Source organism: Rattus norvegicus, chromosome 3 (assembly GCF_021556685.1).
Source record: "Rattus norvegicus strain SHRSP/BbbUtx chromosome 3, alternate assembly SHRSP_T2T, whole genome shotgun sequence".
Lineage (NCBI taxonomy): Eukaryota > Metazoa > Chordata > Mammalia > Rodentia > Muridae > Rattus > Rattus norvegicus.
In genome coordinates this window covers 84,112,663-84,184,751 of record NC_141536.1, presented here as the reverse complement: position 1 = coordinate 84,184,751, position 72,089 = coordinate 84,112,663, and the positions used below count along the sequence as shown (strand labels likewise).

At 38.3% G+C, this 72,089-nt stretch overlaps 1 protein-coding gene and 3 pseudogenes across 1 annotated transcript; 2 read left to right on the top strand and 2 right to left on the bottom strand.

Moving 5' to 3' along the window:
* The first annotated feature begins 22,588 nt into the window (after nt 1-22,588).
* Nucleotides 22,589-23,091, top strand: Myl12b-ps1 (myosin light chain 12B, pseudogene 1; annotated as a pseudogene).
* Nucleotides 23,092-41,769: 18,678 nt separating this feature from the next.
* Nucleotides 41,770-46,503, bottom strand: LOC147995595 (uncharacterized; annotated as a pseudogene).
* LOC147995594 (uncharacterized) lies at nt 45,847-51,908 on the top strand. Its single transcript, XM_087655048.1, has 5 exons — nt 45,847-46,060; nt 46,497-47,818; nt 48,115-48,492; nt 49,831-50,827; nt 51,314-51,908. The coding sequence occupies exons 2-5, from the start codon at nt 46,502-46,504 to the stop codon at nt 51,667-51,669; spliced, it is 3,048 nt and encodes a 1,015-aa protein (XP_087511174.1). The 5' UTR covers nt 45,847-46,060; nt 46,497-46,501; the 3' UTR covers nt 51,670-51,908.
* A 7,804-nt stretch (nt 51,909-59,712) lies between these two features.
* Nucleotides 59,713-61,834, bottom strand: LOC148006520 (heat shock protein HSP 90-beta pseudogene; annotated as a pseudogene).
* Nucleotides 61,835-72,089: the final 10,255 nt, after the last annotated feature.

Sequence of the window (72,089 nt, the reverse complement as noted above, 5' to 3'; positions counted from 1 at the left end):
TGTATATGGCTTTTACTATGTTTAGGTATGGGCCTTGAATTCCTATTCTTTCCAGGACTTTTATCATGAAGGGGTGTTGAATTTTGTCTATTGCTTTCTCAGCATCTAATGAAATGATCATGTGGTTCTGGATACAGTAACCTGGGCTGGCATTTGTGTTCTCTTAGGGTCTGTATGACATCTGTCCAGGATCTTCTGGCTTTCATAGTTTCTGGCGAAAAGTCTGGTGTGATTCTGATAGTTCTGCCTTTATATGTTACTTGACCTTTTTCCCTTACTGCTTTTAATATTCTTTCTTTATTTTGTGTTATGACTATTCTTAAGAGATGTGTGCGTATAGGATTTTGTGTTATCTAGATGGGCAAATAAAATCTTATCAATTAGATAGAGGATATTGTGTGATGTGTTCTTTCATGATGTGATTTGAGTTCAAGGAGTGTGTCGTGGCAAGATGCACTGGAACCGCCACAGAATTGGGATGTGTATGCCTGGCTTGGTGGAAACCAGCCAAGAGAGCTGTGAGTGAGGTTGGGGGTGGCCTGACATGGTGTCGGAGCAGCATAGAGCCACTGAGATAAATTAGCTCTAGTTTCAATGACCCACTGAAGCCAGAACTAGCGAGAGGGCATGACCACCAGGCTATGAGCGAGAACTGGTTCAGACTGATATTTATTACCATAACAGCTCAATATCTTAATAACTGTTAAGGAAACCTTCAAATTGTTTGTATTGCTTCCCAATCACTCTCATTAGGATTGTAGCTTTTTCTTGTCTTCGCTTTTTCATTATGTCCCTCTTGTTGATGTGATTTGTTTGAGAAACCCTACATGATATCTTTTTGGCCATATATGTATATGTATATATATATATATATGATTAAAATACATGCTTATTATATGTTTAAAATGTTATATAGATATCAGTAGGCAAGTAACTCAGAGCTACTACCATTGATATTCAAAGAGGCCAATGGGCATGTAATTTTGTATGATATATCTTGTAGATGATTTCCAGAAAAATCAAGTGGAACAGATAAAGCCTATCAGATAGGGCCCTCTTGAATAAATTAGCTCCTACCTGACATGGCAATTCAACTTAGATTCACTACTGAACTCACCCGAGATACGAGCACAGAGACATTAGTGTGTAGCCATCTTACCTTAAGACGCAGAAAGGGAACTCCCTCCCTAAATAAATTTTTTTACTAGATTTTGGGGGAAATTGTTGTTTTAAAATAAAAAGTAAAATAATGCACTGCTAATAGGATTTTACATTGAAAATACATTCATGAAAAGATTTACTCCAATTTTATATGGTACATAATTACCTCTATGTAAAATTGATTAATCAAGTTATTGAATGAGATATGAGGAGACAAAGCAATGAATTTAGGATTTATTAAAGTTTTCAAAATTACTTCCCCATATAAATAACATCAATTTAGAAATACATTTGTCCTATTTCATCACCATGTCTGTAGAAGAAATTTAATTCAGCAATAAGGTTGCTCTGGGAAGGGAATCATATTCAAAGACCTTCTAGATCTATGTGACCTGGCTGAAATACAGACAAACCTTTAGTGCACACCTTTAATGCCAAACAATGACATAGAATTGAGGCACAGACAAAGTGATGAATCAGAGAAAGATTTGATAAAATGAGTCAGAAAAAAATATACTCAAGTCTCATGAAAACACACAGGAAAGAAAGGTTACTTAAGAACTGGTCAGGAAGAGAGTTCAGTTCAGTTGTAGTAATGCAGTGGGGTTTAGTTGAGATCAGATAAGAGCTCAGTGCAGATTAGTTGAATGCAGGTTAAATGAGTTAAGTTCAGGTCCTATAGTTGCTTTCAGTTCAAGCAGTCAGTAGAGTTTAGTTCTTAGAATCAAAAGTCAGGGGGTTGGGGATTTAGCTCAGTGGTAGAGTGCTTGCCTAGCAAGTGCAAGGCCCTGGGTTCGGTCCCCAGCTCCGGGAAAAAAAAGTTGGATTTTGCAAGCAGGATACTTTCGTGAGAAGCTGAGAAACCATTTTGAACGAGTCACCTTGGATAGGAACTTTGAGTCAGAACAGCTTAGTTGAGCAAACCAGGCAGAAGTCAGAAAGCACTAAAAAGTGTGACTTTATTTATCATTAAGTCTGCAAGACGACAAATGCATCTAGCTAATAAAAGTTACACTTCGACAGCTAAATATCCTTATTTCATTGATGTAAATTAAAGCCGGCAATTTACTTTTAATAGGTTTGCAACAGAAGTCTATGTTTTCCAATGAAGTCCTTTAAATTCTTATTAATTTGATTTTTGCTGAGTTTTATGTTACTAAATATTTTGCAAATATTGTCCAAAATATAGGTAAAAGCTGAAGATGTGGAATTCTCAGCTATTTCTCCATCACTATACCTGCCTTCATGAAGCCATAATCCCTGCCTTTATGATGATGGAATAAACCTGTGAAGATTTAAAAAGACCCAATGAAATGCTGTTTTAAAAATAAGAGTTTCAATGGTCTTGGTGCTTCTTCATAACAATAGTGCTATGCTGACTAAGACACATTGTTTTTTCTTTTTAATTTTGTTAAAAGTTCATTTTCTATTTACAGAAGCAGCAATGGCCATTTATTTATCATTTTACATATTTGTGTGTGTGTGTGTGTGTGTGTGTGTGTGTGTTTGTGTGTGTGTGTGTGTGTGAAAGGAAGGGAAAAGTTATATGACATCTTCATTCATAGTTTTTTAAATATATAATTTGTTTCTACCTTAATAATTTGATAGATGTACTAGACAAAATCATACTATAAAAAATGTGAACACTCTGGAGAGTCTTAGTCATGGAAAGCAAAACAGATGTACACGAATGTAAAGAATAATAAAAACTAGACTCAGAAAGAATCTTTCAACAACATTGTAGGCTGCCTAATTCAAGATTGTTTTCACTATGCTTAAGCATAGAGCTTTGAGAATCTCGTGGCATAGAAAGCTGATCAAGGATTGGGAAATGCTTGTGTTGAGATATAACTAAGTAGGGACAATGGTACCCTACACACTCAAGGTGCTGGGTTTAGTCCCCTGCACACGGTAAAATGAGGTGAGTGAATCATATATGCTTATAGTTCCTGCAATCCCAAGAAGTGTCAAAGAAAGCTCTAGATCACCATTGCATAAATGAAAAAAAAAACAGAAATGAAAGAAAAATTTATATTGGTTTTAAGCAATTTAAGTATAGAGAGTAATGAGAAGCATACATTTAATAAATTTCTATGTATCTTGTGAGTATGAAGAAATCAGATAGCTTCACTACCCTGATTTCCTTGAATGTTGGCATATAGAATCCTGAAAACATTTGAGTTTTATATAATTATCTATCTGTAGTTCATTCTTTTATGATGAGAATGTTTTTACTTAACCTTGTTTCCTTACATGTACATGTAATTATCATAGTATCAGTGATGTTATTTTATCAAATTGGCTGGCCTAGAACACTTGCCAAGACAACAATTTCAGAGATGCTAGGTCTCAGGAGGAGCCATTTCCACAGCAAGTAAAAATGAAAAGAATAAGTTCAGCAAAGTTGAAGATTGAATATATATAGACAAGCTTACATTAAAATTTCGTCTCTTAGCCATTTTGAATTGAAGCACAAATCCAAGGGCTGAAAGCAAGGTCATATGTAGGAATGGCCAAGCAGTACTGGAGCAACATGGGGTTAGAATGGGAAGAACAAAGTGCAATGCATTTTGCCCAACAGGCTCTGGATTCTCAGCTCATCTCTTCCACTGCTAACTCATTTATTCACTTCAAAATATATGAAGACTGAATTTTGGCATTGTGTTTTCCCTCAATACACTTACTTTCTTAGTGTTTGTTTTTAATTCAAATGACTACATTTGGTACAGTGCCATGACACGTGAGAATTTTTTTCTATTTTAAACATAGATGAGATGTTTTTTATGAAGGCAGATGCCTGGACTATATCTGCAGAATTTATTGTAAAAACTGGGAATCTACATATAACTTCATAAACACTTCAAATTTGTCACTGACAATATTCCATGAAATATTCTGAGAGAAACTTGACATTATACATAAAAGCATAATGTGTGAAATAAGACTATTTTAAACTTGAATTTCACTGAGCACTAAACATGTAACTTCAAGATTATCATAGGCTTTCCGCAATGAAAATGGATTTAAAAATGCTTCATAGTATACAATAAAATGAAGAGATTTATGTAAGATATATTGTAGAGAATGTATTGTAGAGAGCTATGAACATAGGCTAACTTTTTAACAACAACAACAAAAGAACAAATATCATGTACTTTATGAAAACAACTTCTCACAATTCTTTTACAGATTATGTGACCAATCTGTCCACAAACAATATTGTTCTTAGTAAACTAAAATTTCATGTACCTTATAATTATGGTCTAGTTATGTCTAATATTTGACAATTTAATAATACAGAATTGAATACTTTTAATTGGCTTTCTTTTTGTTATTAAGCATTCCATTAATTACATCTCAAATGATCAATTCCAAGTTTCCCCTCCACAAGCTCCCAATCATACAACCTCCTTCCCCTTTGCCTCTATGAAGGTGGTTCGTTCCCCCATTCATCTACCCTCTCCCACCCTACTTCTCCAGCATCCCACTACACTAGGGCATCAAACCTCCACAGTACCAAGGGACTCCCCTCTCACTGATGTCAGACAAGGTCATTCTCTGCTACCTATGTAACTGGAGCCATGGATCTGTCCATGTACATGCCTTCGTTAGTGATCCAGTCCCTGGGAGCACTGGGTGGTCTGGCCAGATGATATTTTTCTTCCTAAGAAGTTGCAATTCCCCCTAGCTACGCCAGTCTTTCTGCCTGCTCAATGACCAGAGTCCCTGAGCTCAGACTGATGGTTGGTTCCAAGCATCTACATCTGTATTGGTCAGTTGCTGGCTGAACCTCCCAAGGAGCAGTCATACCAGGTTCCTGTCAGCAAGTGCCTCATGGCAATAGCAGCAGTGTCTGGCTTGGAGTTTGCAGACAGGATAGATCCCTAGGTGTGCAGACATCGGATGGCCTTTTCTTCAGTCTGTGCTCCATCTTTTTGTCCCTGTTCTTCCTATGGACAGGAACATTTCTGGGTTAAAAACTTTTGGATGGATGTGTGGCCGCATCCAACCACCAGGGGCCATGTCTATTCGCTGGGGGTTGTCTCTACAGATTCTATCTCCCCTTCTCTGCTAAAATCATCTTGTTGAGTCTTGGGAGCCTCTGTTTTCTCTGGTGTCCAGAATCCTACAGTGGCCATTCCTACCGATCCCACCTGCTACATATTATCTGACTTCCAGACCCTCTGCAACTCTCTCCTGTCCTCTCCTTATACTGGTCCTCTTATTTCTTCCTCCTTCTCTCTCCTTCCCAGTTCACCCCCTCCTTCCACCTCCTGTGATTATTCTGTTTTCTTGTCAATACAGGACTGAAGCAGACACTCCCTGGTCTTCCTTCCTCCTAAGCACCATATAGTCTGAGGGTTGTATCATAGGCATGCGAGATTTAGGCTAATATCCACTTTTCAGTTAGTACATACCGTGTGTGTTCTTTTGTATCTGGGTTACTTCACTCAGGATGTTGTCAAAGGGATATAAATTGGGAAGGAGGAAATCAAGATATCACTATTTGCCAATGATTTGATATACATAAGAGCCCACAAAGTTCTACCAGAGAACTCTTGTAGCTGATAAACAACTTCAGCAAAGTGGCTGGATATAAAATTTACTCTAACATATCAGTAGCATTATTCTATTCAAAGGATAAATGGGCTGAGAAAGAAATCAGGGAAATAACACCCTTCAGTATAGTCACAAATAATATAAAATTTCCTGGTGTGACTCTAACAAAGTAAATGAAAGAAATATATGACAGGAACTTCAAGTCCCTGAAGAAAGAAATTGAAGAGAACCTCAGAAGATGGAAAGATTTCCCATGCTCAAGGATTAGCAGGATTAAAAATTATAAATCTTAACAAAAGCAATCTACAGAATCAACACAATTTCCATCAAAATTTCAACTCAATTATTCATAGAGTTAAAAAGAGCAATTTGCAAATTCATTTTGGAATCACCATCACCACCACTGCCGCTGCCTCCACCGCTGTTGTCGTTGTCCTCATCATCGTCTTCGTCGTCGTCATCATCATAACAACAACCCAGGATTGTGATTCTTAGGGAATCACCAGCCCTGATCTTAAGCTGTACTATAGAGAAATAATGATAAAAACTGCTTGGTGTTCATAAAGAGACAGGTAGGTAAAATAGTGGAATAGAATTGAAGACCCAGAAATAAACCCACACACCTCTTGCCAATCGATCTTTATCAAAGTAGCTAAAACCATCCAGTTGAAAAGGACAGCATTTTCAATAAACTGTGCTGGTTTAATTGGTGGTTTACATGTAAAAGAATGGAAATTAATGCATTCTATCTCCTTCTACAAAGCTCAAGACCAATTAGATCAAGGAGGACCTTTGCATAAGATGAGATACACTGAATTCAATAGAAAAAAAAGAGTACAGAGAATCTCAAACACATGGGCACAGGGGAAATTTTCCTGAACAGAACACTAATGGCTTATGCTCTAAAATAAAGAATAGACAAATGCGACCTCATAAAATTGAACACTTTCTGTAAGGTAAAGAACACTGTAAGTAGGAAAAACAGCAACGAACAGATTAGGAAAACATCTTTACCAATTGTACATCCGATAGAGGGCTAATATCTAACATATACAAAGTACTCAAGAAGGCAGACTCCAAAGACCCAAATAACCCTTTTAAAAATGGGGTACAGAGCTATACAGAGAATTCTCACTTGAGGAACATTGAATGGTAGAGAAGCACCTAAAGAAATGTATAACATCTTTAGTCATCAGGGAAATATCAAAACAACCCTGGGATTCCACCCGACACCAATCTGGATGACTAAGATCAAAAACTCAGGTGACAGCAGATGCTCAAGAGGAGGTGGACAAAAAGGAACTCCTCCATTGCTACTAGGATTGAAAGCTGGTACAATGACTCTGGAAATCAGTCTGGGGGTTCCTCAGAAAATTGGCCATAGTACTACCTGAGGACACAGCTATACCACTCCTGGGCATGTACCCAAAATATACACCAACATAAAACAAAGACACATGCTCCCTTCTGTACATAGCAGCCTTATTTATAATGGTCACAAGCTGGAAAGAACCCAGATGCCCTTCAACAGAGGAATGGATACAGAAAATGCTGTACATCTACACAACTGAGTACTTCTCAGCTATTAAAAACAATGCTTAATTGGCTTTGAAAATGCTTTTTACTTACCTATCAGCCTTATAAATCAAACAATGATAATGAAATGCATTCTAGAACTCTCATAAATTTCATATGAGATCTACCTTCTTCTTCTTATATATATATATATATATATATGTATATGTATATTTCCTAACATAAAACAATAATATTGTAACATAACATCCTCAAGAAGATATGGAAAACTTCCATTTTATAGAAACTTAGTTTTCCTGTTGAATTTTCTAGTACTTACTTTAATTTAATACCAATAAAACCAAGAAATTAAAAAATTTCTTCTGGGATACAGAGTAAGATAGTTGATTAACTGTAATATCATTTCTATAAAAATATTATGAACAATTAAATATTTGTAAAAGCTGATACCTGCATGGGTATGGAAATCAATACGTTTATTTATGTGACAATAGATTTTGCTTGATCATAAGTCTTGAAAACTAAATTTAAACCTGTATTTTGATTGCTAAAGTATAACAGAATGGAGAACTGTAATGTATCACTTTTTATTAAATATTTACTCATGTTTGTAAACACATGCCTCTAGGAAAAAATTATTTAATGATACTAAAGAAATAACTTGGTGGGTAAAAGCATTTGGCACTCTTCCAAGAGGACCTGAGTTTCATTCCCAGAACCAAAATGAAAGGTTACATTCTCTGTAACTCCAGTGCAAGGGCATTTGACTTCTGGCTTTTAAAAATACTCAGTGTAGATATAAATGCAGGGAAATGTAAAAATAAAAATAATTTAAAAAAGGAAAAAATTGGAGTAATTTGACATGTCCACTATAGTGAATACCATTATTTAGAAAATCTTATGTGGAAGTCAAATACTTTTCTAACAAGCATCTCAATGAGTAAACAAAAATTATTCCATAATTCCTATCCATATTTCCATAAATACATTACAATTCATTCCTTATATTATAAAGACCATCTTACAAATGAATTATCAAGATCATGATTGCTAAAAATTCCAATTAAGTGTCTACCAAAATGTGCATGTCTGTTTAAAATAACGAGAAGCATATTCTATAATTTATATGTACTTAAAATTAGCATACTGTTAAAAGGTTATTTGTATTTATATTGCTGAGATTTTTCTAATAATGAATTATAAATTTAGTAGTTTGTGTGTTTCTCTACAATTGTTACCTATATTACATATTTTAGGAATAAATAAAAACCAATAGACATGCATTTTAACTTGGCAAAAATTTAAAATGAGAAATCAATTCATATTTTTCATGAGAATTAGAGGCATTTTAAGTATAGCTGTATAGCTGTTTAGCTTCTGACAAACTAGAGTTGGAAATTGTGTCATTATCATCATGTGACCTGCCTGTGTATGACTATGTTAACCTTTGGGCAAATGATGTTAATTTTTGTGCTTCAGGAGAGAATTTTCTCATCACCAATCTGAATGCTTTGAACTAATTAGTCTTTGTTTATTGCAAATTTTTGCTGTAGGAACACTGGTTTCACATAAGATGCATCATTTTGGGGAAAAAAATCTGGTAACTGATTAGATCAGTCTAATGAGAAACTAGTAACATCAGTAATGTGATGTTTTCACAGTTGTGACATTGCTGGCACAAGCTGTTTCTGGCTTTTAACAGCGCTGCTTGATTTCAAGTTCCTATAAAGACAACAATATTACATCTGATTGCAAAAGATACACCGAGTCTAAACACTGAAAGCTGGTGAACAAATATAGCAGGGGCACATGAAAAAGTGCAAATGGAAATATCAAGCAAAACTAACAAACAAAATTGCTTACGACTAGCAATCAAGAGTAACAGTTTCCAGTGTTCATACAAACATTATGAACATTAGATAGCATTTTGGCAACAACTTAATGTCATGAATTTTAAAGTGGGGCAACATCTCTAAAAGGGGTATTGCCTGACAACTCAGGGTATCATTAGACATTAGACAATATCAAACTTCCAAAAAGTTTGTGGTCATAGGTTGTGTAACTATATATTTTCTCTTCTTTTAAAATAAAACATAGGTTGGTCTCTCTCTCTCTCTCTCTCTCTCTCTCTCTCTCTCTCTCTCTCACACACACACACACACACACACACATACACACACACACACATATATATATATATATATACATATATATATATATACATATATATATATATATGTCTTTTTATGGAAGAGAGGTTGGAAACTGAAGAGTGGTGTGTTTAGAGGCTATGAGCAATGTCAAATGTTGGTTTTTTAATGGTTTTAGGAACCCACTGATGAAGATAAGTCCCCAAGGGGAAGTTGATGTTACTGAGAACGTTTTTGAAGCTCATCTTGCTTGTCAATCTCCTGAACTGTGAGGTATTAAGTTTTTATTACATGAAATGTACTGCTCTTCAGAAACCAACTTATCTTTTCACTGAACTATTCCTTGACTTACTTTTGTTTTAAAATGATGTGAGCAGTTTCACTTACATTTCCTGACAACATAATTTTGTTGTTGTTATTTGATGGTGTGAAATAATGTACATTTTCAAGATAATTCCATTCTTTTGCTTTTGCAACATTTTGAACTATTTATGATAGAATACCAGTTAGCAATAATTTTACTGAAGAAACATAAGGAAATGGTGGATACTAACAAAAAATGTAATTTTTTTAAGGATAAAAATGTTTTTGAATCTCGAAATAATTTGGGGAAAATAATGGAGAAATTGGTTGGTTTAGTACTTGCTATCCAGCCTAACAGCCCGAGTTTGACCCTTGGATGTCATATCCTGGATTGTGGTACCACCAAACTGACTACCAAAGTCAGTTGCTGAACTCTCCATGCTTTACATAGTAAGTTTTTATAATAAATAGTACATGTTTAAAATGAGAGAAAATTTAATATTTACACCAAATATATTAACATATCAGCTTTTGAAATGCAACATATCTAATAATTCTAAAGTATATCATGCAGAAATGAACATACAATTAATCACAGTGAACTTAGAGAGCTACATTTAAATCCATTTAAAGTTTATCTTTTCAATATAGAAATTGTTTTCTAAAGAAATAGAAAATTAAAAAGAATAAAATGTCTTTTTCTAAGCTTGTAGATGAACTTTGGAGCTCTTAATAATAATGACTATAACTATAAAATAAAATATATACCATTTTAAGGAAACAATCAATATTTTATAAACACAGATTTTCATATACATTACATCCAAAAAAGGCTAAGAAGTAAAGAAACTTGATACTACAAATAATTCGATTAAGAAACAAAAGTGTTCTATACAGAGAATTCTCAGTAAAAGAAACTAAAATATCTGAGATAAAATTAAAGAAATGCTCAGCATCCTGAGTTGTCAGAAAATAGGAACAAAATTTACTTTGAGATTTCATTTTTTTTCCTGTTAGAAATGCTAAAATTAGTAACTGGAAGGACAGCTCATAGGATGTGGAATAATAGCAATACTTACCCATTCCTAGTGGGAATGAACTTGTACTGTTGCATTGGAGATCATCAATATGGTGGTTCCTCCGAAAGCTGGGAATTCATCTACCTCAAGATCTACCTGCACCCACCTTGGAAATACACTATAGGCTTCTCCATCCTACTCTCATAAGGACAGTAGCTCAACCATATTCTTTGCAACGTAATTCATAATAGCTGGAACATGGAAACAACCTATGTGTCCCCCAACAGTAGAATGGATAAATACCATGCTCATATGTACACAATCATCGTGTCAATAAGCGGGCACCACACAAATACAAAGGAACACATTTTCAATACGTTTCGAACTCATCCCACTGTCTCATGAAACAAATACAAGTGTTTAACTTTTATTTATTTATTTATTTATTTATTTATTTATTTATTTATTTATTTATTTATTTACTTTGTAAACATCTCCTACCAAACTTGTAACATATTAATCATTGCACTGGAAAAGTAAGCTAGTAAGTAAGAGTACACACTGCTTTTATCGTGGAGCAGAGTTCACATTCTCAGAACTCAGGGCAGTACTGAGTTGTCCTTTTGCCTTCAGTGAGAACTGTGCATTCAGTTCTAAGAGGATCAAAAGTCTTGAGCTTCTGTGATCACCTGCACTCGTGTGCATATCCTTCCCAACCTGTATCTGCATGTATTCTTATGCTAATTATGTTCCCCAAAAACCTGTTCACAGAGTCCACACTAACACTGAGAGACCCTACCCCCAGTTGGTTCTGATTGGTAAATAAAGGTGCCAACAGACAGTGGCTTGTCAGGGCAAACAGAGACAGGACTTTTAGGAATTCCAGGCAAGGACTGAGGAAAGAGGAAGGAGGAAGGAGATCCACCATTGGGGGCAGGAGTGGAAAGAAACAACATCCGAGAAGGTGCAGAGACAGAGCGTAGTTGCCATGTAGGAGCCTGGAAAGATCGGCCTTAAGTTGTTCCCACCGTGGATCTAGGGCAGCAAAGATGGATTATGGATTTTCTAAAGTAGTAACTTGGGAGTATGGGAGGAAGGTAGATTATCCGTGTGGCGGTTAAAAGTGGCCCAGCCGTTGAGCTGTTTAAGGCATATAAAAATATAAAGGCTGTGTATTTATGTCTTTCATTCGGGAACCCAGAACTTGGTGTGATTACTGAGGAACATTCAGCAGCTGACACCCTACCATAGGGATCGCTTTGAGTATTTAATTGGGTACTGTTAGGCCAATCCCTTGACCTGCCAAATATATATTCATACTTAAAAGTAAAATAATATTTTAGAAGATACTCAAATCATGACTTCAACTTGGATAAAGATTAAATGCATAAAATTATTAAGAAAAGATAAGTGACAAATGTATTATGGATAGAACATAGATACATAGATAGCTGACAAATTGTTGTGTTAGCACGCGGCTAGTAGCCAGACATATCACACTAGGCCAGCACCGCTCCACAGGAAGAAGTTTATTGGGGGGAATTAGGGAAAAGAGGAAGATGAAGTGGGATGAGGAAGAAGGGGCAGGAGGTTGTCTCTGCCTTTTATTCGGGGTGCGGCATAATCACACATACTATGTCACCTAGCATAGGTGAGTCACTCAGGTAAAGCAGGCAAGCAAGGTGCATGGAATGTGTGGCGGTCGCCATGGAAACAGATGCAGGAGTGTCCTTGTCATCTAGAGGTGATGTCATCGTTGCATTCTGAAGTGACCTAAAGTCATTCTCTGATGACAATATAGATGATAGATGGATGATAGATTATTAATAGATATATAAATAGATGGATAGTTAGGTAGGTAGATAGATAGATTGATAAATAGATAGATTAAATTGATCATCTGTCTTCTTTAAAGTTTTTTAGCTTTACACTTGAAGTTAAAGGATCGATATATTGTAGTAAACTGCCCCAGGTAGAATTCTTTCTTCTTCATCTGTCAGTTCAAATGCTGAATTGTATAAAGAACCATCAAATATTCCCATTGCTAGATAGACTAATGCAATGTTTTCCATCAAACACAGAATACTGCTGTTTTTACAATGTGTATAGATATAGTCATCAGACTGAAATAAAATATGAGACTAAAATAAGAGGTAGTGTTCAGTTTCCAAAACAAAATACATGGATTTCATATTACTTTTTTTCAGGAAGTCAGTTTTCATTTTAAATAAAAGGAACTAAGGCTTTGCTGTGAAGACCTTGAGAATCTCCAAGAGCTACATATACTAAGGTGTTTTCATTTGCACTTATGAGGTGAATGGTGTTAAAGGTACATGTACAAACCTTTACTTATACTTGGCTTAGGTCACAGCTTCTCCCCAACCTTCATATTTCTAGAGACTGATCTATGCATTCTCAGAGTGCGCTGCCAAAGCTTTGCTCAATGCCCTAATAATTCTGGGGTGGAATAGAGGTATGAGCTGAGAGTTTCAAGGTATGAGATATATAACAAAATGTTAAATGACCAACTTGGCATTTCATAAAATATGGTGCATATATTATCAACGAAAATAAAAAGACATCCAGTGGATCTCAATCTCGTCTGTTTTTCTAAAATGTTTATCTATGAATGTGAAAAATAATTACAAATCCTTATATCATTACAGCATGAAAATTTGCCTTCAAAGTTAATTAATATTAAGATAATTATTCATGTATGAGCAGGTTATAAATTAAAATTGTTTAAGGAAATAAATACAATTAATGAAAACTTTTACATTTTTATTATTTAGGTTTATTCTAATCACTAATATTTATTAGAAAAGAAAGGAATTTTTCTGACATTGTAAAAGGACTAAATGTAAACACATAAAGCATTTAAGGGGCATAATTAAAAACACATTCCAATGTCTTACTCAGTATTAAGTATTCAAGGTAGTTTTAAAAGCTGTCAAAATTTAAAATCACTATACCATTTATGTTCTTTTTCAATAATTTTCTCATGTGCAAAATTCTTGAATGGTACTTGTGTGCAGTTTGTTTCTTAGATGAAAAGTCCACTGATGATCCTTCAACCAAAGTGATTGAATAATATACAGTTAGAAAAATAGTATATTTAGAACAAGTTTCTTATTCATATTCTATTACATCTTTTAGGGAATTTTAAAAGTTTGTAAAATTATGATATACCCCAAGATTGAGGAAGGACCTTTAGAATGGCCAAGCCCATATCTCACAGGAAGGCACAGTGATAAGAGTCAAGGTCTGGTCTGACTGTAGCTTCACATCTTCCTGACGCTGTTACAAGGAGTATCAAATAAGGGTTAGAGTGGAGTTAGAGCTAATTGTGTTATATGACAAAGAACTTCATGCTTCATTCCTGTGCCAGACATGAAGAAGCCTGTGAATGTCACAATTACACTAAAAATAGTCTTGTCTGGACAAAACCCAGCTGACATATACATCCTTACAGTGCTAGTACTATAATTGGAACTTCATATAAGAATCTACAAATGCCCTTATAATTCAGTACCAGGAACAAAATTAGGAACTCATGATTCATGCAACCCATAAGCTATTCCTCTGAAATTTGTTCAACTACAACATTAAGTAGCCCAGAGATTTGATTCTAAATATTGTCATCTATAGCACGGAAATGATTAAACTCTAATGAAAAAAATTCAAAAAATAACCTACAAAGCAAAAAAAATTATTAATTTTTATGGAAATGCACAGCTAAGCCATGAATGTACCTCATCTCAATATTGAAAATGCATTTTATTAAATATAAAATGCAAGAGTTAGCAGTAATGTGGTCGATAAGAAATCTTCATATATGTTTGATATTTTACAGTAAGGTAGATATTACAGGAAGTAGTTTCTTCTAAACAAATAAATTTGAATGGCACACTTGATGGTTTTGATCCAAAAAGATACAATCTGTGTACTCAGGTTATGGCTGATTTTTCTTTCTCTTATTTTCTTTTTTATTGATTATTTTATTTATTTACATTTGAAATATTATCCCCCTTCCTGGTTTCCACTGCATAAAATCCCTATCTCCCCCCCCCCCCGTATCTTTGACAGTGCTCCCCCACCCTTTTGAGCCTCCACAGGACCAAGGGGTTCTCCTCCCATTGATGCCAAATAAGGTAATCCTCTGCTATATATCCGGCTGGAACCATGGGGTCCCTCCATGTATACTCTTTGGTGGTTTAGTCCCTGGGAGTTCTTGGTGTCTGGTTGTTTGATATTGTTGTTCCTCCTATGGATTGCAAACCCCTTCAGGTCCTTCAGTCCTTTCCCTAACTCCTCCATTGGGGTTCCAGTGCTCAGTCTGACTGTTGCCTTTGAACATCCTTACCTGTATAGGTCAGGCTCTGGCAGGGCCTCTCAGGGGACAGTTATATCAGGCCCCTGTCAGCAAAAGTGTTAATCACAATAGGAAGATAAGGAAACTACATTTCTGTTGACAGATGAGACAGATTGTTTTATCTCTAAATATCGAATGTATGTACATACAGCCACACAAATATACACATGATACGTAGAGGGATAGTGTTCACCAAGCAAAGATAAACAGTTGTAATTTGTCACAGAAGTCATGAAGTGTACCACATTATGCTGAGAGAAAAGCCTTAGACTCCGAAAGACACTGTATAATTTTATCACTTTTAGAATTTCACAAATGTCAAATTCAGGAGTAAAGAAAGGCTCTTACCATGCTAGAAGGAGAAGAAAACAAGCAGACACTTTTATATTAAAGATAAATATGAACTGGATTTGTAAAGTATGGACTGTGACAAGAGTTACAAATATTATACTGTACACTTGAAATTTGCCGAGGGTAATTTTAATTTTAAATATTCCTCCTACACAGAAATATGTGTAACTGTGATACAATAAGTATAATTAGTTTTATTTTTTCTTTTATTAAAATCAGAATTTTTTCTCAAATAATATATCTTGATTACATTTTCCACTACTTATTCCTCCTACTTCTACCCAATCTCTCCTCATATCTGGACATGCCCCCTTTTCCTATTTAGAAAACAAACACTTTTCTATGGGTTACTAATGAAATAAACTGTAATAAGATAAAACAAAACTAATGCATTGGAATAGGAAAAAACAAAAAGAAGGAAAAGAACCCAAGAAAAGGAGAAAGAAATAAACAGAAACCCACTCAGTGGCACACAAATAATCACATAAAAAATTAAATTGGAAGCGTACTATATCTACAAAAGATCTGTAAGAAAATTATATATCTATGTCTTTGTCCATGTCTATATCTATATCATCTACATAACCTATAGCTACATATTTAGCTATATCTTTTATTCAAATACATATTTAAATAAAATTTAAATTAAATATAAATATATTTATAAATATTTAAATTATACATACATATATCTCAATATATGTGTAATTTAACTTAAATTTAAATATGTCAATACATAATTTAAATAAAAAGGAAGATACACTTTTAAAAAGCAAAGCTCTTTCGCAATATTATGGGATGAGGCCCCTCTCCAAATGACACTGATTTTTTTTTTTGTGGTTTTATTTTGTTGCCCTTCTACACCTGGGCATGTGTACAACCACAGAGACACTTGCTCAAACATGTTCACTGCAGCTTTATTCATAATATCCAGAAGATAAAAGCAACCTGTATATCTTTTAAGAAATAAATTGATTTAAAAAATGTACATCTACCTGGTAGAATATTACTTAGCAGTAACACATGGGATACCAGAACTCATGAAGCACACAGGTAAATGAATAGAAGAAGAAAAAATATCATCTTGAGATAATCTTTACTCAGAAACACAAATGAAATATGAATTCATTTATATGCGGATATTATTTGTTAAGTGAATGATAGTCAAGCGATAATCAGTAGGAAGACAAGAGGTTAGGTATAGAGTAAGAGACTAGGGGTAAAGCCGATGGTTTTCCCTAAGAAGCAGAAGGTGAATAGATAATTATGGATAGTGGGAGAAGAAATTCAAGAGTAAAATGGTCAAGTGAATAGGAAATAGAAGTGGAGGACAAGGGATGAGTGAGGGAATATGAGGAAAGAAAAATAAAATTAAGTGATATTTGAAGGGTAGTATGGTTACCTAATACAGTAGAAGTTACCTAAAATGTATTCATATAAGAAGGTAATCTAAATAAAATCACCAAATAATGAGGAATATATATATCCCCAATGGCCATCTTTTGTCACCAAATAAAACTTTGAGTACTGGGATGGGGTTACATCTAATTGAGATTTTGGTCATTGTGTCACATAGGACACCCTCTCCACAAGAAAACAAAACAAAACAAAACAAAACAAAAAACAAAACAAAACAAAACAAAAAAAAACAGGCTGCAGCCAAGACTATAGGTTGCTCTCCATGTAAAGCCCATTGCTAAAGATCACACCTACACTTCATTGACCATGGAGAATTTTAACAAGTACTTACATAAAGACTTCATCACTGTGTGTTAGGGTCTTTGACTCAGGAAGGTACTCTGAAGGCTAACAAAGGGATTCTGAAAGCTACACACAAATCTATGGTTTACTTTGAATTTTACAATCATTTTATAAATTTATCAATATAACACATGTGACTGAATTCCTTAAAATACCATTTAATTGTTAGTTTATATCAATGACAATACACAATATATCAGAGATGATAAAAATGAGGCATGAGAACTTGAGTTCTGATATCCAGTGTCATGCAAAATGCAGAACACAGTGGTGCATGTGTGTAATCATGACACTGAGGAGATGACAAAGGGTTCCAGGGCTTGCTCTATAGGCAGTATAGCTAAATAGTGAACTTCAGGTTCAGACCTTGTCTCAAGAGCATGATTGAAAGTGATTGAGGATTACATAAACATCTGGCATCCTCATGCCCATATGCATGTACATGCATAAGCAGACATTTACACATCCACATGAACATTATATACAATACACAACCCATCCATCCCCCAAACACACACATTAATAAGCACACTTAATTCAGAAAGAAAATAAAAGTTGGAGAACAATCAAAGGAAGTAACTGAATAAAATTTGGTATTTCTACACAGTTTTCATTTGCTCCTTTAATATCAATGTATTGTGGAAATAATTCCACACTTTTCAAATACCCTGTTTCTCCCCAAATGGTTATTTGTCATTTCTTGCTATCTATTTCTTCAGTAATGGCCAATGCTCGGCTTGAAATGACTGCTTTTTTTTCCTTAATTTTACTTATCACATCTGATCCTCTTCTGGCTTCTAGGAGCAGCCATAAACATTAAGACACACACACACACACACACACACACACACACACACACACACACACACAAAACTGGCAAATACAAACACATAACTAAAGTATTTTAAAAGAAAGGTGGCATTTATATGATAGAATGTGTTATCCTACTTACTTAATGAGTAGTAAGTAGAATGAAATTTCAAACCAAAATGCTAGACTCCAGAGACCACTGGGTACAAAATTTGATGTGGCTCCAAAATTATAAACCACAATAATTCATTCAGGGAACATTTCAGAGAAAAGTAAAAAAGAAAGGCTTCCTTAAGAAGGATAGTTATGAAAACAAACTAAGCCCAGATATTAACTGTGCACTTGCTGTCTAAAATACTGTGGATGATACTATTGTTCTTCTTCTGAGGTTGTAAACCCCTTCAGCTGCTTCAATCCTTGACCTAACTTCCCCACTGAAGTCCCGACATTCAGTCCAGTGATTGGCTGCAAGCATCTGCAACTGTATTGGTCCAGATCTGGCAGAGCCTTTCAGTGGACAACTATACCAGACCCCTGTAAATAAGCACTTGGCATCAGCAAAAGGGTCTGTGTTTGGTGTCAGCAGATGGGATGAATCCCTAGGTGGAAGAGTCTCTAGATGGCCTTTACCTCAGTCCGGATCCACTCTTTGTCCCTGCATTTCCTTTTGACAGGAGAAATTGTTCATCTACAAATTAAATGTTTAAATTGGCAAATATATATATATATATTTTTTTTGAAAACATGCTATAATTTTGTATCAGAGAAATACAAAGTAAAACTTTTACTCTAGTGAAAAAAATAAAATACTGTGGGGACTCAATATGTTATTTGGACTGTGTTGTCTTCAAATATTTTTCTCACATTTTTAAAATACTATTGTGAGAATCCATATATCTTTGTAACCTAGAATGTGTATGTGTATATGGGGCACATTTTAAAATCACTGGACAAGCCATGGGAATAAGGTCTTGCCTCCTCTGTAGGCCTTAGGAATTGAACTCAAAATTGCAATGCCTTTGCCTATAGAAATGCCTTTGCTTCATCTTTATGAGACCAGTTTTCTAACCTTTGAAATTTGAGTAATAAGGATTTCTGTTACGTATAATTTTAGAGGTATTAAAATTAAAACTTTATAGCCAAATTCTAAAGATATTTATTTTATGTTAGTGTACTTTAATTGGCATATAAGCTATGGTGTGTTTCAATTGTTAATCACATTGGTGATGGACTTCTTCATTCCTGCATTCATTAAATGGATATCCTGTACTGTATTGATGGAGATAGAAAAGTTAACATCAGCATGCATGCATTCCTTGTTCCCTGCATTTTGGCTGTGGATGTGATGTCATCAGCTTTTTCACAGTCTAGCCTCCTTACCCTTTTTAAGGTATAGAACTGTACCTCTGAAATGGGAGCCAGTAAATAATTTTCTCTTTTGGTTTACTTTAATCAGCATATTTTACTAATGCAAAACAAAAGAAAACTAAGGTACAAGGTAATGAGTTTCATTATGGCATTTCATATATAATTTATGTGTTATATCCATCTCCTTTTCTTTATGCTCTTACCATTTATTGTAACCATTCACAATGTCTCCAATTCAGATTTCATGTGTGTACGTTTGAATGAGAATGGCCCACTGGCTATAGATTTGAGTACTGAGTTACTAGGGAGTGGCACTATTTGAAAGAATTATGAGGAAGCGTTTCACTAAAGATGTGCTTTGAGGTTTCAAAAATCCCATTCTAATCCCAGAGTCTCTGGCTCTGGACATAGAAACTTCAGATATTTCTCTAGCACCATGTCTGTCTGTGTGCTGCTATACTCCCTGCCATGAGGAAAATGGGATTAATGCTGAAACTTGGAAACCAGGAAAGGGAATAACATTTGAAATGTAAATAGAAAAAATATCCAATAAAAAAGGAAGCCCAAATAAATGTTCTCCTTTATGTGTCCCTGTGGTCACAGTTTCACTTCACAGCAATAGAATACTGACCGAAACAGAAGTTATTACCATAGACTTCGTATAGCTATGACAGTCCTGACCATGCTGCTCATTGGAAGAATGTGTATTTGGGCAATTTGAATTGGGAAACAGTTGAAAGCTTTAGGAGGTTTAATGGAGCACACTAGTAGGAACATGAAAGATATTGCTGAGGCAATTTGAACTCCAGAGGCCAAGTTCAAGAAGTTTCAGAGGGAAACCAAATCAGTAATGACCATTATAAAGACCAGTACTGGTGACTGAGACAAAGAATGTAGCTTCTTTTGACTCTTCTAAACATGTGCCTGCAGCAGTTTGAAGAGTTTCACAATGACAGTTTTAGCACAGGAGATTTCAACAAAACCAAGTATTGACAGTGTTTTGTATTCATTAGTAGTAGCAATTTTTTATGCAGAACTATAATGAAAACTATTAAGTTAAGACAGGAAAAGAAAAGATGTAAAGTTTATGAAGAAAAGGAGAACCAGAAAATTAAATGAAGCTCAAGAGGATAAAAAGTTTTACAAAAGACTGATGCTAAAAAGAATAAAGAAAGTGGAGACTGCGTGCCAAGATCCCTTCCAGCTTATCTTAACTGTTAATTGTTTCATAACAATTTAAACTAAGCAGATATATGAACCCCTTCTTATCTTAAAACATATTCTTCTGTGGCATAGAGCAGTTGTATGATATTCTAGTGTGACTAAACAGAATATTGAATATATTCAAATTCTCTTAAAACCTCATATCTATAATACAAGTATCATATGGCTTCTTTTGTGTATACTAATGCTACATGTAAATTAAAATATAAACAGATTAATCAAACATATTTCCAATTTTGTGTCTTATAAATTAGCTATAAACTTGACTATGTGTTATCTACCTCAGTCTTATATAAAATAACACTTTGGATATCTCATCTAACCTATTTATAATGGGATTTTCTGGACCAGCCAAGGTGTAAATTATGGCACAGAAATATATTAATTTTTATTATTGCTTAGACCTTAGCTTAGGCTACTTCTTAGCTAGGTTGTCAAAGATAATCTTATTATCCTACCTAGTTCTGCGTGGCTGGTTCTCTATCAGTCCCAGTACATCCAGCCCTGTCCTTATCCCATTGCTGTAAACTCCTACCTTTGCTTCTCTCAACCTAGAAATTCTACTTCCCCTTTCCTGCACAGCTACTTCCCATCATCCCTTTATTAAGCCAATCAAAGAGTGAGGAAGTATGTTTTTGAAATATTGAGGCAGATGATGACTCGTAAGAATAACAATACAAAAACTCTGGCTAATACTCAGATCTCTGTCAGTAATGCAGCCAACAATTGAACAATACAAAGACAACATTCACAGAATGTACAAAAAGAATACCCCAAATCCTATTTATGGAAGTCATTCTACATCCTATTTCTATATTTTTCATTTTATTTGTTAGTTTGTTATTTATGCATAATTTTCATTAAATATTGTTCAAATATTTAATGTTAAAAGCATTATGTGTATTTTTTCCCAGTAACATGGCAATCAATTTTCCTTTAGCTATGTATTCATTTATTTCTTCTTTATTGGAGGACCAATTATACACCAGTCTTTCATATTCAATCATATTCAATCATCGTTGCTGATATTTATCCTTGGCAGTACATAATTTCATTAAAATGATTTTATTTTACTTGGAGCTGAAAATTTTGAGTTCCTCATTTAGATAAGACCATTAAGTGACAAGAATAAGAAAATTCCATGAAGAGAGAGCAGGTGCAGCATTGGAAGTGGCAGCATCAGGAGCCTCAGCAGGGGTGATAGTAAGTTCATGCACTTCACAAGCATCTCATCTTGAGTCCCACCTGTTTAGATCACTCCTGCTTGAAGAAGCTGAGTCTTGATTAATATCAAGTCAAACATTCTGTCCTCTTAAAATTTAAGTTAGTAATCCTGGGGTAAAAGATGAGATTTTATCTCTGCTGTTTTTCTTCTGTTTATGTTTGAGAAATCTTTATCAACTGAGTGAGTTCCAATATGCTAAAACTCATTTAAGAAATATTGATGAAAAAGGAACAGATACATACCATAAACACAATAAAGGTGCACACAAAGATAATCTACAGTTGTTAGTCACATGTAAGCTTCAACTTGACATTTCTTCTAGGGAAGCTTTTGGGGGCAGAGTGAAACATATTAATAATGTGTTCATGTATCATCACAGTTCTTTTAGGAATCTCCCACCCAATACACACAGCAGATGTCTTGAAGCCTGCGTTCCGTTTGTGTCTAGTGTCACCTCTGATTTTTACCATCATCAGCTTTCAAACACTTTGGTTCTCAACTATCTCTGTCATAATGATATTCTTCAGTCACTAGTAACTGACAGACACAGTTTACTACAGATGACAGTTGCTTATTTTAAGTTTCTATGGTATATAAAAATCTGGTTAGATATTTTTATAATACTCTAGGAGGTTCTATAATTTCTTAACTGAAACAATGTGATTAGAAAATAAATAAAGGGTAGCAGTCCAGTTGCAAGTCAGGTCCTCTCCTGCTTGCAGTATCAGGTCAGATTTGAACTGCCACCATGTTGAGCAAAAATGCAAAGATCAAGGCCACCAAGAAGCACCCTAAGCGTGTAATGGCCATTGTGTTCGCCGTGTTTGAGCAGTCCCGAATCCAAGAGTTCAGAGTCCTTCAACATGATCGACTAGAACCAGGATGGTTTTATTGACAAGGAGGACCTGCACGACATGCTTGTGTCTCTGAGCAAGAATGCCACCGACACCTATTCGGATGCCATAATAAATAAAGGCCCGGGCCCCATCAATTTCATTATGTTCCTCACCGTGTTTGAAGAAAAGCTGAGCGGCATAGACCACAGGGATGTCATCAGAAACCCCATTGCTTGCTTTGATGAGGAAGCCTCAGGCACCATTCAGGAGGATTACCTGAGGGAGATGCTGACAACCAAAGGCTACCGTTTCACACACAGATGAGGAAATGGATGATCTGTACCAGGAGGCCCCCATTGACAAAAAGGGTAATTTCAACTTCATTGAATTCACATGGAGAAAAAAGCAAAGATGACTGAAGAGCTGCAGCTGACACTCCTGTTGAGTTTCCTTACTCACATTGTCTCCCTGATTACACACACCATAGGACCTACTGTGTGACACTTAGTTTCTCAGACATCCCCTCAAATAGGATCTACTGCGTGCCACTTGGTTTCCTAGACACTCCTCTCCATAGGACCTACAGCGTCGCATTTGGTTTCTCAGACATACACCCTTCACAGGACCTACTGTGTGCCACTTGATTTCTCAGACATCCTCTCCCATAGGACCTACTATGTGCTACTTAGTTTTTCAGACACACACCACCACAGGACCTATTGCGTGCCACTTGGTTTCTCAGACACTCCCCAATAGGATTTACTATGTGCCATTTAGTTCCTCAGTCACTCCCCCCCATAGGACCTACTGTGTGCCACTTAGTTTCACAGGCTTTCCTCTTTTTTAACGTATTTATTCCAAGCCCTTTCTGTCACTTAGCATGTGTATAATCAGACTGGAATGGGGACAATGTTGTAAATTGTACTGAAAATGAGATGCAAATAAAAATCAACCTATGTGAAAACCCAGGAAAACCTATCCGTATTTCTGGTTTTGCTGTTTTTTTTTTTTTTTTTACATTTTTAAATAATAAATTTTTATATAATAAAAAAGTTATTTTGAAATTTTAAAGAAAAAAAGAAAGAAAAAAAAGAGAGAAAGAGAGAAAGAAGATAGAGAAATGACTCAGTGGCTAAGAAGGCTTGCTGCTGTAATTGCAGAGAACACGTTTAACAGCAGCCACACAGCAATTAACTGTCCGTAACTACAGTTCCTGGGAACAGGATTCACTCTTCTCGCATCTATGAGCACTGTCAGTGGTTTTTACCCATATTGTATGTGCATGCAAAAGAGTAAAATATATAAGCTAAAATAAACTAAAATATAAAATAAAGAAGAGATTATTATAAGAAAACTGAATATCATACACAATAAACTGTAACTGTAGTATTTTACTCTCTAAGAAAGCCTAATATTAATATCAAATGTCATGTGAATTTTTCACCATCCAAATTGAATCATACCACCTAAAAACACTGTGCTCTTCCAAATCACTTCATGGGATGCTGGTTATTATGATTTGTCTATTTAGGTCATTTTTACCAATAGGTAATTCCTGCTATCAATGTTTGTGGTCAGCCTGATGGCTTACAGCAGGTAAAGGGGCGTGCTACCATGCTTGATAACTTGGGTTCAATCACTTAGGTCAATTATAGGAGGGAAGGCAACAACCTGAAAGTTTCCCTTTACCCCCATACCCATGGATGATGTGCAAGCACAATCCATGTATATGTAAGAATGAATGTAATTAAAGTCAGTGACATAATTTAAGACCCCCCCACACACACAATGAATACGTAAAAAGCAAGTATAATATGTTAGATATGGTAACCCTACCTTGAATCCCAGTACTCAGGAAACAGAGGCAAACATTTCTATGAGTGCAAGGCCAGTCTAAACTAAAAAATGAGGTCTAGGCCACTAATGACTACATAATTGGACCCTTTCTCAAAAGGAAAAAATAAGGAAATAGAAATCATTACCATACCATAATGTAAAAAAGATACTTTAAAAGAAATATCCTATTTAAATGCTTAAAAACATTTTCAACATTATGGTTATAATATGACTGTGATTATGGTAAAATATGTTATGAAAACACTTATATAATTGAATGAAGAGAATTTTATTATTTTTATTTCATTATTTAAAAGTTAATGTGTGAGTTAAATATATTTGCTCACTATTAAAATGTATGTATGTATGGAAATGTACATATGTCCCTAATTAAAATCAAGTTACGGGTCATTGACATGATTTATACCACAAGTAGTATGAAGGATTCCAATAATAGCTGAATTTTATACTGTTGCTGTGAGATCAGAAATCTGTTGAAATGAAAGCATATCAACAAAAGCACAAGTAATAAAGCTATGTATGCATAAGTTAACAGAAAGTTTGTCAGAAAAGCTTTACCTAGCCTTGCATTTTCTCTGGAGATGTGGAGTCAATTTTTGCTAATTCAATCATATTGGATACTTCACAGAACAGGAAGTATATAGGTAAGATGCAGAAGGGAATTAGTTATATGAAATAAAGCACAGACTAAATTAATTCAGCATAAACAATCTACTAGTATTCACAGCAATAAAAGGAACCTTCTGGAAAGGTGATGTCAGGCAAGGCTAATTGCTAAGACTAGGACTTTCTCATAAACTTTATTAATTCTCTTATAACTCACTCTTGTTTATACCAAAATTATAAAAACACAATTCTGGTAAATATTCAAATATCTGTCTAATTTAACATAGATTTTTGGTAATTGTTTTAGGGCAGAGGTAAAATTTGACTTTGTAAGATTTTCCAATACTCAAAAAAAAGTTAAATATTTAGTATAATAGTCAGAAAAAATAATGATATCCAATAGTCTTTATTCTGCTGCTAAAATAACCACATGAGTACTTAGAACTCTGCTGGATGTTACACTGGGGCTCATTAGCACTGCTGGTTCATTAGAGTTACCATGAGACATAATTTGTCTTTTGTGTGATTTTTGGCTTTGATTCTCTTTCTATGATCAGTACCATATCTATGATAGGATAGTGGCTTCCGACATCACTTTTGATGCACTTGGTGATCAACACATTACCTACTTTTCCAAGGAAGGATCATCCCTGTCAGAGTACTTTCAATGAAATAGTTGACTAATCTCTTTGTTGAACACTGGTGTTCTTTACTGAAGCTGTGACTCAAATGCCAGACTCTACATTCAAAAAAGCCATTCAGTATGAGGTTATGAAGTAATTCATGGCAACATTAGATTAGCGTAGGGCATCCATCTGATGTATATTTTATTAAAATAGTAAGAGAAAATCGCCCTTTAGAAAAATAAAAAAAATGATTTTAAACACACAACCCTCTGATTTAAAAATAAAAAAGCAGTTTATCAAAATTGATATGGAGTGCAAAATATTTTTGCAAGCCCCTTCAAGATAGATCTTTGTTGAACTTATTTTGTGACATTTTCATTTGTACCTATACAAAGTCGTTTGCTTGGTATTATGGTGAAGATAGTAGTTTCTTGTCTCTGCTATGTTTGAACATTTATTCTATGCCATGCTTATTATGTGTTATTTTGAAAGTTGTTCAATCTCTCTGAACTACACACTGCCTACATGCAAAATTGATATCAGAAGTATCAGAAGAATCAAATTTAACATATTAAATATGATTGTTTTTTCATATATCAACTGTATTTCCTTAAAGCTATTCAGTGTTCCTAAATAAATCTGCATAACAGTAAAATACTTGAATAGGATACTGACTGCTGAGGGATATGAGATTAACCTAGTTGGCATGCATACATGAGAAGTTCATGCTCACAGTAATGATCCATTTTGTTGCTCGTATTTAAAATATACAACATGATATCCCATGTTCCACTGAAGAGAGCAAAGAGATTCCACGTCGCTACAAATTAAATTGTTCATTATCTCCAATACCCCTTTCTTGTTGCCTCTGCGACAAGTATAGCTAAAACTCTCCTCATTTCACACAAACCCTACTTACGTACCATCAAGTTCCTGGAGTATTACATGTTTTCAGTTTTACATTGTACATAGTTATTAATTTTATCTGCAGAAATGCAGGGCCCCATTTCCTTCTCTCTCCAAAAGACTAGCATTTTATTTCTATCAGTGAGTCACATTCAAATCAAGGTAGTATGATTAAGCTCCCCATGACATTTCCTTATGAGTTTTTCATTTGGCTATGTTCTCACCTCATGCAAATTGATGTGAATTAAATTTGTGCCATTAGTTTCTCAGAAATGTCAAGATATATCTTCACACTGTGTTCAGACACAAACATCTCTGATGTCTCAGTATATAAAAGCTAGCATTATTAAGTGTTTGAGAGATGTAGAATGAGTGTGAGTATAAATGTCAATAACATATAGAAACTACTTCACTAACAGAAAGGAAAAGAATGAGCTGTAATATTTTTTATTGAGAAGGGAACAGTACTTCTATAGGAAAATCTCTGAAATGAAAAATATTTTCTAATCATTTTTAAATAATTTGCTTTGGCTCATTCTATCTAAATCTATTATGCCATGTAATTGTCCTGTGTGGCATTTTTTTTGTTTTTAATGTCTCCATCTAAAAGATGAAGACCTTATAATCAAAGGGAAAATTTTCAATTTTTCATGTACATATTATATGTACTCCATGAATTTTAATATATTTTTCCTTTGAGAGAATACCAAGAGAAGCAATCAAATGCTGATCATTTAAATATAATAGGGCACTTTTATGAATATTCCTAAGAAAGAAAATGTAAATGAATATAAAAACAAATGAATACAAATTTTAAAAGGTTATGTATGAATTTTAAGATTCAGGTTTATATATCAAACTATTTAAATTTTAATATCAATTCATTTTTATTTATATAACTTGTCAACAATTATAATTCATTTTTTCCTCTGAAAAATCATTACTTCATAGGTATTCAAAAGACACAAAGAAAGAAGAAATAAGCTATGCACTTTTCTAAACTGTGGTATCCTGTAAGTGATAAGTAATGAATCAGAATGTTGCCTTGAAACAAATTTCATTGATTGATCTGAATTATAGTTTTGTCCCACAATAAAAGTGAAAAGGAAAACTGAACTTGAGATACATATTTATTTTAAACATGACCTATCCAAACTATTTACAAATTAATAATTAAAATAGAAGCTGAGTTCTATGGCACATTACTTCATGAGGAAGAGTTCATGAATGATTTTATAGAAATAATTTTCTATTTAACTTTGCATGATGTAACAAAACTTACTGAAATTAGCTTTTAACCTGCTTAACATATAGGTTTGATTGCTCTCAGAAATATGTGTATGAAAATTACAGAAAATGCTGAGGAATTGTAATTATTGTTACAATTCTTACAATTGTAAGAACTATTCTTACAATGACATGCTGCACGATATCTTAATTTAATTAAAATAACAATAGAGAACTGATTTTTAATAATTATGGTAATCTAAATAATACTCACTATTTTACCATAATAGCTTTGGTCATTTCCCTCCAGAGCAGAGACATTAAAGATGCCAAGCTTCAAGTGCCAGGGTGGGGAAATTCCCAGAGATGCCTTGTCAGCTCAGAGGAATGGGGAAGGAATGATTGGGGAAGGATTATGGGACAGGCTGATCGGGAGGGGGACAGTGAGCATGATGTAGTAATAAAAAAATAAATAAATTAAAACAAAAGGTGCAAGTTCAAACGTATTTTTTTTCTGTTTTGAGTCCTAAAGGCAGTTTCTTTCCATGTGTTGCACATGGGTCCTGAAATATAAATAGTTCCTCCACTGCGAGAGTGTTCTGAGTATTTTTCTTTATTAATGCAAATTGCATAATGCTTTTAAATTTGAGATTACATATAAACTGAGAGCTTATTCTATGAATAACCTATCAATTTATATTTAATTTAATATAATTAAAATATAATTATATAAATTTATATACATTAATTGATATATTATAAACTATAACTTGCTGTGCAGTTGTCAAAACTGTACTCAATTTCAGTCTTCCATTAAGATCATTCTATATATCAAAACATTCTTATGTTTGTGTCTCCATAGCATTACCCGTGTCACATGGATCACTTATTGGCTTTATCAAATGATTTATATCTACTTTTTTCCATTAATTAATTTTTCACTTTACATTCCAATTGGAGCTCCCTTTCTTTGCCCAGTCCTCCTCTTGCAAAACCCTTCCCCTCATCCCTCCCTTGCCTTTAAGGACAGGAGCACGAACTTATCCAGCCTCTGTTGCTTATCTTTGGATCAATTTCCCCTAACTAGGCTGTCTTGTCTGTTCTCAGTGGTAAAGAATGCACCTATTCCTCCATTGACTTGATATGCAATGATGGATTGGTACCCAGAGGGGACCTCACCTTTCTTATATTTACTTCTTAAAATGATATTTCAGACTACGAAGTTGAAAGGGAAATGATTGTATTTGCCTAAGACTTATTTCGGATGTTGGTGTATTTAAAATATACCTCACCCCAATGAAAATGAACCATTATGGAAGAAGAGGAAAAAAGAGTAAAAGAGCCTGTGGTATAGGTAACTACAAAAAAATATTATCCAGAGCAGAACAACTGTGTAAACAAGCGCACAGCATTTGTAGTTTCTTCTTGAGATATAGTAAACAGTTAGTTTAAAGCTCCTGATGTTGAATGTTCCTAAATATTTAATGTTTTTTGTAATAATTTCTTATGGTTAAATAGCAAACTTCATAAGAATTTCTATTACCAGTAAGTTTTTAGAATTTTGCATTTTTAAATTATAATAAAAGAATGTATATTAAAAAGAAAATATTGTAGGTAGAAAGATGGAAAAATAAAGAAAAAGGAAAAGAAAGAAGAAAATATCTTATAATGGTATGTACAATAATGAAAATATTAAATAAATTCGTCAAATTTATTATATTCTGCTGACAGCATAACATCATATGAACTCTGAAGCTGGAGCATTTGACTTGACTCATGCTCATTAGTGGTAAGTAATCAACAGCATCGTGTAGCTGAGGACACCTTTGAGTAGAACCAGTTCTGAAGTGATGTACTAGATGTAAAAGGAAGTTTTATATGACTGAGACTGGGGCAGCTCCTGAGGAGGTAGAGCCAGCAGCTGCCAATGCAGATGTGGATGCTTGGAGCCAACCATCAGACTGAGCTCAGGGAACCTGGTAGGGGAACTGGCAGAAGAACTGGAGGAGCAGAGGAGGGTCACAACCCCATTGGAAGAAAAACATAGGCTGGCCTGACCACCCAGTTCTCCCAGAGTCTAGACCACCAACCAAGGAGTGTACCTGGAGGGGTCCTTGGCTCCAGGTACATATATAGCAGAAGATGGCCTCTGCTATAATAATATAATAATAATAAAACACCAAGAATTAGCGAAAGACAAAAAGAAAAAAGAAACTGAGTAGAAATTGTCACGCCCACCTCGGCCAGCAAGGAAGACTGTCGGATTCTTCTCAACAGCCTTTATTGCAGGAACAACTCATTGTTGATACGGGGGACCCCGAGCATCAAAGGCGCTGGCCTTATATACATAACAGGCTATGGTTGTATACTTGTCCTCCAGGATTGGTGGAGCATGAAGCACCTCATTCCCAGCCTGATAGGTGCTGGAGGCTAACACATGCGCTGCACGGGTGTTTACCACAATCAAGTACTGGATGTCGGCGCCGTCTTTTTAGACCACACCGCTCCCTACAGAAATAAGCATAGGATGAGGAAATGAATTTCAAGGTTGAAATTTTTCCTTCAATATCACAAAGACAAGATATTCTCTTTGCTCTGCAAATGTTAAAATCCTTAGGAATTTTTCATTGTGAAACTTGTATCCAATACAATTTCTGTCATCCTAATCTCATTATGTGTTAACAATGGCCAAAATAATTTTTTTTCTTTTCTGTGAGGCTGGTTTTATTTTCTTAATAAGTATACTCACCCCATTATGTGACAACAATATTTGTTCCCTTTAGGTTTTATACGTATTTATATGTATGGTCATGTATCTGCATGAGTTTATGGAGACCACACATGTGGGCAAATGACTGAGAAGGCAGCAAGGGGTTGTTGGGTACCCTAAAGTTAGAGTCACATGCAATTCTGATGTCTACTATGTCTTCAATTCCTTAATCTTTTATTTTGCTGTTAATATATAGTAAAATATATCATTGAATTCTAATCATTGTGTTTGCTATATATAGATACTTATTCTACAGGTACGATGGTAAATTGACCTGTGTTCAAATCTGGCCCTAAGATGAGCATGTGTGAGGTATTTGGTTAGTCCCTTGCCCTGTGAATGCGCAGTATTTACCAATGAACACTAAGAAGAATTATGGTCCATCTTAAACGTGTTCGGAGAATTTTCTGAACCAGAGGGGAAACTATAAGCACAATATAAATTGTAATTAGTACACGTTTTTATGTTTTAATAATTTTTACTTTGAATGGCAATGTATTTTACTGATTTTGCAAATATCTTATTGTGATTTTCACTTAATAGTGATAGTTAAATGAAACATGTCAGTTTTTATATTCTAACAATTGATTCGAAAGGTTGTGCACTATTCTATTAATTTTTTTAGATACTGATACAAAAAACACTTCTTAGAAATAAAGTGAACACATATTCTTTGATTTGCTGCCACATCACCAAGTCATTCATCTTATGAATGCAATTCCTTACTGAAGTTTCAAAAGGAAAAATATCAAAAATTAAGAGACTAGTACAAGCTAATAAGACCAAAATAAGGCTCTTTACCTAAGTCTTATTCAATTTCTACAGAGTGTCAGGGCAGCATCTACTGGGGGATATATGTATGTGGTCATATACTTACCTTTATTAAATACAGAATTTTTGTTGTACAAGGATGTCCATTTGCAAAGAATTTTGGTTAATTCATTGAACTCTTACAAAATGTAGGCATTGACTAATGCTATTTATTACAAAGAAAAAATATTTAAATGGATTATTTTTTAACTTTAAAAAAAATTCAAAATTTGGCACTACAAAGGAAACAATGATGTCAGTTTCAACTATGGAAATTAAAAATCTAAATCTTATTAATGAGTAAGAGAATTAGGGTGTATGTTTTAAAATTCAAAAACATTTCTAAAGGAATTTTTAGAACAAATAACTCAGTTTATTTAGATATTTGTTAAGGATTATACCTATAAAATCTAACAATATTCACTTTATGGAACTAGATCTTTTTTTATAAGCATAAATCTTCTTACCACAAAATATGTACTTTTGTATAGAGTGAAGTTGAAAAAGAAATGGCAAAGATTTACTACAAATGTAGAGAACACCCATAGTGACAATGGCTGCTCTCAGAGCCTAGTGACAATTTTTATTCACATAACTCAAGTTGTGAGGAAGGTCTTGCTTTGCCTTACAACACTAAAAAAGACTTTGCCACCTGTGTCTCAGCGTATATCTGTAAATAACAGATTGCACCAATTACGTTAGTGTTCGGTTGCTGTGCATTAAAATAAAAGGCAGCAGGGAAGAGATTTATAGGCAAATGCCTCTTCTAGAATTCTGCAGCTGATAAGCAGAGGGGTATGAATTATTAAACTGAATGGAAGCCTTACAGAAAGGTTTGTAATCAAGGTTGGCTTCCACAAAACAAGAAACCTGTGACTAATTTCAAATAATGTTGTTTACCTAACAAAAAAAGACATTTAAAGGTCAGCTTCTTTGCAAAAATAAATCTGATCTCAAGGAAACACTAACCTTATCCTTGAGTCTCACTTAGAATGAATATCAGATTCAGTAAAATAGAATGCAATGCCACAGAAAGCTGGATACTTCTGATGATAGTGCACAATGACTTTCATTAAGTATTGGGCAATAATTGAAAAGAAAAAGTGACAGTTGAAGCTTCAATTTATAGCGAATACTCCAGAGTCAAACTTAGAAAAAATAGCTGTTTCTACGTTAAATTTCATGTTAAAAAAGTAATAATTTCTTAGCCAGAGTATTGCTATTAACTTGATATGATTACTCTTCTGTCCCGGCAAATTTCTCCTAGGTAAAATAAATTGTAATGGTTTGTTAATAATGGGGATCAAGTGGGAACTTGAAATAGAGGATTCTTTTTTCATGACCTTTTATCACAGACTTGGTATTTTGTTTTCTTCTCTTTCTTTCTTTCTTTCTTTCTTTCTTTCTTTCTTTCTTTCTAGAATTTCATATATAAATACACTGTATTTAAATTATTTTACCTGTTTCTCACACCTCTCCAAATTCCCTTCTCTCTCTAATTACTTGCTTCTATAAATATTTTGTTATATGCACATATACAACACATACACACACATGCAGAACTATGTACATATTTACCTACTGAGCCCAATTAATGATGCCCATATGAATATGAACTTAGAAAATGAGATTAGAAAGGTATCAGTGGGCTTGTCTCTGGTGAATGGGAAATGAGAGCAGTACAGATATAGGGTGCAAATATAGTATACTATGCTTATATTTTTAAAGGTCAGTTCCTACATTTTAAGTAAGAAGAGAGAAAAGAGTTGAGTTAAATGTCCGTTTATTGAAAAATAATGGTTTCTAGACTTGTCATAGATGCTGTACCAATGAAATCTGAGGAATAAGATTGCCTACACAATGACCACACCAGTCAACAAGCAAAAGTGGATGGGTAGGAATTCACGGTTTCAGAATTAAAATAAGGTTCATTTCCTCAATTTCTGTCCAAGTTCATTTTCATTCATTTATTACTTATTCTGTTTATCAGTGTGTGTGTTTATGTGTATTGATAGACAAGAGATATCTAGAAGCTGAAGGATGATGATTGATGCCTCTGTCTTTTTTTTTTTTTATTAACTTGAGGATTTCTTATATACATTTCGAGTGTTATTCCCTTTCCCAGTTTCCGGGTAAACATCCCCCTCCCCCCTCCCCTTTCTTATCGGTGTTCCCCTCCACACCCTCCCACCATTGTCCCCCTCCCCCCAACAGTCTAGTTCACTGGGGGTTCAGTCTTAGCAGGACCCAGGGCTTCCCCTTCCACTGGTGCTCTTACTAGGATATTCATTGCTACCTACGAGGTCAGAGTCCAGGGTCAGTCCATGTATAGTCTTTAGGTAGTGGCTTAGTCCCTGGAAGCTCTGGTTGCTTGGCATTGTTGTACATATGGGGTCTCGAGCCCCTTCAAGCTCTTCCAGTTCTTTCTCTGATTCCTTCAACGGGGGTCCTATTCTCAGTTCAGTGGTTTGCTGCTGGTATTCGCCTCTGTATTTGCTGTATTCTGGCTGTGTCTCTCAGGAGCGATCTACATCCGGCTCCTGTCGGTCTGCACTTCTTTGCTTCATCCATCTTGTCTAATTGGATGGCTGTATACGCATGGGCCACATGTGGGGCAGACTCTGAATGGGTGTTCCTTCAGTCTCTGTTTTAATCTTTGCCTCTCTCTTCCCTGCCAAGGGTATTCTTGTTCCCCTTTTAAAGAAGGAGTGAACCATTCACATTTTGATCATCTGTCTTGAGTTTCATTTGTTCTAGGCATTTAGGGTAATTCAAGCATTTGGGCTAATAGCCACTTATCAGTGAGTGCATACCATGTATGCCTTTCTGTGTTTGGGTTAGCTCACTCAGGATGATATTTTCCAGTTCCAGCCATTTGCCTACGAATTTCATAAAGTCGTTGTTTTTGATAGCTGAGTAATATTCCATTGTGTAGATGTACCACATTTTCTGTATCCATTCCTCTGTTGAAGGGCATCTGGGTTCTTTCCAGCTTCTGGCTATTATAAATAAGACTGCAATGAACATAGTGGAGCACGTGTCTTTTTTATATGTTTGGGCATCTTTTGGGTATATGCCCAAGAGAGGTATAGCTGGATCCTCAGGCAGTTCAATGTTCAATTTTCTGAGGATCCTCCAGACTGATTTCCAGAATGGTTGTACCAGTTTGCAATCCCACCAACAATGGAGGAGTGTTCCTCTTTCTCCACATCCTCACCAGCATCTGTTGTCCCCTGAGTTTTTGATCTTAGCCATTCTCACTGGTGTGAGGTGAAATCTCAGGGTTGTTTTGATTTGCATTTCCCTTATGACTAAAGATGTTGAACATTTCTTTAGGTGTTTCTCAGCCATTCGGCATTCCTCAGCTGTGAATTCTTTGTTTAGCTCTGAGCCCCATTTTTTAATAGGGTTATTTGTTTCCCTGTGGTCTAACTTCTTGAGTTCTTTGTATATTTTGGATATAAGGCCTCTATCTGTTGGAGGATTGGTAAAGACCTTTTCCCAATCTGTTGGTTGCCGTTTTGTCCTAACCACAGTGTCCTTTGCCTTACAGAAGCTTTGCAGTTTTATGAGATCCCATTTGTCAATTCTTGATCTTAGAGCGTAAGCCATTGGTGTTTTGTTCAGGAAATTTTTTCCAGTGCCCATGTGTTCCAGATGCTTCCCTAGTTTTTCTTCTATTAGTTTGAGTGTGTCTGCTTTGATGTGGAGGTCCTTGATCCACTTGGACTTAAGCTTTGTACAGGGTGATAAGCATGGATCGATCTGCATTCTTCTACATGTGGCCCTCCAGTTGAACCAGCACCATTTGCTGAAAATGCTATCTTTTTTCCATTTGATGGTTTTGGCTCCTTTGTCAAAAATCAAGTGACCATAGGTGTGTGGGTTCATTTCTGGGTCTTCAATTCTATTCCATTGGTCTATCTGTCTGTCTCTGTACCAATAACATGCAGTTTTTATCACTATTGCTCTGTAATACTGCTTGAGTCCAGGGATAGTGATTCCCCCTGAAGTCCTTTCATTGTTGAGGATAGCTTTAGCTATCCTGGGTTTTTTGTTATTCCAGATGAATTTGCAAATTGTTCTGTCTAACTCTTTGAAGAATTGGATTGGTATTTTGATGGGGATTGCATTAAATCTGTAGATTGCATTTGGTAAAATGGCCATTTTTACTATATTAATCCTGCCAATCCATGAGCATGGGAGATCTTTCCATCTTCTGAGGTCTTCTTCAATTTCCTTCTTCAGTATCTTGAAGTTCTTATTGTACCAAATTTACACAATATCTTTCTACAAATCCAGCACTACAAAGGATAATAAATGGTAAAGCCCAACATAAGGAGGCAAGCTATACCCTAGAAGAAGCAAGAAACTAATCGTCTTGGCAACAAAACAAAGAGAATGAAAGCACACAAACATAACCTCACATCCAAATATGAATATAACGGGAAGCAATAACCACTATTCCTTAATATCTCTCAACATCAATGGCCTCAACTCCCCAATAAAAAGAAATAGATTAACAAACTGGATACGCAACGAGGACCCTGCATTCTGCTGCCTACAGGAAACACACCTCAGAGACAAAGACAGACAGTACCTCAGAGTGAAAGGCTGGAAAACAACTTTCCAAGCAAATGGTCAGAAGAAGCAAGCTGGAGTAGCCATTCTAATATCAAATAAAATCAATTTTCAACTAAAAGTCATCAAAAAAGATAAGGAAGGACACTTCATATTCATCAAAGGAAAAATCCACCAAGATGAACTCTCAATCCTAAATATCTATGCCCCAAATACAAGGGCACCTACATATGTAAAAGAAACCTTACTAAAGCTCAAAACACACATTGGACCTCACACAATAATAGTGGGAGATTTCAAGACCCCACTCTCATCAATGGACAGATCATGGAAACAGAAATTAAACAGAGATGTCGACAGACTAAGAGAAGTCATGAGCCAAATGGACTTAACGGATATTTATAGAACATTCAATCCTAAAGCAAAAGGATATACCTTCTTCTCAGCTCCTCATGGTACTTTCTCCAAAATTGACCATATAATTGGTCAAAAAACGGGCCTCAACAGGTACAGAAAGATAGAAATAATCCCATGCGTGCTATCGGACCACCACGGCCTAAAACTGGTCTTCAATAACAATCAAGGAAGAATGTCCACATATACTTGGAAATTGAACAATGCTCTACTCAATGATAACCTGGTCAAGGAAGAAATAAAGAAAGAAATTAAAAACTTTTTAGAATTTAATGAAAATGAAGGTACAACATACCCAAACTTATGGGACACAATGAAAGCTGTGCTAAGAGGAAAACTCATAGCGCTGAGTGCCTGCAGAAAGAAACAGGAAAGAACATATGTCAGCAGCTTGACAGCACACCTAAATGATCTAGAACAAAAAGAAGCGAATACACCCAGGAGGAGTAGAAGGCAGGAAATGATCAAACTCAGAGCTGAAATCAATCAAGTAGAAACAAAAAGGACCATAGAAAGAATCAACAGAACCAAAAGTTGGTTCTTTGAGAAAATCAACAAGATAGATAAACCCTTAGCCAGACTAACGAGAGGACACAGAGAGTGCGTCCAAATTAACAAAATCAGAAATGAAATGGGAGACCTAACAACAGATTCAGAGGAAATTCAAAAAATCATCAGATCTTACTACAAAAACCTATATTCAACAAAACTTGAAAATCTTCAGGAAATGGACAATTTCCTAGACAGATACCAGGTACCGAAGTTAAATCAGGAACAGATAAACCAGTTAAACAACCCCATAACTCCTAAGGAAATAGAAGCAGTCATTAAAGGTCTCCCAACCAAAAAGAGCCCAGGTCCAGACGGGTTTAGTGCAGAATTCTATCAAACCTTCATAGAAGACCTCATACCAATATTATCCAAACTATTCCACAAAATTGAAACAGATGGATCACTACCGAATACTTTCTACGAAGCCACAATTACTCTTATACCTAAACCACACAAAGACACAACAAAGAAAGAGAAATTCAGACCAATTTCCCTTATGAATATCGACGCAAAAATACTCAACAAAATTCTGGCAAACCGAATCCAAGAGCACATCAAAACAATCATCCACCATGATCAAGTAGGCTTCATCCCAGGCATGCAGGGATGGTTTAATATACGGAAAACCATCAACGTGATCCATTATATAAACAAACTGAAAGAACAAAACCACATGATCATTTCATTAGATGCTGAGAAATCATTTGACAAAATTCAACACCCCTTCATGATAAAAGTCCTGGAAGGAATAGGAATTCAAGGCCCATACCTGAACATGGTAAAAGCCATATACAGCAAACCAGTTGCTAACATTAAACTAAATGGAGAGAAACTTGAAGCAATCCCACTAAAATCAGGGACTAGACAAGGCTGCCCACTCTCTCCCTACTTATTCAATATAGGTCTTGAAGTTGTAGCCAGAGCAATCAGACAACAAAAGGATGTCAAGGGGATATAGATCGGAAAAGAAAAAGTCAAAATATCACTATTTGCAGATGATATGATAGTATATTTAAGTGATCCCAAAAGTTCCACCAGAGAACTACTAAAGCTGATAAACAACTTCAGCAAAGTGGCTGGGTATAAAATTAACTCAAATAAATCAGTTGCCTTCCTCTATACAAAAGAGAAACAAGCCGAGAAAGAAATTAGGGAAACGACACCCTTCATAATAGACCCAAATAATATAAAGTACCTCGGAGTGACTTTAACAAAGCAAGTAAAAGATCTGTACGATGCCTCTGTCTTTTACTTTCCACCTTATTGGCTCTAGGCAGGGTCTGTAATTCAGCCTAAAACCTCTTCTTTTTGCTTGACTGGCTGACCAGCAACTTCCTGGTGTGACTCTTTGTCTTCCTTGAGATATAATAAAAGCTAGACCTGCTTGTTTTTGGTTTCTTTGTTAGATTTTAAATGTGGATGTTGAGGATGCATGCTCAAGTCCTCACGCTTATGAAAGACACCTGGAGCTGTGAGTTCCTCACTCAAATCTTGGGATGACGCAACCCCACAAGAACTCACATGAGACTGTCTTTGCTGTAATCACAGGAGGTTTATTGATAGGAACCAGTGCACTGGGGTTGAGACTCATATCCCATGCAGGGGTAGAGGAGGTTGACACCGAGTAGCTGGGGGAAAGGGTATTTAAAGAAGAAACCACAACCCAAGTGTGTAGGGATGGCATCATTGGAAAATATTGAGAATACCAGTGAAAAATCATAAGGAGAAGCTTCCTGTTTCTCAAGATTGTTTTCAAGATTGTAATCTAACTTTATGGTCAGCAAGTTCCTGGGAGAGAATTGCTGAACTGACTGGTATAATTTCAGTCCCAGCGACTGACCAGTTTCTTTCTTCTGCTCTAAATTTTTTTCTGGGGGTGGGGGGCAACATTAAAACTTTTACCTTTCAATCCCCACTTCTTCTAGTGGCTAGTTCTTATCATAGAACTAAATTTCATTGTCTTCATAATATTGTTTTTTTTTTTTACCTTATAAAGCGCTGTATTGGTGATGTAATATCAAAATCTGAACAGCACTTATTCTTTTTCTAATGAAGGTAACTAGTTTATTTAACACACATGGACCTATAATCAGAAGCAGAAGCAAAATTAAGAAGGGTCTCATAAAGGAAGATATCAGAGTAGTCATCTAGGGAGATCTACTAAACCACCCCTGATGTGCTTCTCTGTCTCTCTGTCTTTTGTCTAACCATTTTCTAAGTTTACTCATGGAGTCTTAAATTACTCTTGAATGGTCTACATAGATGCAACATTCTTCCTTTAGTGTAGCATACAGACCTCCTTCTTTAAGAATTATCAGGTCTAATCTCTTATTTTGAAGGACTACCTCTAAGAGGGAAGTCAGGGATTCTTGGAGGTCAGTTAAAGTCTTTTCTGTTCTCTTTGTATCTAAGTCAATGGCAGTTCTGAATTCTAGATAAACCTGTGTTGAAGGGCAACAGCAGATGTCCTTGTACTTGCCCTTGCAGTACCTAAACTCAGCCCTAAGATAATTGTCAGAAAAAAATTTTAACTCTCTTTTGTGTCTTACTAAGTCTTTAGCATCAGGATTTCAATCTGGACAATACCTGAATCTACACACAAAAGTCCTGACTGCCTTTTAGAACTTCTACTCTTATACAGGTTGTGATCAGTGAGGCACAGTCCCAAGAAATGTTAGGAGTACTAACATATGCAATACCTTCATAGTAAGGGGATGTTACATCATTTGAAATAGAAATCAAGCCTACCTTCACACCTGCGATTGGTGGACCTATCTCGATGGAACACAGGGGAAACAAAATTCTTGTTTCTAAAGCACACTTCTCAAGTGAGCATTACAGTAACCCCAACAATCATGTCTCTGATTTATCCACTTATCTGACATGCAGGTCCAGGGAGCTTTTTGAAGATCTGAGTGTCCCTCTAGGTCCCAGCTCCCAGCTCCAACAGCTAGTATGCGGCTGGTGAGGGATGAGACTTGATGACTGTCAGGGTGGTCAGCAGCCCCAGGTACGGTCCTTTCCAGTGAGGCTAGAGAGTCTGTGCTTGATGTCATCATATGTAGCTGAGTCTATGAGCTGGAACTGGTGAGATGTCTCAGGGATCCTGGGGACATAGACTTCTGCCAGCTGTGACCAGACTTCTTTCTGTAACACCTGTAGGTCTTTTTGCCTGGCATATAAATCATTATTACTATGACATGTTGGTTCAGTAACATCATCTAATAAAGTCAGAGGAGCTGAGGCCCCCATATAAGATCTCAAAGGGGGTAAGGCTGAATCTGGAAGGGATATTTCTTGCTCTAAAGAGAGCAAGAGGGAAAGAGTGCCACCCAGTCTGTGCCAGTCTCTATGGTCAATTTGGTCAAGGCCTCTTTTAGAATACTATTTATTTATTCTACCTGTCCTGAACTTTGAGGTCTGTAGATATAATGTAATTTCCAGTTGATCTCTAAATACCTGGCCACACTCTGGCTTACCTGGGCAACAAAAGCAGGGAGCAGGGCTGTTGTCCAATCCGATTACCTTGGGCACTCCAAACCGGGGGAGGATTTCTTCCAGTAACTTCTTGATGACTACTGACGCCATCTTTTGCTTGGTCAGGAAAGCTTTTATCTATTCGTGAAAAGGTATCTATAAGCACTAGGAGATACGTGAAACCATTTTTTCTCAGTGAAGTTTACTTCGACTTCTCACCAAATTTTTAGGTCTCTTTACCCTGTTTGCTTGTTAAGCATTTACTTGTTGACATACCTTATACTTTTTCACTGCCTCTCTGGCTAAATCTTAAAGTCTATTACATATACCTTAACTACTTGGATAAGCTTCTTATCTTCTAAATGAGTCATTTGTGTATTTGGCAAAGTGAGTCTTTTGTTTGTTCTCTGGGGAGTATAGCTTTCCCTCAAGTGTGCCATTGTCTTTTTTTTTTCTAAGTAATTTGGGCCTTTTCTTCTGTTGTACATTCTAAGTGAGGCCATCCCTTAGTCCGATCCCAGTTCCCAGTGGCTGTCTCTTGCAGGCCTGCAACCAGGATAGGCTCCTGCATAGCCATTTTTCAAGCCACTTGATCTGCTTTGTTATTTCCCTATGCCACTGAATCTCTTCCCTCCTGATGTCCTGGGCAATGAATAATACTCACAGTTGCTGGCTTCACTAGGGCATTTAAGAGATGACAAAGGTATCTGCGGCACTGATGTGCAAGTGGGTAGAGGTTCAGCTGTCCCAGATGACATTGTGTTGTCCACCATGGAAGCACCCACTCATCTCTGACCTTCATGAAGAGAACTATTCCTATCTGTAGACAAGTTAGCCTCATCTTTCAACAGGAGTTGATCATTCAATCACAGAGCTCTTCCCTCTACCCATGGGCTTCTGCCAATACTTGACACTTGTGCTGTGGTGGCTCCAGGTCAGGATTGGGCAGCAAGGTGACCAGATTGCCCCCAACCTGTGGAGAACCTAGTCCATGTCAGCTGACCAATGGGCCCATCCTCTGGGACATTCCATTCAAAGGCAAAACATTTTTGACTTTGGGCTACCCAGTTCAGGCAGAAGAAAGTACCTTTTAAGTACTGGTGCACTGAGACAGGGTCAGCCTGGATCTTAAACTCCACATACACAGTCTGCAAATGTGCACACACATGACCTCACCCAGCCATTTCAGCCCACATAAGCCATTTTAGGAGAAAATTTCTCATGAGTAAGGGATAGGGGCAGTCAGGGATGACCATGAACTAGTGGATTACCTGGCCCACTCCAAGGTCCACTGTTCTTCAGGTAGTCCATAAATAGTGTTTGTTGCCAGTAGCCCCCTTTACCTAAGGTCTTTTGATGTACACTGGTACACTTGGGTGTAGGAACACAGAGTGTTGGGCCCCTGTATCCACAAAACACTGGGTGGGCTTCCCCTACATCCTGGGGCAATCCCTGATGCTGTGTCCTTTTTCCTTACAATAGGCACAGTGATCTTTAGCCAGGAATTCTCTTCTGTTGCCAGGTACTGTCTTGCTAGTCTCTCTAACTACTGTGGCCAGTATAAGTTTTCTATATTGTCTTTTATCTTTCTTTAGCTCTTTAGCTTCCTCTTCTTTTTGTCTCTTTTCTTTCCTGGCTTCTTGTTCTTTTTGCCTTCTTTCATTTTTACCGTGAACCTCACTTCAACCCTGCTTTCTCTGCAACTTAGCCAAATTGGTGGAGCATTTTCTAGCCCCTCAGAGACCCACCATTGCAGCCTGGTGGTAGACCTGGTCCTCCCTACCGTCAGGTGTATTTAAGTCAACAAGCAGAAGTGAGGGTCTTCCATCTGTGTCTGGAACATTTTTTCTGGCCTCTAGTAGAATTCTGTATTTCTTGTAACAGCTACTAACAAGCATCCTAAATGGGCTAGTGAGAAAAAAAGAAGAGAGTCCAGAAAATAGAGGTTCGCCAAAGAGCACAAATAGCATTCAGTCACATAGAAAGAAAATCAAAAGATTAACAGACCAAAACCAGAAGTGTGCACAAAAACAAAAATCAAGAGACCTCCACTAGATCACCATAAAACTGAACTGATTCAGATGGGAGCTTCCATGAGCTCACCAAAGACAGATGAAAGGGAGTGGATTGCACATCACTCCTCCTTCCCAACCAGAGACAGATGAAGGGGAGAGGATTCTACTTCACTCATCCTTCCCAACGGGACACCAATGACAGTTGGAGGAGAGCCGATTCCACAAAAAATGATGGTTAAGTCAAAGGTGCCCTTTTGAGGCCAGCAGACATCAAATGTTAGCCACTCCAATGAACAAAAAGTCTGCCACTGTCCCTTCTTAATCTCAACTGACAAGTTGTGTACTCTAGCCCTAATTTCAGTCCAGTGGTCTAAAGTCAAACTCAGAGGAGTTGTCACAGTCTGTCCCATCATCAAAATCACAAGTAACACAAAACAGAGACCTAAGACACACAAACAAAAGCTAACAGACATCCATCTCCACCTAGACAGACAAGTCAAGACCACTCTGGAAATACAGATGGCCAGGAGGGCGTGAAGAGTTCTCCAATCCAGGAGAACTACAGAACTACCATATCTTCACTGGTACCCAGACGGGAATCTCCCAGGCATTGCTGGGATTCCCCCAGACCTCCACAGCACAATCAGTGAGCCCCTGTCATGTCTACCACTCACACTTGCCTTCTCGCCTGAGACATGAGCCTCTGTCTCTACCCGAGACGCAAACTACTGCAAAACCAGAACTCGCAAGCAAATACAGACCTAGAGTTCAGCCTACACAAAAACACAAAGACACAGACAATATCTCACCTCCAAGTGGGTCTCCGGAGATGAGGGTTGTTGCTGATCCTGGTGAGCCCCCAAATGAAAGACCCCTGGGACATGGAGACACTCACTGAAGTCTCTGGATGACATGACCACCCCCAAGCACTCACGTGACACCATCCTTGCTGTAATCACAGGAGATTTTTGATAGGAACCAGTGCACTGGAGTTGAGACTCATATCCCATGCAGGGGTAGAGGAATTTGACCCAGAGTAGCTGGGAGAAAGGGTATTTAAGGGAAGAAACCACAACCCAAGTGGGTAGGTAGGGATGGCATCATTGGAAAATGTCAAGAATACCAGTGAAAAATAACAAGGAGAAGCTTCAGTTTCTCAAGATTGTTTTCAAGATTGTAATCTAACTTTATGGTCAGCTAGTTCCTCGAAGAGAGTTGCTGAACCGACTGGTGTAATTGCAGTTCCAGCGCCCGACCAGTTTCTTTCTTCTGCTCTAAACTTTTTTCTGGGGTGGAGGGTGACCTTAAAACTTTTACCTTTGACTTATACTTCATCCACTGAACAGTCTTCCTGCCTCCCAATCTCATTTTTTTAAATTTTGTTTTCTTTTGTTTGTTTTTGTTGTTTTTGCTGTGTTGTTGTTGTTGTTGCTGTGTTGTTGTTGTTGTTGCTGTTTTCCCCAAACAAGGTCTCTTGTTGAAACTTGAACTTGCTGGTTTAGCTAGGCTGGCTAGTCTGTAATTCTGAGAGAGACTCCTGTTCTTCCCCGATGCTAGGATTGCCGACATATATGTTTGCAACTTTGCAACTTGCTTTTATATGTAGAGAGAGATATTTATACTCAGGTTTCAGTGATTGAATGGCAAACACTAAATAGACTAAGCCATATTAGCTGTTCCATTCCAAAAATATTTAAGATAAGTAATTTCAGCAAGGAGAATTGCATTATTTATTCAATCAGAAGGCTGAGATTTTTACCTTAGGATTTGCCACTAGAGCTACTGTGAAACTCCCATTTTGGAAATCCAGGTATCCTTTGTTCAAAAAGGAAAAGCAATGAGAGATATGGCATGAATGGGTCTTTTGAAGCTGTCTGTTTTGCACTAAGATATAGGAGATCCATGAGTATTTAAGGCAACTAAGGCACAAGACACCTTATACTATTGCTATACATTTCAGATTTCAAATTTGATTAGTTACAACATTTATCTTTTTATTCATTTTTAAATGTTTTGTATTTCATAATATTACTGAGGATAGTGCAGCCATTAAGGCCAGATGATTTTATTTTAACCTTTTTTTTTCTTCCAGTCACTGACAAAGAAACCTGCATATTTAATGGAATAGTTTAAGATCTCAAAACTTTAAGAGTCTTTGCTTGTAATTACAATACTTTGTTAATAATTGCATAGTATTTTGATTGCTGTTTCCTGGTTTGTTAACAATTACATTTTATGCAGTATTCATCTTTGCATCAAGAAATAATAGAATATAAGCTATTTCACTTACTTCTATACATCCAATGTTTTTTTCTTAAAATCATGTGACTTATTTATCTATATGTTTTCCTGTTTAAGATTTTTTATTTTAAATATTTTCTTTCCATATAAAATATACTGTTCTTTATATAAAACAATTCAGAAATTTTTAAATTGTATAATGTAAATTTGACTAACATTTATTGAAAACTGATTTGTTTGAGATTAGAATTAGTTTATTCTGGTTACATATTTTTTGCATGTATGCTATGATTTGAATATACTTGTCCCAGGGAGTGACACTATTTGGATGTGTGGCCTTGTTGGAGTAGGTGTATATTTGTGGACATAGGCTTTAAGACCGTCATCCTAGTAGCCTGGAAACAAATCTTCTCCTAGCTGACTTCAGATAAAGATGTAGAAGTCTCAGCTCCTCCTATTCTATGTCTGCCTGAATGTTGCCATTCTTCTACCTTGAAGATTGAAACTCTGAACCTGTAAGCCAGCCCCAATTAAATGCTATTTCTTTAAGATGTGCCTTCATCATGGTTTCTACTTAGAGCAGTAAAACCCTAAGACAATGTATGTTCTGTCTTTTCTACTGAGAAAACCTTAATAATGCTTGTTTCCTAACTTATTAGTGAAAGACCCACCCCATGAGTCTTAACTCAGAGTTGCAACAGGCTTGAACAAGCCCAGGCACGCCCAGATACCTAGGGCCGAGTCACCGTTAAAACTAACAGACCATAAAAGGAAAGGAATACAGAACAGACTAGGAGTACCGGATCTGGCAGGAAGGGATAAGTCCCTAGCCCCCCGCCCCCCGACATTCAGGACGTCCCAGCCCGCACGTACTCTTACCATGTTACAACCTCATTCGAATATGATTCAAACCTGCCAATGTGTGTAGCTATACTTTATTACCTCATCATGTGAAATAACCAATCATATGTGAACGTGTCTATATGCCTCGTTTAAATCCACCAATCCCCGTAACTATGCATCTGCTTCTGTACGCCCACTTCTGCTTCCCCAAACCCTATAAAAGCCCCATGCTGGAGCTGCTGGGCGCGCCAGTCCTCCGAAGAGACTGTGTGCCCGCAGGTACCTGTGTTTTCCAATAAACCCTCTTGCTGATTGCATCCGAGTGGCCTCGGCTCGGTCATTGGGCGCTTGGGGGTCTCCTCCTGAGGGAAAGGTCCTCTCCGGAGGTCTTTTCATTTTGGGGGCTCGTCCGGGATCTGGAGATCCTCCGCCCAGAGATCACCGACCACCCACCGGGAGGTAAGCCGGCCGGCATCTGTCGTGTCTTGCCCTGTCTTGTCTTGTCTTGTCCTGTGCGCGTGTTCAGTTCCTCTCAGTTTTGGACTCAGATCTGGGTTTTGGTCGGAGGAGAAGGCCCAGGGCCTTCGGTGTCTCAGGGTTCAGGACCCTCAGCGCCTCCGTTTGGGCGGGTCAGAGAAGGAGCTGACGAGCTCGGACTTCTCCCCCCCCGCAGCCCTGGAAGACGTTCCAAGGGTGTCTGGAGCCCGGTTCTTTGGGGCTCAGCCCGTATCAGAGGGATACGTGGTTTTGGTTGGAGGAGAGGGTCCAGGACCCTCGGCACCTCCATCTGACTCTTTGTTTTGGGTTTTACGTCGAAGCCGCGCAGTGCGTCTGTCTGTTATTTGTCTGATCGTTGGATTTGTCTGTCTAATTTGTGCCCTAATTTTCTTTGAAGCTACCATGGGACAATCGCTAACAACCCCCTTGAGTCTCACTCTAGACCATTGGAAGGATGTCCGAGACCGAGCACGTGATCAGTCGGTCAAGATCAAGAAAGGAAAATGGCAGACCCTCTGCACGTCCGAGTGGCCCACTTACGATGTAGGATGGCCGGTGAACGGCACTTTTAACAAGACCACTATTTTGCAGGTTAAGGACCTGATTTTCCGCCAGAAGCCGTACGGACACCCTGACCAGGTGGCCTACATTGTCACCTGGGAGAGCTTGGCATTTAGCCCTCCTCCTTGGGCAGAACCCTTTGTGGACCCGAATTGGCTTCCTGTTTCCCCTAAACGTGTTTCCCCGAGCCCACCTGACCCTTTGGTTGCTTCTTCCTCTCTCTATCCTGCTCTAACTAAGGAAGAGTCTCCCAAAGTCCCTCCCCCGAAACCTGTCCTCCCAGAGGACCCAAATTCCCCCCTTATAGATCTCCTGTTGGAAGAACCTCCTCCGTACCCTGTACCTACAGCCCCGCCAAGAGAAGAGGAAGTGGAGCCGCCTGCTAGACCTCGACTCGAGGCGGCCCCTTCCCCTGTGGCTGGAAGACTTCGGGGACGACGCGAGGTGGCGCCAGACTCCACCTCCCAGGCCTTTCCGCTTAGACAAGGGGCTGGCGGCCAGATGCAATACTGGCCGTTCTCAGCGGCCGACATATATAACTGGAAACAACACAACCCCCCCTTTTCTAAGGATCCGGTGGCTCTCACCAACCTGATAGAATCTGTCTTGCTTACCCATCAGCCCACTTGGGATGATATACAGCAACTTTTACAGGCCCTCCTGACCTCTGAGGAGAAGCAGAGAGTGCTCTTAGAGGCCAGGAAACATGTTTTGGGGGACAATGGACGCCCCACCTTGCTCCTGGAAGAGATCGATGATGCATTCCCACTTACGAGACCTGATTGGGATTTCACCACGGCTGAAGGTAGGAAACACCTACGCCTTTATCGCCAGTTGCTCCTAGCGGGTCTCCGAGGTGGGGCACGACGCCCCACCAATTTGGCTCAGGTGAAACAAGTGGTACAAGAGGCTGCGGAGACTCCCTCAGCCTTCCTAGAGAGACTTAAGGAAGCTTATCGCATGTATACCCCTTATGATCCAGATGATCCAGGACAAATGACAAATGTCTCCATGTCCTTCATCTGGCAGGCAGCACCAGATATCAGGGCCAAGCTACAGAGACTAGAAAATTTACAAGGGTATACACTGCAGGATTTACTTAAGGAGGCAGAAAGAATTTATAACAAGAGAGAGACACAAGAAGAAAAGGAAGATAGAGTACGTAGAGAAAAGGATGAGAGAGACCAAAAAAGAAGCAGAGAGTTGAGTCGAATCTTGGCCGCCGTAGTTCAGGGTCAAGAGAAAAGGGGAGAGAGGGTGGGCCAAAGCTAGATAAGGATCAATGTGCATATTGCAAAGAAAGAGGACACTGGGCCAGAGATTGCCCTAAGAAACCCAGCGGGCTCCGAAGACCCCGCCCACAGACCTCCCTCTTGGCCCTAGATAAAGATTAGGGAGGTCAGGGCCAGGAGCCCCCCCCTGAGCCCAGGATAACTCTTGAAGTTGGGGGGCAGCCAGTCACCTTTCTGGTGGACACAGGAGCCCAGCACTCAGTCCTCACCCAGGCCCCTGGACAACTCAGCGACCGGACGGCCTGGGTACAAGGAGCCACTGGCAGCAAGAGATACCGTTGGACTACAGATCGACGGGTTCAGCTGGCTACTGGTAAGGTGACCCATTCCTTCTTACATGTTCCGGACTGCCCATACCCTCTGCTGGGCCGTGACTTGCTTACCAAATTAAAAGCTCAGATCCATTTTGAAGAAGGAGGGACCCGAGTAACTGGGCCCCGCGGTATTCCTCTTCAGATTTTAACCCTTCAGTTAGAAGATGAATATAGATTATATGAACCAGAACAGGACAAGCCAAAATCTCCAGAAATAGACTCTTGGGTCACGAAATTCCCACTGGCCTGGGCGGAGACTGGCGGGATGGGGTTGGCGCTCCAACAGCCTCCCCTAATTATCCAGTTAAAGGCCACCGCGACTCCTGTCTCCATTAAACAGTGCCCCATGTCATGGGAAGCTTATCAGGGCATAAAGCCACATATCAGGAGGCTCTTAGACCAAGGCATCCTAGTCCCTTGCCAGTCACCCTGGAATACGCCTCTGCTACCTGTTAAGAAGCCCGGCACTGGAGACTATAGGCCGGTACAAGATTTGAGAGAGGTCAACAAAAGAGTAGAAGATATTCATCCAACTATCCCAAACCCTTATAACCTACTCAGCACCCTGCCTCCCACCCATACTTGGTATACGGTCTTAGATCTGAAGGATGCTTTCTTCTGCCTCCGGCTGAGCCCAGAAAGCCAGCCCTTATTTGCTTTTGAGTGGAAAGACTCTGAAATGGGGCTTTCGGGACAGTTGACTTGGACAAGGTTACCACAGGGTTTCAAAAACAGCCCAACGCTCTTTGATGAGGCCTTACACCGGGACTTGGCTGACTTTCGAGTCCAGCATCCCACTCTTATACTTCTTCAGTTTGTTGATGACCTTCTTCTAGGGGCCACTTCTGAGACAGCATGCCACCAGGGAACAGAATCCCTCTTGCAGACTTTGGGGCGATTGGGCTATCGAGCTTCTGCCAGAAAGGCTCAAATTTGCCAGACCCAGGTTACTTATTTAGGCTATCAACTAAGGGACGGACAGCGATGGCTGACTCCGGCTAGGAAACAGACCGTGGCCAATATCCCAGCCCCAAGAAATGGCCGACAGCTACGGGAATTCCTAGGAACGGCGGGATTCTGCCACCTCTGGATTCCTGGGTTTGCCGAGATGGCAGCCCCCTTGTACCCTCTCACTAAACAGGGGGTGCTCTTCCAGTGGGGAGCAGAACAACATGAGGCATTTGATAACATTAAACGGGCCTTGCTGTCCTCCCCTGCCTTGGGTCTCCCAGACATCACCAAGCCCTTTGAACTATTTGTGGATGAGAAGCAAGGGTATGCTAAAGGGGTCCTAACACAAAGACTGGGACCCTGGAAGCGCCCGGTAGCCTACCTGTCTAAGAAATTAGACCCTGTGGCCTCCGGTTGGCCACCATGCCTGAGAATGGTGGCAGCCATTGCCGTCCTAACTAAAGACACTGGGAAGTTGACCTTGGGGCAGCCACTCACCATCCTGGCACCCCATGCAGTGGAGGCTTTGATAAAACAGCCCCCTGACCGCTGGCTCTCTAATTCCCGCATGACCCACTACCAAGCCTTGCTACTGGATGCGGAATGGGTCCAGTTTGGGCCCGTGGTCGCTCTCAACCCAGCCACTCTGCTTCCTTTGCCAGAAGAGGCAGAACAGCACGACTGTCTGCAGATCCTTGCAGAAGTACATGGAACCAGACCAGACCTATCGGACCGACCTCTCCAGGATGCTGACCATACGTGGTATACCGATGGTAGCAGCTACTTGGTGAACGGGGAACGGAAAGCTGGAGCCGCGGTCACTACGGAGGACAAAGTGATCTGGGCAAGCGCCTTGCCTGTTGGTACCTCCGCACAGCGGGCTGAACTCATTGCCTTAACCCAGGCGCTCAAAATGGCAGAAGGTAAGAGGCTGAATGTATATACAGACAGCCGCTACGCCTTTGCTACAGCACACATCCATGGAGAGATCTACCGGAGAAGAGGGCTGCTCACATCTGAGGGTAAGGACATTAAGAACAAGACTGAAATTCTGGCCCTCCTGGCAGCTCTGTTCCTACCAAAAAGACTGAGCATTATACATTGCCCAGGGCATCAGAAGGGACACAGCCCCAAGGCACGGGGAAATCGGCTAGCTGATGTCTCAGCGCGTGAGGCCGCCATGGGCACCCAAGTTCTGTCCTTAAAAGACCAAGATCAATCCACGTCTCCACAGCCGGAACAGACCGGTTGGCTCTACACCACGGAGGACACAAAGCTCCTACAGAAAATGGGGGCCGTTTGGTGCCCACAACTAAAACGGTGGGTCTACACAGGGAAAACAGTTATGCCTACAAAGATGACCTTTGAATTAATCTCCTACCTACATAAATTAACACACCTGGGACTCAAGAAGATGAAGACCCTCTTAAGACGAGAAGAGATTGACACCTACCTCCTGGGACGAGATCAGGCCTTGAGGGAGGTGACTGAAAGCTGCAGGGCCTGTGCTCAGGTAAACCCAGGAAAAGCTAAAATTGGACAAGGAGTCCGTCCCCGAGGACATCGGCCTGGTACCCACTGGGAAATTGACTTCACTGAAATCAAGCCTGGTATGTACGGACACAAATACCTCTGAGTGTTCATAGATACCTTCTCCGGATGGGTAGAGGCTTTCCCCACGAAACATGAAACGGCCAAGGTGGTGACCAAGAAGCTCCTCGAAGAAATCTTCCCCAGGTATGGAATGCCCCAAGTATTGGGGTCAGATAACGGGCCCGCTTTCGTCTCCCAGGTAAGTCAGTTGGTGGCCAAGTTATTGGGGATTGATTGGAAGTTACATTGTGCTTATAGACCCCAAAGTTCAGGACAGGTAGAGCGCATGAATAGAACAATTAAGGAGACTTTATCTAAATTAACGCTTGCAACTGGCTCAAAGGATTGGGTGTCCCTACTACCCCTAGTCCTATACCGGGCCCGGAATACACCAGGCTCCCATGGCCTGACTCCCTTTGAAATAGTATACGGGACCCCACCCCCATTTATCAATTTCTTTGATTCAAACATCGCTGAATTCGCTAATAGCCCTTCCTTGGCAGCACATCTTCAGGCCCTACAAATCGTGCAGAGAGACATCTGGAAACCTCTAGCCGCGGCCTACCAAGACAGGCTTGAACAACCGACGGTGCCGCACCCGTTCCAGATCGGAGACACCGTGTGGGTGCGCAGACATCAGACCAAGAATCTCGAGCCTCGGTGGAAAGGACCCTATACAGTTCTCCTGACTACCCCGACAGCCTTGAAGGTAGACGGAATTGCGGCTTGTATCCACGCATCTCATGCCAAGGCAGCCCGACCTGAGGAAACGGCAGATCACAACATCGCGCCCCAGACATGGAAGGCTCAACGCACTCAAAACCCCCTAAAGCTAAGATTTTCACGTTGTTGCTCTTAACTGTCTTATGGACTAGGGGTGGGGCGAGTCTGGGGGCTAGCCCCCACCAGGTATATAATATGTCCTGGATAATAACTAATTTAGAGACAGGCTGGTCTCAAGTCCTAGCTAATGGTAAGCATGCTGAAGGAACCTGGTGGCCCCCTTTGACTTTCGACCTTTGTCAACTGGCTAAGGACTCCTGGGAGCATACTGAGCGGACTCCCCACAACTCATACCCACCCTGCAGACACTCTGATTGGTATACTTGTCCCGGAGGTAAGAGGACACGGGAGTGCGGAGGTCCTGAGACCTTCTACTGTGCTAAGTGGGGGTGTGAGACTTACACTCGAGGATGGTGGGGGACCAAGAAGGGGGACTTAGTGGCCTTCTCCCCTGAGACTCCAGGCGAATCTCGAATTACAATAGAATTCACAGATCAAGGCAGAAACATAGATTGGAAGGTGGGGCATAGATGGGGGATACGGTTGTATACCCCTGGCCAAACTAACCCAGGACTCCTGTTCTCCCTCCAACTGGTGAGAGAACAGGTCACACAAGAGATTGGTCCAAACCCAGTCCTCATGGATCAAAAGCCCCCTTCCCGACCAGCACCGGCACTGCCCCCGGTCGGACCCCCACTATGGCTAAACACCACTCAGAACTCTGGGGATATCTTGACAACTCCCTCCCCGACTAGGGACCCTTCCACACCGGCCCCTCAGCTGCTAGGAACGGGAGACCGGCTAATCAACTTAGTGACCGGGGCATACTTGGCACTCAATTATTCAGAACCTGACAAGACCCAAGAATGCTGGCTGTGCCTGGTCTCTAGCCCGCCCTATTATGAGGGTGTGGCAGTCATGGGGAATTATACTAATCAGACTACGGCCCCGGCCAGCTGCACAACCCTCCCTAGCCATAGGCTGACGTTGCCGGAAGTCTCAGGACAGGGACTCTGTATAGGGACCATACCCCCCACTCACCAGGTCCTCTGCGCTATCACCGAGAGGATCCCCACTGGAAGCTACTACCTAGCAGCTCCTACAGGCACCTATTGGGCCTGTAACACTGGATTGACACCTTGTATCTCCGCCGCAATCCTCCGCAGATCCTCAGACTACTGTGTACTGGTAGAAATTTGGCCTAAGGTCACCTACCATGGGCCCGAGTACATATACTCACATTTTGAGAGGCTGACTCGATTCAGGCGAGAATCCATCACCATGACCCTAGCTCTATTCTTGGGAGGAATCACCTTAGGAGGAATGGCTGCAGGTATAGGGACGGGGACCACCGCCCTCATCGAGACGGGTCACTTTCGTCAGCTACAAGCAGCCATGAATGCAGATCTAAAAGCTATCGAGGAATCCGTGAGTGCATTAGAAAAGTCCTTAACATCTTTGTCTGAAGTAGTCTTACAAAATAGGAGAGGGCTAGACATGCTGTTCCTTCGCGAAGGAGGGCTATGTGCTGCTCTAAAAGAAGAATGTTGTTTCTATGCAGACCATACAGGATTAGTGAGAGATAACATGGCTAAGCTCCGAGAACGTTTGGCCCAGAGATAGAAGCTGTTTGATTCCCAACAAGGCTGGTTCAAGGGGTGGTTTAACCGATCCCCTTGGTTTGCTACCCTGGTGTCCACCTTGATGGGACCCTTAATCATCCTCCTCCTAATCCTCCTCTTTGGCCCCTGCATTCTAAACAGATTGATGCAGTTCATAAAGAACAGACTCTCAGTCATTCAGACGCTTGTTCTCACCCAACAATACCAGAGGGTAAGACAACAGGAAGAGATTCCTTAGAATTCGATTTGAGTAAAGGATTTTACGCAAGTCTAAAAGAAAATGGGGGAAAATGAAAGACCCACCCCATGAGTCTTAACTCAGAGTTGCAACAGGCTTGAACAAGCCCAGGCACGCCCAGATACCTAGGGCCGAGTCACCGTTAAAACTAACAGACCATAAAAGGAAAGGAATATAGAACAGACTAGGAGTACCGGATCTGGCAGGAAGGGATAAGTCCCTAGCCCCCCGCCCCCCGACATTCAGGACGTCCCAGCCCGCACGTACTCTTACCATGTTACAACCTCATTCGAATATGATTCAAACCTGCCAATGTGTGTAGCTATACTTTATTACCTCATCATGTGAAATAACCAATCATATGTGAACGTGTCTATATGCCTCGTTTAAATCCACCAATCCCCGTAACTATGCATCTGCTTCTGTACGCCCGCTTCTGCTTCCCCAAACCCTATAAAAGCCCCATGCTGGAGCTGCTGGGCGCGCAAGTCCTCCGAAGAGACTGTGTGCCCGCAGGTACCTGTGTTTTCCAATAAACCCTCTTGCTGATTGCATCCGAGTGGCCTCGGCTCGGTCATTGGGCGCTTGGGGGTCTCCTCCTGAGGGAAAGGTCCTCTCCGGAGGTCTTTTCATTAGTAGTTTTTTTTTCAATAAACATCTCAGTATACTACCGTTACTCCAGCAAAAGTGTCCTTATGGCTATTAACAGCTAATATAACTACGCAGTTTCATTTGTCATCTTAGACTACATTATCTATTTTTATATTCTCTCACCTCTGCTATAACTGCATTCATGTATTTCTTAGTTAGCATTTTTATTGCTGTGGTGAAACAGCAAGCCTGAAGGAGCCAGGGCCTGAAAGGGTTTGTTCAGCTGATACTCAGATGAGAAAAGAACCTGAAGCCAGAAGGTGATGCAGTTACTATGGAAGAGTGCTGCTTACAGACTTACTCACTATGGCTTTCTCAGTCTGCTTTCTTATAGAACCCAGGACCACTTGCCCAGGGGTGGCTCCACCTATAATGGACTGGGTCCTCCCACATCAGTCACTTACTAAAAAAATGCTCTGTAGACCTTCCTATACAACTATCTTTTTGTGCTATTTCTTCAACTGAAGCTCACTTCTCTCCCCTAACTATAACTTGTGCCCAGCCAGCAAATGTAATTTATTTCTACACATATTTTTATATCCGTACTTCATTATAATTAGAGTGTCTACAAAAGATATTCATTACATTCACCCATAAAGTTGTCATCTTGACCTTTGTTTCATTTCTATATTGCACCAAGGCATTCTGCTATTTTTTTTTAAAGAAGACCTTCAATGGTGGGGATGTGTGAAGTCTGTTTAAATCCTGTGTACAATAAGGAGAGAGAGAATGATGAATGCTGTTGATTTAGTTTTCTCTTTTGTCCCTTTTCTAATTCTGTGTAAAACTTCAGCTCATATCCCTCATGAGATAAACCCTTCTCTTACTAATCCACGAATTTATTTCCATGTTGATTCTAAATCTATTTAAGTTGGTAATAAAGACAAATTATCAAAGATTCTGAAAATTTGTCACCTTCATTTCATTGGTGCATCTTTGACCTTTTCTGTTTATGTATTTAATCCATCTTGAGTCTTTATTTTTTTTTAAATTTTCCTCTCCTACAATACAGCCCCAACCCCAGTTTCACTTCCTCTACTCCTCCCAGCTTTTCGGCCTTCTGTTTTCCAGATCCACACTTCTGTTTCCCTTCAGAACAAGCCTCTTAAGAATAACACTGAATGCTACATAATAAGATACAATGTGACTATGAATAAACCCTTATATCAAGGTTAGGAAAGGCAACCCAAACAAGAGTTATGAGGGGTTTCATGAATCTGAAGGCAGCTACACTGATAAGCCAGCTTGTCAGAAAGATACAAAGCAGGAAGATTCCTGAATTCAAGATCAGCCATGGACATACACAGCAAGGTTAGGCCCAGGTGTGGTAGAAATGGTAATGGGACAGGGTCCCACCCAGCTAGTTTATCCTTTGTACTTAGAGGCAGGCAGAACTCTGAATTCTTTTGCAATGATAAAAGAAAATGTATGCTTGAGGTCTCCTGAGAAACAAAGGGCTGGGGTCACAGGATGCTGATTCAGAACATAATCCAAAGGAAATCTGGACTACATTTGAATTAATATGTAAATAAAAAACTGGGTTTTTGTTCTGTATCAGGTGAGCTAGTAAAACGCCATAGTAATTCTTATTCAGAATTTTCTCTAGGTAGAAAGCGGAACTGTATGAAGATCTCTGGATAGCAAAAAGAGTTCTTTAAGAATTTTTCTTTACAAGATTTCTGGCTTGGTCAGAAGATTTATTTATTGTTTTTTAATCTCAGTTTTTCTGACTTTGACCCATGAGCTATCCAGATAGCTTTTAGAATTTTTACTAGCAGAGAGCTGTTTCAACCAGAGAGTTTTTAGAATAGCAAGAAAAAACTGTTTAGAGAAGAGCAGAGCAGGAGAGAGAGAGAGAGAGAGAGAGAGAGAGAGAGAGAGAGAGAGAGAGAGAGAGAGAGAGAGAGAGACTGAGAGAGGGAAGGGGGGGAGGGAGGGAGGGAGGGAGGGAGGAATATAGTACAGTCAGGAAAGACATCTCAGCAGATCCTAGGCTGCCAGCTTGGACCCAAGATTTGATTTTGATCCTTTTTTTTCAACATTCCCAAAACCGGTTTCTCAGAACCCCTCTCCATGTCACTGCTGGTCTTTGGTTACCTACAGTTCTTCCTCTCTTCTTTGGGGTTTCCTGACTTCTGAGGAGAGGAACCCAATAGAGGTCTTCAATTCATACATACTCAGCCTTAGGTTAGGCTGGGTCTTTATATTTGTTTACATCACCTGCCAGAGGAAAAGGCCTCCCTCAAGACAACTGGGCTAGTACCTATCTGGAGTTCTAGTGGCCAACAGACCTCTGATGGTGCAAGGAATTCTCCATCTAGATGTTTTCTATTAGCTTAGTCTGGTTCACCAATTGACTTGTATATTTTCTGTGAATAAAACTAAATCTACCAAATATGATTTAATTTCTTTTATTCAGTTCAAAATTAAATTTTAATTTTTTATTCTTATTCTTATTCTTGATATATTAATCACATTATGTTAAAAGGCACATGAGAAAAATTTTAATATTTATATTACTAGAACAGCTCACATCAATAATCCTAGCCGCTGGGTGGTTGAGGCAGGGGGATCACAAGTTTAATTCAGAGTTCAGAATCTTCCTGGACTACACACTCAGTGTAGAAGTTTGGATATGTTTGGCTCATAGGAAGTAACACTATTAGGAGGTGTGGCCTTATTGGAGCAGGTATAGCCTTGTTAGAAGAAGTGTGTCACTGTAGTGGAGGGACTTTGAGATCTTTTATACCAATTTCTAATTTTTATATTTTAAATTTCATTTTTCCTTTCTTCTTGTTTTCATAAATCACTAAATTCTGCACCAGTTTCTCAGCATGATGACATCCACCCTTTGCCAAGCTCCTTTCCTTCTAAATCTAAACCATCAGAATTTAGAAGAACCCCAGGGAGCAAAGTAAGGTTTAAGTTGTTTAGTCTCAGCAAATTTGTCCTTATTCAAGATGTAGGGAACTCTTGCTATTCACTTCAGGAGTCCTTAAAAGCTTGTCTCATGGTGTTTTTTTTGTTTGTTTGTTTGTTTTGTTTTGTTTTGTTTTTTTGTTTTTGTTTTTTTGTTTTTGTTTTGTTTTGTTCTTTTCTTTTGTTTTGTTTTGTTTTGCCTACTTAACAATTTATTCTGAAAATTTTGAAACAACGATGAAAGAAATTTTAGGAGTCAGAGCAACATACCCAACAGACTTTTTCAGGGAGACGGTGAAGTAAAATAGATTTTCTAATGACAAATCTTTTTTTCAGATTCTAGTTCTTATATTCAGTTGAACATTTAAATGTAAGCTTTATAATAAAGAGATAAATAAATGATGACAAAGTAATTGATCTTCACAGCTAAGTGTTATTAATTTATGATTATGTTAACCCTGTCTGTGTAATGGAGCTTCAAAAAAAAAAAAAAACTTGAAAAACTGAATGTCATTTCCCATTCAATACTTTAATTCAGCATTCTAAATGTAGAATGGTTTATTGATTTTATTTATGTAAAGAATAATGGTTTTCCTAGAAATGATAGGTTACCAAAATAACGTCCTAGTGCCAGATATGGCATACTTCCACATGAGTTCTTAAGACAGGTCCCCCAAATCTCTTATAGAATGTTGGTTACTGTCATTGATCTTAATTGTTCACCATTGATGTTTATTGATGAAGACAGAAGGAACTTCTCTTATAGAATGTTGGTTACTGTCATTGATCTTAATTGTTCACCATTGGTGTTTATTGATGAAGACAGAAGGAACTTTGGTCATAACACATGGAAAACTCAATGTGGTATAAAACAGAAAGCTTTTTCTTTTCTCATTAGCTTTCACACTACCAGAAGGCACTTTGTATGCTATTTTTGGAAAATGTCATCCACAATTGTACCAAACTATGACTACTGTGAAGTATAATAATGACCAAAATGACGAGAATGTTCCATGGGTACAATAGTGGCATGAATATTACGAGGTGACTACTTGTTTTCTGACTGGAATCTGGCTCTCAGGCTATCCTAAAACCCAACCCATGACGAGGGAGCTCATAGGTTTCTGTTTTAAATCTATTACTATGATATATATATATATATATATATATATATATATATATATACAATTTGATATATATATATCAAATTAACCTCTGCAAAATCAGAGCTTTCCTACTTGAGAAATGTTTTTGTGTACAGTATAGTGGTTAATGTAAAATTTGTACCTGGATGAAGTTCACAAAATAAAGCTTTGCAGAGGATTTAGCTATAAATGGAACATCTATGTTAATTATCTACCAAAGCTCAAAGAAAATCATAGATAAGAAAATCAACAGATTGCAAAAGCCAAATGTGATAGAAGACCAGATTGAAATTATCTTCTGGGTTACCTTACTTAAGGTGACATTTTCTCATTCCACTGATTTGCCTGCAAAATTCACGATATCCTTGTTTTTAATATCTGAGTACTATTTCATTCTGTAAATGAACCACATTTTCTTTATCCATTTCTCATTTGAGACATCTAGTTTGGTTCCAATTTCTTTCTACTATGAATGAAACTGCTATGAATATAGTGGAACATGTATCCTTGTGTGATAGTGTAGCATCTTTTGCTTATGTATGCCCAGGAATGGCATAGCTGGATCTTGAGGTAAAATTATTCCTATTTAGCTGCGAAACCACCAGATTGATTTCCAGACTGGGTGTAAAAGTTTACAATCTCACCATAAACATAGGAGTGTTTTCCTTGTGCTACCTACTCCCAAGCATACACAGTCACCTGAGTCTTTGATCTTAGCCATTCTGATGGGTGTAAGTTGGAATCTCAGAATCCTTTTGATTTTCAGTTCTCTGATGACTAAGGATGTTGAACATTTCTTTCAGTGATTCTTGGCCATTTGAGGATCCTCCATTGATAATTCACTGTTTAGCTCTGTACCGCTATTTTTAATTAGGTTATTTGGATGGCTAGCATATAATTCCTGAATTCTATATATATTTTGGATATTAACTCTCAGGCAGTTGTAGGGTTGGTGAAAATGCTTTTCCAATTACTAACCTGTGGTTTTGTCCTAGTGACTGTGTTCTTTGCTTTAACAAGCTTTTCTGTTTCATAAGGTCCCATTTAAAATTGTTAATTTTAATGACTAAACCACTGATATACTATTCAGGAAGTAGTCTCTTGTAGCAAAGAGTTCAGTGTAATTCATAACATTATGTTCTATCAGATTTAGTATATCCAGCTTTACATTGATATCTTTGATCCATTTGAACTTGAGCTTTGTACACATGATAAATATGGATATATTTGCATGCTTCTACAAACATGCATCCAGCTAAATCAGTACCATTCATTGAAGGTGTTCTCACTTTTTCATTGTATTGTCTTGGATTTTTTTGTATAAAACAGTATCTTCTTAATTTTGCATGCTTTTAATTTCAGAACAAAATAAAACAAACAAACAAACAAAAACTACTATATACAACAGCCAACCCTAATATTCTGTGGGAGGGGTTCTTTCTGCCTTTAGGCACAAGGGCAGGATAGAAGAGATTCTTGTAGACATGAGCAGAGAGCCAGGTAGCTCAAAGCCAGTCAAGGATGTTGGGGGAGCCAAAGGGATATTATACAGTGCACAGGGTCTTCCCATGAGCCTTTATGTGAGATGGATCCACATTACCCTCCAGTGGGGGAATCTCATCAGGAACAGCAGCACTAGGCTCTTCTGCAGTGTCCTCATCTTCGTCAAAGCCCAGGCCTAGTTTAATCATGCTATAGATGTGGTTACTGTGGGTTTGGTGGTCCTCAAGTGAGAAACCAGGGGAGAGCAGAGCAGTTTCAAACAGCAGCACTACGAGGTCCTTGGCAGCTTTGCTCTTTTTGTCTGCTTCAGTTTTATGCTGCTGTAGGATCTCCACAAGTGGGTGATCAGGGTTGATCTCTATGTGTTTCTTAACCATCATGTAGCCCATTGTAGAATTGTCTCGCAGTGCATGGGACTTCATGATCCATTCCATGTTGACTGTCCAGTCATAGGTGCTAGTCATATTGCAAACAAGGTAAGAATGCAAGTCTATTGGAAATTGTCACTTTTCCAACCTTCTTGTCCAAGATCTTTTTTGTGAGCTTTCATAGATTCTCAAAATGTTGCCTTGGTTGCCTCCATTTTCTTCTTCTCTTCGTCATCCTCTGGAAGCTCCAGGCAATCCTTAGTCGCTGAGACCAGACTCTTTCCATCAAATTCTTTGAACTGTTGTGTGCAGTACTCATCAATAGGCTCAGTCATATACGTCACCTCAAACCCTTTTTCCGCACATGTTCCACAAAGAGTAGACCAATTGCTCTTTGCTCAAACCAGTAATATAGTAGATAGACTTCTGTGTCTCCTTCATGGAAGATGCATACTCTGATAGGGAAGTCATCTCATCCTCAGACTGAGAGGAGTGATAGCAAAGGAGCTCAGAGAGGTAGCGATGGTTAGTAGAATCTTCATGGATTCCAATCTTTAAATTCTTGGAGAATGCCTCATAAAATACCTTGTAGTTCTCTTTGTCTTCACCCAACTCAGAGAAGAGCTCAAGACACTTCTTCCCAATGTTTTTGTAGATGACTTTCAGGATTTTGCTCTGCTGGAGAATTTCTTTGGAGATGTTCAGAGGCAGGTTCTAGGAATCAACCACACCACAGATAAAGTTGAGGTAGGTATCAGCTCGTCATGACTGCCAATGGTGAATACATGACAGATGTACAATTTGATATTCTTCTTCTTGTTGCTCTCAAAAAAGTCAGAGGGCGATCACTGGGAATAAAGAGCAATGTCCTGAATTCCAAGTGATATTCTACAGAGAAGTGCTTGACTGTCAAGTGGTCTTTCCAATCATTGGTGAGGCTCTTATAGAATTCACCATATTTATCTTGAGTGATGTCATCCAGATTTCTAGTACAGATAGGCTTCATCTTACTCAGTTCTTCCTGGTCAATGTACTTCTGCTTGATCTCTTTGTTTTCTTTGCCACTGTCATCTGCCTTGTCAGATCTTACATCTTCAATCTTAGGCTTCTCCTAATCTTCCTTATATTCCTTCTCTTCCTTACCTTTCTCTTCCTCTGCCTCATCATCTCTTATTTCCTTCTCTTGTTCCATCTCAAAGTAAAGGGTGATAGAATGGCCTAGGAACTGCAAGTGATTGTTCACCACTTCCTTGACCTTCTTCTCCTTTAAGAATTTGGTCTGGTCTTATTTGAGGTGAAGGATCACTTTTGCACCCCAGCCAATGGGCTCATCATGGTTTGCATGAAAGATGAAGGATCATCATTGTGGATTGTGATTACAACCACTTTATCCACCACTAGATAGGGAGAATAAAATCTGACATAAACCACCCAATCATGTAGATGTCTGCACCAGCCTGGAAAGCCTCCATGAATGCCTTTGTACCAGGCTTAGCAATGGTTCCCACACTATTCATAAGATCAGCCTTGACCATACCAATGTCTGTGTCCACCAAAGTCGGAGTGTTCTCCTGAGGTTGGGGATGATGTCAATTTTCAGCTCTTTCTCATTGTCCAACTTCGAAGGGTCTGACAGGCTCTCACAGCAAATCTTGTCCAGGGCATCAGAAACATTAGAGATCAACTCCTGGAGGAAAAGAGAAGTATTGATAATTAGGGACATGAGCTAGGCAATTTCTGCCTGCAAGGAAAAGGTGTCCACCTTTTTCTCTCTGTGGTACACTTCCTCAGGCATCTTGACAAGATAGTCAAGTATTAGTTCAAAACAGCGTGGGCCCAGATCATGTACAAATCACACAGTAAGCCTACACTGTGCGAGGGTGACTCAAGAGCTGTTTTGGCTTCTTTGTCAAAATTCAGAATTCTTTAGTCATGTGTGTTTTTTCTGGGTCTTTGGTTCATTTCCATTAATCAACCTGTCTGTGAACTAACCCAAACTCAAAAGGGTATGAATAGTATTTACTAACATAAAAGTGGATATTAACTATAAATTACAGGAAAACCAAATAGCTTCCACAAACCCAAATAAGCCAAATAACAAGGAGTGCCCAAGGAAGTATGGTTGAATATTTCTCAGAAGGGGAAATAAAATAGATATTAGAGGTGGATGGAGGAAGGAACACAGGTAGGAGGGGGGGAATTTAGAGGGTAGCTGGATGGGAGAATCAGGAGTAAGAAGAACAGGGGATAAAAAATAGAAATCATTTATAGGCAGGGGTGGGGTCATCTCTAGGATGCCCCAGACACCTAGGATGGGGTCAGGATGCCCCAGACACCTAGGATGGGGTCGGCATGCCCCAGGGTGTCTGTGGGAGTGACTCTAGCTGAGAAGTCTAGCAGCAGGGGATATGGATCCTGAATTAGCCACCTATAGGCATAAAAGACTCCCAGTAGTGGGATAAGGATAGCAACGAACCCCCAAAAGCTTAGACCAAAAGTGTGCCCTGCCTACAAGATGTACAGTGATAGAGTTAGAGCAGAGACTGAGGGAATGGTCAACTGACTGACCCAAATTAGACCCATCACATGGGCAAGAACTAATCCCTGACACTTAATGATACTCTGTTGTGCTTGTTGACAGGCCGGGCTGTGCTCTGAGACGTGCTAGTCAGCAGACAATGAAAACAGTTGCAGAGACAGAGTCAGATATTAGATGAATCTCAGAGAGACTTGTGGAAGCACTGGGGGAAGGACTGAAGTACCCAAAGAGGACAAGAACTCTACAGGAAGACCAGCAACTAACCTGGACTCTTGAGGCTTCTGAAGATGAACCATCAGCCAAAGAGCAAGCATTGGCTAGACCTGAGCTAGCTCGCTCTTTCTTTCTTTCTTTCTTTCTTTCTTTTTTTCTTTCTTTCTTTCTTTCTTTCTTTCTTTCTTTCTTTCTTTCTATGTATCTATCTATCTCTATCTCTATCTATCTATCTATCTATCTATCTATCTATCTATCTACCTATCTACCTATCTATCTATCTCTATATCTACATCTCTATATCATATATGTTGTTTTCTCTTAATGTTGGTCCCCCAACAACTGGAGCAGGGGTTGTCATTGAATATCTTGGCTGATTATGAAAACTATTCCCCTTACTAGATGGTCTTGTCTGGTTTCAGTTCCACAGTGGCGTGATTTGCCAAGTGGAGATGGTAGCTGGGGAATGGAAGCACGTAACAGTCTGCCAGCAGAAATTTGAATACCCTCTGACAGGGGAGTGAGGATGACAATAGAAAAGGCAGAAAAATTATGCAAGACAGAGATATGGAAGTGCTACAGGCCAATACCAAACCAGCAGCAAGTATATTCTTCATAGCTCTTTTATAATACATAGGACTGTGAGAAACAAATACACAAGCTAACAGAGTCAATTGTTAACATATAAACATAAGTCATCTGTTATCAGCATCAGCTAGAAGCCTTCCTGTTACTTTCACTAAGGTCAATAGAATCTTCAGCCCCTTGCCTTGAGCCACAATTGAAGCTCCACTCCTCTTTTCATTTCATGTCTTATCAGGCAGGGAAATTTTGCCAACAGACCCTGACTGGATTTGACTATGCCTGGCAGGCATCCCTCTCGCTCTCGCTCTCGCTCTCGCTCTCGCTCTCGCTCTCGCTCTCGCTCTCGCTCTCGCTCTCGCTCTCGCTCTCGCTCTCGCTCTCGCTCTCGCTCTCGCTCTCGCTCTCGCTCTCGCTCTGCTGTCCCTCTCTGCTTCAAAGAAGGAATTTAGGATTTGAGGGAGGATTTATGTAAGAGAAGTTCTGGGAGGAAAGAGAGGCCTGACATTGGGATGTAAAATGATAAAAATTAATTAATGAAATAAAAAAAGAAAGCATCCTCTGGACAACATCATAGGAAAATCAAGCCTCTTTACAGCTTAAGAAAAAAGCCTTGACTGCATTCTCACCAATTACTGCAGATTTTAGCACCATTATGTGGGATCTTTTACTATCATGAATGTTCATATAGCTTTCAAATAGCAATAGTGACATTTAAATATGCAAAATATTAGAATATGATGCCTGGAAATATACAATTAGTGACTACAAATAAGATTTATCTAAATATTAATACTTATACTACCAAGATACTGGACACAACAGCTCATAATCTTAGAGTTAATTAAAGTAATCCTACTCTCAAATATATCAGTGTATTACATAATGGTTAAACTAATGGGTATCCATAGTTTTTCAAGATATTTCTTACTATATATCCTTTGCTGCCAGTGGGAGTGTTACATAGATCAGGCTTGACTCAACTTCATAAGTATCTGAAAGACTCATCCTTCTAAGTGTGTAGACTAAAGGCATGAGTCTTCACATTAGTCTAATATCTATAGTTTTTAGGATTAAGTAAGGTATGAGGAACAATGAATTGCACCAGGAAGAAATTAATTCAATAGGATGTACATATAGGCACAAAATAGAGCAATCAATTAAAAAGCCCATTATTTCACACGTTAATATGCACAAGACTTTAATGAATTAAGAGAGAAAAGGAAAGAATTATTGTACAATAAAATTAGTGAGAATAGTTAAATCATATAAGGATTTATCATCCTGTTAAATTTCTCAAAGAACAAACTCTGTTTCCTTGATTATTTTTATTGTTTTCTTTGATTCTATTTTATAAATTTGACCCATGAGTTTGATTATTTTGTGCTGTCTACTCCTCTTGAATGTGTGTGCATCTATTTGTTCTGGAGATTTCTGGCTTGCTGTTAAGCTAAAGAAGTAGATGTCACTAATTTCTTTAAGAAGGAAAATAGTACTAGCACAACTTCTTTTGTGTCCCCCATGTTTAGTATATTGTACATTCATTTTCATTGAATTTTAGAAAGCACACACCTGTAAGAATTGCTAAGATCAGAAACACAGGTGACATCCCCAACCTGACAAGCATATGGAGAATACAAAACATTCCTCCACTGCTAGTAGGTGTGAAATTTTACATAGATACTTTGGAAATCAATTTGGTTGTTTCTCAGAAAATTGAAAATCTATTTACCTCAAGACCCAACCATACCAGCTGTAAACATATTCCCTAGGGACATTACATCCTATCACAAGCTCACTTACTCAACTATGTTCATAATATCCTCAAACTGGAAACAACTTAGATATCCCTCATTACATCCTATCACAAGCTCACTTACTCAACTATGTTCATAATATCCTCAAACTGGAAACAACTTAGATATCCCTCTACTGAAGAATGGAGAAAGAAAATGTAATACATTTACATAATGGATTGTTTTTTTTTTATTTTCTAAACAATAACTTCACACAATTTGCAGGCAAATGGATGGAACTAAAAAATTAATCATTCTGAGTAAGGCAACCCAGACCTGGAAAGACAAACATGTTAAATTTTCACTTGTAAGTGGATATTGGCTGTTAGGTAAAAGACAAACTTGCTGGAGTTCACAGACCCTGAGAGGGTAAACAACAAGGAGGACTTATGTGGGAATTCATGGAAGCCAAAATAGAATATTTTCAGGCAGACTTGGGGCAAGTAGGGCTGAGAAAAATAGGGACCACATTGGGGGAGCACTAGGGAAAGGAGAAAATACTGGGAGAAATGACTAGAATTGGGAGGGGAATTTAGGGACAAGTTGAGCAAAATAGATGGTAATAAATGCCGAAATATATACCTAGGTTATATATAAATTGTCTTCCTTGTGTATGTTGAACACAACTTTGGGTATTTATACGCTTTAGAGTACTAAGAGGGACCTAGAAACAGTCCTCAATGAATAGAAGGGTATTCTGTTCAGAAGACAAATTCAAAGATCTATTCCAAATTAACTCTAAGCAATTTTTATGACAGGAATTAATAAGTTATGCTGGAATTCCTAGAAAACAGTTTTTTATCCTTCAATACTTTTGCATAGGTGCCACTTATAATTTCTGCTATGTCTTTCATATCTTACTGTGGTTTGGTTAAAACAAAACAAAACAAAAAACTATGGCTTTACTCCCAATTCTTGTTGGTTTTGTCTGAAAAATACAAACCACAGCATTTACAATAATTAGGAATCTGAATCATAAAAGAATCAAGTGTATTTTAGCATTACATTTTGCTTGAAAGATCAACTTATAATCTCACTTATATAAGATGATTGTTTAACGAATCATATTTTCTATAAACTGTAATTGCATATAACTTTTGCTTCAATCAGTAAATATTAATATCTTACAAGTAATACTATGTGACATGTGTGGAAATAAACACAGACTCTCAATATATTCCATGGGAGAATTTTCATCTATGTGAATAAACAAATATACATACAAACATAGACTCTATTGAGCACACACACACAAAAAAAAGAAACCCGAGGAAAAAACAAAAGAAAATAAACAATTACCAAGAGGGAAACACAAGCTGGCACCTTCTAAAATAGGCTTTTTGGACAGGCATCTATGTTAAGAGAACTTATTGTTTTAAAATGATCCAAATTTGATTCTTACCCCTCATATCATATTGCTAAAGAACATCTGACATTCCATTTTCCGAGGATCTGGCAATGTGTATTCTGGATTCTGGGTGTACTTGTTCACATGTAATACACATTCAGGAGTACAATAAAACACATGAAATAGGATTAAATAATTCATATTTTTAAACAGAAAAGGCTTTGATTTTCTTGTCTGTAATCAAGGAAAATGAAATGTAATCAAATACACCTTTGTAAGTCATAGCTTCCCCAAACCAAATACTTCTACTAAAGCTTATATTTCATTTTGAGCATCCTGTTCTTTTTTTAATTGATCACGTATCAGATTAAATAGATCCACTTTCTAGGCAGAACTTGCTTAAAAGTTCTTTTATTCTTAGGAAGGTAGTACATGAATTACTAATTAGCAAGCACAGCTCAGCCTTTCACACTTACTTTCATCTCATGTGGACATTAATAGCCATCCTTGAAATCCCAGATTCTTTCTATTCATCAAAGAGAACCTTGTGGCTGCTAGCTTCACTAGAAACTAAAGGACTATACTGAGCAGAAGTAATTTGAACATGAAGAGAAGAAAAAAAAAGAGTCCTCAGATTCTGAGAGGTCCTAAAGACTATTTTTTCCATGGCATTAAGCTCAACATATCGCCCATTATGATTTAGTCAAAATTATTTTTGTGGTGATCTAAAGTGTCAACAGTTTAATACTGATTCTTCTTGTATTGTTTTTGGGAGTGTCTTAAACAGTTTCAAGTATTTTAAGAAGAAACGAATTCCTTGTTCCCAAGCTTATATAATTTAAAAAGTGATGAGAATTAGAAAAAAAATTAATCCCCATTCTACAACTGACTCCCTGCTTGGAATTTATTTCTAATGCTTGTGCTGTAAAAACTTCAATAACATGTCAAAAGAAATCTCATTGTCTTCCTCTACAAAAGTTTTTAATTTTGTTGCTTCTCTTTTTTTTCTCATACAGTAACTTTTTAACTAATTATTTTATCTTTGAACTTAGCCAATCTTGACAGAAGTTTTCATTTGAATTTCCATTTGAATTATTACATAAAAATTAGATAACATTTCTAATGCAGTTTCTGAAATGCCTTTTCGCGGTGCCTTTCAGACTGCCATTTTTTTTTTTCTTTTTCTAAGGATTCCAAGGCTGAGACATAGCTACTTTTTGCCCTTAGTACTTAGAAGGACAGTTGAGGAAGGTTGATTTCTGAAGCTCATATTTGTATGAGAAGTGAATATAACCGTACAGTCAATGTTTCAAAATAAGTGGATTGTCTCTGGGGTTAATTTTTCATGTGATTTAACTCTAGCTTTTCCATGCTAAAATTTTATCTGGACAACATGTCTATTCATGAGAGGGGCTATAAAGTAATCCACTATAACTGCCTTAATTGTTAATATATAATTGCCATGTACTACTGTTAATACATAATAGACTGTGTTAATATATAATTTTCTTAAATCATTAAAGATTTTCCTATCTTATGTTTCATTTTCATTTGAAGTTTATTTTGTCTGATATTAAAATTGCTAATCCCGACAGCTTCTTAATTCTCTTGGCTCAGAATATTTTTCCATCATTTTAGAGAAGGGGAAAATATATTTGGAGGGGGGCATCAGAAAGATGGACCTGGTATTCTAATAAAATCTTCTAGTCTGGACCATTTATCTGGGAATTGATAGCATTAGTACTGGAAACTGTAAAAGAAGGATGTTTGTTGATTTTGTTAGGATTTTTTCTGTTTTGATTAGCTGTTGTGGGATTGATAATCCCTTATTGCCTGTTGTTATAACTAACTTTTATTTCATACTTAAATTTTCCTTTCTGTCTTCTATTGACCTGGATTGGGAAATGATTATGTATCATGATGTGTTTTGTTTTATCTATTAATTGTGATTTAATATTGCTTTGTAAAGTAATCATGATGTAATCTGTGGTCTCTCAGATAATATGGAATATCTCTGCATGAATTGCTGGCTTCCATAATCTCCATTGAAAAGGTGAATTCTAATCTGTCTGTCTTTATATATAACTTGATTTTCTTCCTTATCACCTTTAAAACTATATCTGTTTCTGTACATTAGGTATTTTGATTATTATGTTTCATGGGGAGTTACTTTTCTAATTGTATCTCTTTGTTCCATATGCCTCTTGCTCCTTGATAGCTATCTTATTTTTATATTGAGTAATTTTCTCAAAGTTTTGCCAAAAATATTTTTCTGTATTGTTATCCTGGATTTTTTTCCTTCTTGATTAACCCTTATTATGCATAAATTTCACAGTGTTCCAGCTTTCATGGATACATTGTGTCTAGGCTTTTTTGTTGTTGTTTTGTTTTATTTTATTTTTAGATTTTATGTTTCCATAAGACCTCAAGCCCTCTCCCTCCCTCATATGGGTATTCCCTCCATATAGCCCCCTTACTGCCCCCCATATTTCCATGCACTAGGGTCCAACCTTGGCATGACCAAGGGCTTCCCCTTCCACTGGTGCCCTAACAAAGCTATTCTCTGATACATATGCAGTTGGAGCCCTGGGTCAGTCCATGTATAATCTTCGGGAGTGGTTTATTCCCTGGAAGCTCTGGATGGTTGGCATAGTTGTTTTAATGGGGTTTCAAGTTCCTTTAACTTTTTCAATACTTCCTCTAATTAACCCCAAGGGGTCCTGTTCTCAGTTCAGTGGTTTGTTGCTTGCATTGACCTCTGTATTGGACATTCTCTGAATGTGTCTCTCAGGAGACATCTATATCTGGTTCTTGTTAGCATGCACTTCTTAGTTTCATTCAACTTGTCTAGTTTTAATACATATCTATATCTATATCTATATCTATCTATCTATCTATATCTATCTATATCTATCTATCTATCTATCTATCTATCTATCTATCTATATATATATATATATATATATATATATATATATATCACATGTAGGGCAGGCTCTGAATGGTTGTTCCTTCAACCTGCTCTAAACTTTGCCTCCCTATTTCCTCCTATGGATATTTTTGTTCCCCTTTAAAAGAAGGAGGGAAGAATCCTCATTTTGGTCAGCCTTCTTGAGATTCATGTGGTCTGTGGATTGTGTCTTAGGTAATTCAAACTTTTGGGCTAATATCCATCTATCAGTGAGTGTATAACATGTATGTTTTTCTGTGATTGGGTTGCCTCACTCAGGATGATATTTTCTTTTCTGTTTTTTATTAACTTGAGTATTCCTTGTATACATTTCGAGTGTTATTCCTTTCCCGGTTTCCGGGCACTAGGGTCCCCCTCCCCCCTCCCCTTCTTTATGGGTGCTCCCCTCCCCATCCTCCCCCCATTGCCGCCCTCCCCCAACAATCTAGTTCACTGGGGGTTCAGTCTTAGCAGGATCCAGGGCTATCCCTTCCACTGGTGCTCTTACTAGGATATTCATTGCTACCTATGAGGTCAGAGTTCAGGGTCAGTCCATGTATAGTCTTTAGGTAGTGGCTTAGTCCCTGGAAGCTCTGGTTGCTTGGCAGTGTTGTACATATGGGGTCTCCAGCCCCTTCAAGCTCTTCTAGTTCTTTCTCTGATTCCTTCAACGGGGGTCCTATTCTCAGTTCAGTGGTTTGCTGCTGGCATTCGCCTCTGTGTTTGCTGTATTCTGGCTGTGACTCTCAGGAGCGATCTACATCCGGCTCCTGTCAGCCTGCACTTCTTTTGCTTCATCCAACTTGTCTAATTGGATGGCTGTATATGTATGGGCCACATGTGGGGCAGGCTATGAATGGGTGTTCCTTCTGTGTCTGTTTTAATCTTTGCCTCTCTCTTCCATGCCAAGGGTATTCTTGTTCCCCTTTTAAAGAAGGAGTGAAGCATTCACATTTTGATCATCTGTCTTGAGTTTCATTTGTTCTAGGCATCTAGGGTAATTCAAGCATTTGGGCAAATAGCCACTTATCAATGAGTGCATACCATGTGTGTTTGTCTGTGATTGGGTTACCTCACTCAGGATGATATTTTCCAGTTCCAACAATTTGCCTACAAATTTCATAAAGTCATTTTTTGATAGCTGAGTAATATTCCATTGTGTAGATGTACCACATTTTCTGTACTTATTCCCCTGTTGAAGGGCGTCTGGGTTCTTTCCAGCTTCTGGCTATTATAAATAAGGCTGCGATGAACAAAGTGGAGCATGTGTCTTTTTTATATGTTGGGGCATCTTTTGGGTATATGCCCAAGAGAGGTAGAGCTGGATCCTCAGGCAGTTCAATGTCCAATTTTCTGAGGATCCTCCAGACTGTTTTCCAGAGTGGTTTTACCAGTCTGCAATCCCACAAACAATGGAGGAGTGTTCCTCTTTCTCCGCATCCTCTCCAGCATCTGCTGTCACCTGAATTTTTGATCTTAGCCATTCTCACTGGTGTGAGGTGAAATTTCAGGGTTGTTTTGATTTGCATTTCCCATATGACTAAAGATGTTGAACATTTCTTTAGGTGTTTCTCAGCCATTCGGCATTCCTCAGCTGTGAATTCTTTGTTTAGCTCTGAACCCCAATTTTTTATAGGGTTATTTGTCTCCCTGCGGTCTCACTTCTTGAGTTATTTGTATATTTTGGATATAAGGCCTTTATCTGTTGTAAGATTAGTAAAGATATTTTCCCAATCTGTTGGTTGCCATTTTATCCTAACCACAGTGTGCTTTGCCTTACAGAAGCTTTGCAGTTTTATGAGATCCCATTTGTCGATTCTTGATCTTAGAGCATAAGCCATTGGTGTTTTGTTCAGGAAATTTTTTCCAGTGCCCATGCGTTCCAAATGCTTCCCTAGTTTTTCTTCTATTAGTTTGAGTGTATCTGGATTGATGTGGAGGTCCTTGATCCACTTGGACTTAAGCTTTGTACAGGGTGATAAGCATTGATCGATCTGCATTCTTCTACATGTTGACCTCTAGTTGAACCAGCACCATTTGCTGAAAATGCTATCTTTTTTCCATTTGATGGTTTTGGCTCCTTTGTCAAAAATCAAGTGACCATAGGTGTGTGGGTTCATTTCTGGGTCTTCAATTCTGTTCCATTGGTCTATCTCTCTGTCTCTGTACCAATACCATGCAGTTTTCAATCACTATTGCTCTGTAATACTGCTTGAGTTCAGGGATAGAGATTCCCCCTGAAGTCCTTTTATTGTTAAGGATAGTTTTAGCTATCCTGGGTTTTTTGTTGTTCCAGATGAATTTGCAAATTGTTCTGTTTAACTATTTGAAGGATTGGATTGGTATTTTGATGGGGATTGCATTGAATCTGTAGATTGCTTTTGGTAAAATGGCCATTTTTACTATATTAATCCTGCCAATCCATGAGCATGGGAGATCTTTCCAAATTCTGAGGTCTTTTTCAATTTCTTTCTTCAGGGTCTTGAAGTTCTTATTGTACAAATCTTTTACTTGCTTGGTTAAAGTCACACCGAGGTACTTTAAATTATTTGGGTCTATTATGAAGGGTGTTGTTTCCCTAATTTCATTCTTGGCTTGTTTCTCTTTTGTGTAGAGGAAGGC

Bases quoted from the DNA above. Each gene is read 5' to 3' on its own strand.
- LOC147995594 (XM_087655048.1), top strand. From the start codon at position 46,502: ATGGGACAATCGCTAACAACCCCCTTGAGTCTCACTCTAGACCATTGG. The intron at 47,819-48,114 runs GTACGTAGAGAA...GTTGGGGGGCAG, and splicing joins AAGAAGAAAAGGAAGATAGA to CCAGTCACCTTTCTGGTGGA. The intron at 50,828-51,313 runs GTATGTACGGAC...CTTCCTTGGCAG, and splicing joins CTTCACTGAAATCAAGCCTG to CACATCTTCAGGCCCTACAA.